This window comes from Cetorhinus maximus, unplaced genomic scaffold (genome assembly GCF_964194155.1).
Source record: "Cetorhinus maximus unplaced genomic scaffold, sCetMax3.hap1.1 HAP1_SCAFFOLD_1151, whole genome shotgun sequence".
Classification (NCBI taxonomy): Eukaryota; Metazoa; Chordata; class Chondrichthyes; order Lamniformes; family Cetorhinidae; genus Cetorhinus; species Cetorhinus maximus.
The window spans coordinates 14,777-86,865 of NW_027597093.1; the positions used below are offsets into that span (position 1 = coordinate 14,777).

General features: G+C 54.1%; 2 protein-coding genes across 2 annotated transcripts; both read right to left on the minus strand.

Annotated features, from left to right (window-relative positions):
* Nucleotides 1-2,855: 2,855 nt before the first annotated feature.
* Nucleotides 2,856-27,703, minus strand: LOC144675777 (tau-tubulin kinase 1-like; the record flags this gene model as incomplete). The annotated part of the gene is made up of 6 exons (XM_078536367.1): nt 27,514-27,703; nt 19,876-20,035; nt 17,830-17,977; nt 17,618-17,691; nt 3,349-3,489; nt 2,856-2,960 (listed from the first exon to the last, which is right to left on the minus strand). Coding segments are annotated over exons 2-6 (576 nt in total), but the record flags the coding sequence as incomplete, so codon positions are not given.
* A 7,295-nt stretch (nt 27,704-34,998) lies between these two features.
* On the minus strand, nt 34,999-60,560 carry LOC144675776 (calpain-1 catalytic subunit-like; the record flags this gene model as incomplete). Its single annotated transcript, XM_078536366.1, has 10 exons — nt 34,999-35,171; nt 36,100-36,155; nt 40,196-40,309; nt 41,188-41,266; nt 44,091-44,159; nt 48,358-48,422; nt 50,872-50,929; nt 51,678-51,743; nt 57,147-57,186; nt 60,294-60,560. Coding segments are annotated over 10 exons (841 nt in total), but the record flags the coding sequence as incomplete, so codon positions are not given.
* Nucleotides 60,561-72,089: the final 11,529 nt, after the last annotated feature.

Consider the following 72,089-nt stretch of genomic DNA (forward strand, 5'->3'; position numbering starts at 1 on the left):
ACATACTGACTCTCACTGGGGTACAGTCCCACACACACTGGCTCTCACTGGGGTACGGGTTCCACACATACTGACTCTCACTGGGGTACAGTCCCACACACACTGGCTCTCACTGGGGTACGGGTTCCACACATACTGACTCTCACTGGGGTACAGTTCCACACACACTGACTCTCACTGGGGTACAGTCCCACACACACTGACTCTCACTGGGGTACAGTCCCACACACACTGACTCTCACTGGGGTACAGGTCCCACACACACTGACTCTCACTGGGGTACAGTCCCACACACACTGACTCTCACTGGGGTACAGTCCCACACACACTGACTCTCACTGGGGTACGGGTCCCACACACACTGACTCTCACTGGGGTACAGGTCCAACACACATTGACTCTCACTGGGATACAGGTCCCACACACACTGACTCTCACTGGGTATAATTCTACACACGCTGACTCACTGGTGTACAGTCCCCCACACACTGACTCTCACTGGGATACGGGTCCCACACACACTGACTCTCACTGGGGTACAGGTCCCACACACACTGACTCTCACTGGGGTACGGGTCCCACACACACTGACTCTCACTGGGGTACGGGTCCCACACACAGACTACTCACTGGGGTACAGTCCCACACACACTGACTCTCACTGGGGTACAGTCCCACACACACTGACTCTCACTGGGGTACAGTCCCACACACACTGACTCTCACTGGGGTACAGTCCCACACACACTGACTCTCACTGGGGTACAGTCCCACACACACTGACTCTCACTGGGGTACAGTCCCACACACACTGACTCTCACTGGGGTACAGTCCCACACACACTGACTCTGACTGGGGTACAGTTCCACACACACTGACTCTCACTGGGGTACAGTTCCACACACACTGACTCTCATTGGGGTACAGGTCCACACACACTGACTCTCACTGGGATACAGTCCCACACACACTGACTCTCACTGGGGTACAGTCCCACACACACTGACTCTCACTGGGGTACGGGTCCCACACACACTGACTCTCATTGGGGTACAGTTCCATACACACTGACTCTCACTGGGGTACGGGTCCCACACGCACACTGACTCTCACTGGGGTACAGTCCCACACACACTGACTCTCACTGGGGTACGGGTCCCACACGCTGACTCTCACTGGGGTACAGTCCCACACACACTGACTCTCACTGGGGTACAGTCCCACACACACTGACTCTCACTGGGGTACAGTCCCACACACACTGACTCTCACTGGGGTACAGTCCCACACACACTGACTCTCACTGGGGTACAGTCCCACACACACTGACTCTCACTGGGTTACGGGTCCCACACACACTGACACTCACTGGGGTACAGTCCCACACACACTGGCTCCCACTGGGGTACAGTCCCACACACACTGGCTCCCACTGGGGTACAGTCCCACACACACTGACTCTCGCTCGGGTACGGGTCCCACACACACTGACTCTCACTGGGGTACAGTTCCACACACACTGACTCTCACTGGGGTACGGGTCCCACACAAACTGACTCTCACTGGGGTACGGGTCCCACACACACTGACTCTCACTGGGGTTCAGTCCCACACACACTGACTTTCGCTGGGGTACGGGTCCCACACACACTGACTCTCACTGGGGTACGGGTCCCACACACACTGACTCTCACTGGGGTACGGGTCCCACACACACTGACTCTCACTGGGGTACGGGTCCCACACACACTGACTCTCACTGGGGTACGGGTCCCAAACACACTGACTCTCACTGGGGTACGGGTCCCACACACACTGACTCTCACTGGGGTACAGTTCCACACACACTGACTCTCACTGGGGTACAGTTCCACACACACTGACTCTCACTGGGGTACAGTTCCACACACACTGACTCTCACTGGGGTACAGTCCCCACACGCTGACTCTCACTGGGGTACAGTTCCACACACACTGACTCTCACTGGGGTACAGTTCCACACACACTGACTCCCACTGTGGTACAGATCCACACACACTGACTCTCACTGGGGTACAGTCCCCACACGCTGACTCTCACTGGGGTACAGTTCCACACACACTGACTCTCACTGGGGTACAGTCCCACACACACTGACTCTCACTGGGGTACAGTTCCACACACACTGACTCTCACTGGGGTACAGTTCCACACACACTGACTCTCACTGGGGTACAGTTCCACACACACTGACTCTCACTGGGGTACGGGTCCCACACACACTGACTCTCACTGGGGTACGGGTCCCACACACTGACTCTCACTGGGGTACGGGTCCCACACACTGACTCTCACTGGGGTACGGGTCCCACACACTGACTCTCACTGGGGTACAGTTCCACACACACTGACTCTCACTGGGGTACGGGTCCCACACACACTGACTCTCACTGGGGTACGGGTTCCACACACACTGACTCTCACTGGGGTACAGTTCCACACACACTGACTCTCACTGGGGTACGGGTCCCACACACACTGACTCTCACTGTGGTATGGGTCCCACACACACTGACTCTCACTGGGGTACGGGTTCCACACACACTGACTCTCACTGTGGTATGGGTCCCACACACACTGACTCTCACTGGGGTACGGGTCCCACACACACTGACTCTCACAGGGGTACAATCCCACACACACTGACTCTCACTGGGGTACAGTTCCACACACACTGACTCTCACTGGGGTACGGGTCCCACACACACTGACTCTCACTGGGGTACGGGTCCCACACACACTGACTCTCACTGGGGTACAGTTCCAGTTGTACTGCCTGCTCCCCCTCCAGAATCCCTGTCTGCAGTTACTCACCGGCCGCACCTCTCCATTCGTGTTGGTGTACTGTCGTGCTAAACCAAAGTCCAACATGTAGCACTTCCTGTAGGTCGATGGGAGACGGCCCATTGCAAAGTTTGACTGCAGGGTTTGGGGAGCGGGGTTGGGAATTGTGGGGGCGGGGGGTGAGGCGGGGGGTGTTTAGAAGAGAGAGAGAGAGAGAGAGAGAGAGTGTGGGTTAAAGGAGACACAGAGATACAACATTAAATACAACTGCTTCATGTCTTTTCCATCACCACAGCCATTAGGCCTCTTCTTCCCACTCCAAATGAGCTGGAGTGCGTAAGGTGATAGGGAGCAGAAAGAGACAGAGAGGTGGAGAGGGCTAGCGAGACACAGAGGCAAAGGGGCACAAGGCAGGGTTGCAGGAAGAGGAGAAACCGGGGAAGTGAGGATTCCCGCCTGCTCCCCAGGGGCTTGTGAAGCTTCTTTGCTGGCAGTGTTGAGGCCGGCTGCCTACTGGACTCACCGGCTTGATGTCACGATGCAGAAACCCAACAGAATGGATGGCTTCGATGGATTGAAGGATCTGTTTGCCCAGTCTCAGGGTGGTGCTCATGGTGAAGGTGCCTCTTGGCTGGCTACGCCTCAGGTCCGCCAGGTTACGGCCCTGGAAAACATTACAACTATTAGCAGAGGAACCGGGGCCAAGGCTCCACAAGGAGCAGATGGCAGTGAAGATCAAGGCACAGTGCTTGTAAAGGAGCAACAACCATTTACATCCCCAGTCAGGTTAATACAGAGAATTGAAGGGCTAAGAACTAGCTGCTCAGGTGTAGTACAGATGGATTCAGAGGGTGGTTTGGGATAAGAGTGATCAGTTTTGGGATTGTTGCACTTTATGCAGCCAGGCCAGTGTTTAATTGCCCCTGGGAGGGTGGTAGTGAGGTGCCTACTTGAACCACTGCAGCCCCTGTTTCACGTTCCACAAGATACAAAGATCTGTGGGAGTATTCAGACTGTGTACAATGTTTGTTTCAGACTGACCTCAGTGCGTTTGGAGATTAGGCTCATGACTGGCAAAGGATCAAACATTTTAACAGTCAACCACATTGCTGTAGGTCTGGAGTCACATGTAGACCAGACCAGGTAAGGATGGCAGATTTCCCTCCCTAAAGGACATTAGTGACCCAGATGGGTTTTTACAACAATTGACAATGTTTCATGGTCATCATTAGACTTTTAATTCCAGATTTTTATTGAATTCAGATTCCCCCATCTGCCGTGGTGGGATTCGAACCTGGGTCCCCAGAGCATTACCCTGGGGTCTCTGGATTACCAGTCCAGTGACAATTTCACTACACCATCACCTCCCCCTGTCCAAATGCAATATCCAGGCTTGGGCTGACAAGTGGCAAGTAACATTCGTGCCACACAAGTGTCAGGCAATGACCATCTCCAACAAAAGAGAATCTAACCATCACCCTTTGACATTCAATGACATTACCATCACTGAATCCCCCACTATCAACATCCTGGGGGTTACCATTGACCAGAAACTGAACTGGACTAGCCATATAAATACTGTAGCTACAAAAGCAGGTCAGAGGCTGGGAATCCTGCGATGAGTAACTCACCTCCTGACCCCTCAAAGCCTGTCCACCATCTACAAGGCACAAGTCAGGAGTGTGATGGAATACTCCCCACTTGCCTGTGTGAGTGCAGCTCCTACAACACTCAAGAAGCTGACACCATCCAGGACAAAGCAGCCGCTTGATTGGCACCACATCCACAAACATTCACTCCCTCCACCACCGACGCACAGTAGCAGCAGTGTGTGTACCATCTACAAGATGCACTGCAGGAATTCACCAAGGCTCCTTCGACAGCATCTACCAAACCCACAACCACTACTATCTAGAAGGACAAGGGCAGCAGATAGATGGGAACACCATCACCTGGAAGTTCCCCTCCAAGTCACTCGCCATCCTGACTTGGAAATATATCACCGTTCCTTCACTGTCGCTGGGTCAAAATCCTGGAACTCCCTCCCTAACAGCACTGTGGGTGTACCTACACCACATGGACTGCAGCGGTTCAAGAAGGCAGCTCACCACCACCTTCTCAAGGGCAACTAGGGATGGGCAATAAATGCTGGCCCAGCCAGAGAAGCTCACATCCCGTGAATGAATAAAAAACAATAAGGAGTCACTAGGACAGGTGACCAAAAGCTCGGTCAAAGAGGTAGGTTTGAAGGAATGTCTTAAAGGAGGAAAGCGAGGTAGAGAGGCTGAGAGGTGAGGCGTAGGGACGGTATCCCAGACCTTGGGTCTCTGGCAGCTGCAGGCACAGCCACCAGTGGTGCAGGAATTGAAATCAGAATTGCACAACAGAATTAGAGGAACCCAGATTTCTCAGGGGTTCCCAGAATTGTTATTGTGCACAAGGAGGCCATTCAGTCCATCGTGTCTGTTCTGGCTCTCCTAAGGAGCAATTCACGTACTGTCACTGCCTCCCCTCTCCCCACATCCCAACACATTCCTCCTTTTCAGATATTTACATAATTTAGACAATGTAGAAAAGTTTACGGCACAGAAAGAGGCCACTCGGCCCATCGTGTCTGTGCTGGCTGAAAACCGAGCCCCCCCCGCAGCCTCACCCCTCTTTCCAGCATTTGGCCTGTAGCCCTGCAGGTTCCGGCACTTGAGGTGCAGATCCAGAGACCTTTTCAATAGTGGCGGGTTTCTGCCTCCACTACCCTTTCAGGCAGTGAGTTCCAGACCACACAACCCTCTGGGTGAAAAAATATTTCCTCATCTCCCTCTAATCTTTCTACCAATCACTTGAAATCTATGCCCCCTAATCACTGACCTCTCTGCTAAGGGAAATAGACCCTTCCCATCCACTCTATCCAGGCCCCTCACTATTTTGTAAATCTCAATCAAATCACCGTTAGTGTCCCCAGTTCCAAGGGGAACAACCCCAGCCTATCCAATCTTTCCTCCTAGCTGCAATTTTCCAGGCCTGGCAACATCCTCGTAAATCTCCTCTGTCCCCTGTCTAGTGCAATTACATCCTTTCTGTAATGAGGTGGCCAGAACAACACACAGTACTCAAGTTGTGGCCTAACTAATGTTTTATACAGTTCCAGCATGACCCCCCCCACTCATATTCAATACCTCAGCTAATAAAGGGAAGGATTCCATCGGCCTTATTGACCTGTTCTGCTACCTTCAGGGACCTGTGGACACTCACTCCAAGATCCCTCACTTCCTCTATACCTCTCACTACCGTCCCATTAATTGTGAATCAAATATTGCTGAAAAAAAAGACTTGTTGAAGCTTTTCATATTGTACTCATCAGGACAATTTGCAAGAATACCAAATGTAAAGGGAACAACAATTTATACTTCACGAGGAGAGTACTGAGCGAGTGTGTTCTTGCGCACGGTTTCAATTTTGGTGTGCCTTCATCCCAAATCAAACGGGAAGAGGCATTTGCTGAGTTCAAACTTCTCTACTCCCAACTATCCCGGCACAAGCAGCATCCACTGAAGACGTTGAATCCTCGAGAGCATGTCTAGCTGATCTAGCGCACGCAAGCTGGGGGATTCCAAATGACTTGGTCAATTTCCATAGAACCATAGAAAAGTTACAGCACAGAAGGAGGCCATTCGGCCCATCTTGTCCATGCCAGCCCGAGGACATCCAGGTGCCCTTTCTAATCCCACCTTCCTGCACCCGGCCCATAGCCCTGCAGCTTACAGCACTTTAGTTGCAGATCCAGGTACTTTTTAAAGAGTTTAAAGTTTCTGCCTCTACCACCAACTTGGACAGCGAATTCCAGACACCCACTACCCTCTGCATAAAAAAGTTCTTCCTCATGTCCCCCCTACACCTTCTGCCACTTATCTTGAATCTATGTCCCCTGGTTCTAGAATTCTCCACCAAGGGAAACAATTTTATCCTGTCCATGCTATCTATTCCCCTCATAATTTTGTACACCTCAATCAAGTCACCTCTCAGCCTTCTTTGTTCTAAGGAAAATAACCCCAACCTATCCAATCTCTCCTCGTAGCTACACTTTTCTAACCCTGGCAACATTCTTGTAAACCTCCTCTGCACTCTCTCCAGAGCTATTATGTCCTTCCTGTAATGTGGTGACCAGAACTGCACACAATACTCCAGTTGTGGCCTCGCCAGAGTTTTATACAATTCCAACATGATATCCTTACTTTTATATTCTATACCTCTGCCAATGAAGGAGAGCATTCCATATGCCTTCTTTACAACCTTGTCTACTTGAACTGCTGCCTTCAGGGACCTGTGTACTTGTACGCCAAGATCTCTCTCTTCATCTACCCCTCTTAGTATATTCCCATTTATTGTGTAATCCCTGTAACTGTTTGACCTCCCTAAATGTATGACCTCACACTTCTCTATGTTAAAACCCATCTGCCACTTTACCGCCCACTCCACCAACCCATCTATATTGTTTTGGAGATTATGGCTATCCTCTACACTATCCACTACTCGGCCAATCTTTGTGTCATCTGCAAATTTCCCAATCGTGCCCCCCACGTTCACGTCCAAATCGTTAATATATAACACAAACAGCAAGGGTCCCAACACCGAGCCATGTGGAACACCACTTGAGACAACTTTCCATTCGCAAGGGCATCCATCGACCATTACCCTTTGCTTCCTGTTACAAAGCCAACCTTTTATCCAGTTTGCCACATTACCCTGAATCCCATGGGCTTTTACTTTCCTGACCAATCTGCCATGTGGGACCTTGTCAAATGCCTTGCTAAAATCCATGTACACAACATCCACTGCACTACCTTCATCAACCCTTCTTGTCACTTCCTCAAAGAATTCAATCAAATTTGTGAGGCAAGACCTTCCTTTAACAAATCCATGCTGACCATCCCTGACTAGTCCATGCCTTTCCACATGACAGTTAATCCTATCTCTCAGGATTGATTCTACCAATTTGCTCACCACCGATGTAAGACTAACTGACCTATAATTGTTTGGCATTTCCTTTGATCCCTTTTTAAACAATGGAACTAGGTTTGCATTTCTCCAGTCCTCCGGTACCTCCCCTGTATCTAGTGAAGTTGGGAAAATCATCCTCAGAGCATCTGCTATCTCCTCCCTGACTTCCTTCAGCAATGCAAATGTCTGGTAGCATAGCGAGGCCAACCCAGACATACATATCTGTAAATCCAACAAAGGGACCGGAATAGTCACCCTTAACAAGCATGACTACATCAACCAAATGCACACCATTCTTAACGACAGGTATAAATTCGTATTGTTATGACCGGGTTGGGAGGAGTGTGTGAATTATCCAGCCCCAGCCCCACTACTCCACAGGCTGCACCAATAATTTAAATATTTAATTTCTCACCAAAATGGCCACTTGTTTACCTCGACTTCTAGCAGCCAGAGGAAAATCCTGAGAAGTGTGAGGTGTTGCATTTTGGGAGGACTAAGACGGCAAGGGAATACACGATGAATGGTAGGACCCTAGGAAGTACAGATGATCAGAGGGACCTTGGTGTACATGTCCATAGATCCCTGAAGAAAGCAGGTCAGGTAGAAAAGGTAATTAAGAAGGCATATGGGATATTTGCTTTTATTAGCAGAGGCACAGAACATAAGGGCAGGGAGGTTATGTTGGAGCTGTGTAAAACGCTGGTTAGGCCACAGCTGGAGTACTGTGTGCAGTTCTGGTCGCCACATTATAGGAAGGATGTGATTGCACTGGAGACGGTGCAGAGGAGATTCACCAGGATGTTCCCTGGTCTGGAGCGTTTCAGATATGAAAAGAGACTGAATAGGCTGGGGTTGTTTTCCTTAGAACAGAGAAGGCTGAGGGGGGGGACCTGATTGAGGTATAAAAAATTATGAGGGGCATTGATAGGAAGAAACTTTTCCTCTTAGAGGAGGTGTCAATAACCAGGGGGCATTGATTTAAGGTAAGGGGAGGGAGGTTTAGAGGGGATTTGAGGAGGGATTTTTTTTCACCCAGAGGGTGGTTGGAATCTGGAACACACACTGCCTGAGGGGGTGGGAGAGGCAGAAACCCAAATAACATTTAAGAAGTATTTAGATGAGCAATTGAAATGCCATAGCATACAGGGCTCCGGGCCAAGTGCTGGAAAATGGGATTGGAATAGATAGGGGCTTGATGGCCGGCGGACATGATGGGCCGAAGGGCCTGTTTCTGTGCTGTATAACCCTATGACTGACTCTAAAAGAGACTCTGACCAGGCTTCTTTTAAAAAAAACTCAATGATTGGTTTATTTTAAATTAAAACTCCCTTTAAACACGTTTCAGCAACTGGTTGACAGGCAATTATAATATGGAAGTATAACTAACTAACCTTTTTAAACTTCCCTAGCACGTGCGCGCACACGCACACAGACAGACACACGCGCGCGCACACGCACAGACGGACACGCGCGCACGCACACGCACAGACGGACACGCGCGCACGCACACGCACAGACGGACACGCGCGCGCGCACACGCACAGACGGACACGCGCGCGCGCACAAGCACAGACGGACACGCGCGCGCGCACAAGCACAGACGGACACGCGCGCGCGCACAAGCACAGACGGACACGCGCGCGCACACACACACAGACGGACACGCGTGCGCACACACACAGACGGACACGCGTGCGCACACACACAGATGGACACAGGCACACACACACACAGACGGACACGTGCGCACACACGCACAGATGGACACAGACACACACACACAGACGGACACACGTGCGCACACGCACACAGACGGACACGCGCATGCACACGGACGCAGACACACACATACAGACGGACACGCGCGCACAGACACAGTCAAACAGGTAGTTTCTGCAGAGTCAGGCAGATGAAAAGAAAACCCTCGTCGAAAGAAAGAAAAATTAAAGTTCATGGTGGTTTGCTGCTGTCAGTCTGAAGTTAACTCGGGCGAAGCCACTGGGCCCAGTAGATGTCAGGAAGTTCACCAACAATGCTTCAGCATGGAGGAGAGTATAGCTAGACCGATTCTCCCTGTCTTGGCCAGCAAGTCTAAAATCATGCAGACAAACTACTCAGATGAGGATTATCTGGCTACAAGTGGAGAAGCGCAGTTTCACAAAGCAGAGAGGGAGAGGGAGAGAGCTAGTCAGGGTAACCTTCTGCTCTCAGCCTTTCCCCAACAAGACTGAAAGTAAACCCACAGGTTCAAACTGAAGGTTTGCCCCTGCCATATGACTGCCTTTCTGTCTCCCAGCTTTTCAATAATTAAACTGCTTTGCAGTTCAAAACAAAAAAGCAAATAAACAGCTCCTTCACAAGTACCATCCAGCCCCGGTGATTCTGTGGGTGAGACCCTGCTCATTGGCATTTCCAAGGTGAACTTATGACCCTTTTAAAAAAAAATTCTCAGGCAGCTTCCAAATGTCCAAATAGTGCCATGTCCTTAGATATTTTAGAAAGAAAAATCCAGTTTAAAGAGGTATGATTCTAACAGTATCCACTGGATCTGCTGCTCAGCATGAGCAGTTAGACTTGTGAAAGCACAAGAAGCTAGCAGGTGATATATACCATAGGGTTCGTCCTCACAGTTCACTATGTCCGTGTGTGTATGGCTGCCCAACACACACAAAAGTGATGTCCCTCTATGCCCAATCTTACCTGTGACCGGTTCTGCACAGCATGAATTGGCCAAATGGCTGGGTGAATTGTTCCGACCAGTTTTGAGCAAGTTTTCCACATGCACGGTGGAGGATTCCTTCCCACTTGCGAAGGCCGGACAGGACTTGCATATGGATAGCAATGCTGTGTCCATGTGCTCATTTGACATTGCTAGCCTATTCACCAATGTTCCACTTAAGGCAGCCATAGATACCTGCGCTGCAGCGCTATACCATGGCAATCTAGACCCACCACCACTGTGTGGATCAGTATTCATTGAGCTTATGAACTCAGCAACTCGCGCAGTTGAGTTCAGCTTTAATGACACCGTGTATGTCCAAATAGATGGTGTTGCCATGGGATCCCCCCTAGGCCCAGCTCTCGCAAACATCTTTGTTGGGTTCTATGAGAAACGCGTCTTCAATGGAATGACACCCAACCTCCTACCCCTTGCATATTTCCAATATGTGGATGCTACTTTTGCTATATATAAATCCGTTGCAGCATGTAATAATTTCCTTACATGTCTTAATGTGCTCCATCCTGCGCTCAAATTCACCTTTGAAATGGAGCAGTCAAATTAACTTCCCTTCCTTGACGTACTAGTTGAGAAATCTGCCACGGGGTTCTACACCATGGTTTACCGCAACCCTTCCTTCACTGGTCAGTACACACGCTGGGATTCTTACAGTTACATGCGCTATAAAATTGGCTTTATCAGCAACCTGTAAATAGGGCCAAAGCCATTTGCTCACCTTGCAAGCTTAGTGCTGAAATAAGGGCATCAAAGGCATCGTGCAGGATAATGACTACCCTGATCAGGTCATTTTGCGCTATATATCACGCAAACTCATGAACGGGCCTAAAGTCACCACTTTCAGCCCTGAAAAGTGCCCAGTCTACCTCGGATTACCCTGGAAGGGCAAGGGATCACAAAAATGTGAGCAACAGGTGGAGCTAGCTGTTTCACGCTGCAGGAGCAACACGAGTGGTATTCGCCACTAACAGGATGCTGCCGTCAAGCCAAATAGACATTCTGCCTCTCACACAAATGAGTAATGTGGTATATGAATTTCAGTGCCAGTGTGATGCTCAGTATGTAGACTGTATGTCCCAAAGACTGGCAGATCATATCAAACAGCATCTCCCAGCCGCTGTTCACAATGGGCAAGGTACGGACCGTATCCAAACAACCCGTGCTCGCACAACTCAAAACACAGTATCCAACATTAGATGTGATTCCGTGAATGGACAGCACTTGCTGAACAATCATGATTGTGCTAAGAATTACACTGACAACCAATTTATGATTATCAGTCAGGCTCGCAGTGTGGCTTACTTACACATGCTAGAAGCTACATATATTAATACACGGGGCCCTGTTTCAGCTAAACAAAGTAAGTAACAGCCATTCACTGGCTCATCTCCCAGAGCAATGCCTTGCCTGGTTTGAATTTAAACAAAGCTTGGTAGTTAACTGTCAGTCAACAGTTAACTGGTGCATTCTCCATGGCAACACCTCTGCCAGACCCCACTTGCCAACCAATCAGCACTCTCTTCTCATAAAGTAGCCACAGTATTTATATGGCTAGTCCAGTTCAGCTTCTGGTCAATGGTAACCCCCAGGATGTTGATGGTGGGGGATTCAGTGATGGTAATGCCATTGAATGTGAAGGGGCGATGGTTAGATTCTCTCTTGCTGGAGATGGTCATTGCCTGACACTTGTGTGGCGCGAATGTTTCTTGCCACTTGTCAGCCCAAGCCTGGATATTGTCCAGGTCTTGCTGTATTTGGGCATGAACTGCTTCAGTATCTGAGGAGTTGCGAATGGTGCTGAACATTGTGCAATCATCAGCGAACACCCCCACTTCTGACCTTATGATGGAAGGAAGGTCATTGATGAAGCAGCTGAAGATTTTTTATTTCCTTCTTTCATTGGGATGTGGGCATCACTGGCAAGGCCAGAATTTGTTGCCCATCCCTAATTGCCCTTGAACTGAGTGTCTGGCTCGGCCATTTCAGAGTCAACCACATTGCTGTGGGTCTGGAGTCACATGTAGGCCAGACCAGGTAAGGACGGCAGATTTCCTTCCCTAAAGGACATTAGTGATCCAGATGGGTTTTTACAACAATGGTTTCATGGTCATCATTACTGAGGGTCACCTTTAATTGAATTATTAATTGAATTTTAAAGTCTACCAGCTGCCGTGGTGGGATTTGAACCCGTGTTCCCAGAGCATTAACCTGGGCCTCTGGATTACTAGTTCAGTGACAATACCACTACACCACCATCTCCCCTAAGAGATGTCGTCTGCAATTTTCTTGATCATTCCCCCTACACTGAGGTCCAAATCATTAATATGTACCACAAAAAGCAGGGGGACCTGGTACTGAACCCTGTGGAACCCCACTGGAACCAGCCTTCCAGTCACAAAAACACCCGACAACAATTACACTTTGTTTCCTGTCACTGAGCCAATTTTATATCCAGCATGCTACATTCCCCAGGATCCCATGGGCTTTTAACCAGTCTGCCATATGGGACCTTGTCAAAAACCTTGCTCAGATTAAGACTGAGATGAGGGGGAATTTCTTGACTCAAAGGGTGGTGAATCTCTACCCCAGAGGGCTGTGAAAGCTCAGTCATTGAGTATGATAACGGAAAACAAAGAAATAGTGGAGGCATTGAAGAGGTATCTTGGGTTTGTCTTCACAGCGGAAGACTTAGAAAATTGCTCAAAGATTCTTGAAAATCAAGAGGTGATAGGGAAGGGTGAAATTAAAACAGTCCCCATCACCAGGGAAAGGGTGCGAGGAAAACTACTAGACCTAACAGCTGACAATTCCCCAGGACCAGGTGGCCTGCATCGTAGGGTCTTAAAAGTAGTGGCTGCAGAGATAGTGGATGCATTGGTTATAATTGTCCAACATTTCTTAGATTCTGCAAAGGTTCCAGTAGATTGGAAAACAGTTAATGTAACACCTTTATTCAAGAAAGGAGGGAGGCAGAAAGCAGGAAACTATAGGCCTGTTAGTCTAATATCTGTGGTGTAGAAATTGCTAGAATCCATTATTAAGGAGGTTATAGCGGGGTACTTAGAAAATCATAATGTGATCAGGAAGAGTCAACATGGCTTTGTGAAAGGGAATCATATTTCACTAATCTATTGGCTTTCTTTGAGGAAGTAACAAGCAACATGGATAAAGGGGAACCTGTAGATGTGCTGTACTTGGATTTCCAAAAGGCATTTGATACGGTGTCACATCAAAGGTCACTACACAAGATAAGACCACATGGTTCGGGGGTAACATATTAACATGGACAGAGGATTGGTCAGCTAACGGGAAGCAGAGTGTAAGGATAAATCTTATTCGGATTGGTAAGATGTAACGAGTGGAGTGCCACAGGAATCAGTGCTGGGGCCTCAACTATTTACCATTTATATCAATGGCTTAGATGAAGGGGCTGAATGTATTGTAGCTACATTTGCAGCTGAAGATAGTTAGAAAAGTAAGCTATGAAGAGGACATAGAGAGTCTCAAAAAGACATAGACAGATTAAATGACTGGGAAAATTTGTCAGATGGAGTATAATGTGGGTAGATGTGAACTTGTTCACTTTGGCAGGAGGAATAGAAAAACAGTGCACTATTTAAATGGAGAGAGTTGTAGAACTCTGAGGCACAGAGGGACCTGGGTGTCCTGGTACATGAATCAGGAAAAGTTAGTCTGCAGGTACAGCGAGTGATTAGGTAGGCAAACTGAATGTTGTCCTTTATTGTGAAAGGAATGGAATGTAAAAGGAGGGAAGTTTTACTGTAGCTGTACAGGGCCTTGGTGAGACCACATCTGGAGAACTGTGTACAGTTTTGGTCTCCATATTTGAAAAAAGATATAATTGCATTAGATGCAGTTCAGAGAAGGTTCACTGGTCTCATTCCTCGAATGAAGGGCTTATCCCATGAGGAAAGGTTCGACAGGCTGGGTCTGTATCCATTGGAGTTTAGAAGATTGAGAGGTGATCTTATTGAAACATAGAAGATCCTGAGGGGATTTGTCAGGGTGGATGCTGAGAGGATGTTTCCCCTTGTCGGAGAGATTAGAACAAAGGGACACAGTTTAAAAATAAGGGGTCTCTCAGTGAAGACTAAGATGAGGAGAAATTGTTTCTCCCAAGGGTCAACGGTGTGTGGAATTCTCTTCCCCAGAAGGTAGTGGAGGCTGGGTCATTGAATATATTCCAGGCTGAGTGAGGCAGGTTTTTGTTAGACAAGGGCGTCAAAGGTTATGGAGGGGGGGGGTGGGGGTGCAGACAGGAATGTGGAGTTCAGGCCACAACAAGATCAGCCATCATCTTATTGAATGGTGGAGCAGGTTTGAAGGGCTGAATGGCCTACTCCTGCTCCTAAGTCCTCTGTTCGAGACAGAAATCAATAGATTTCTGGGTCCTAATGATATAATGGGGTATGGGGATTGTGTAGGAATGTGGTGTTTAGGTCCACATTCAGCCATGATCCAATTGAATGATGCAAAAAGTGGAAAGCAAAATATTGCAGACACTGGAAATCTGAAACAACAACAAAAAACTCCGGAGGTCCAGCAGCATCTGTGGAGGGAGAAACAGCGTTAACATACCAAGTCCTTTTGACCCTTCCTCAGAGCGACTTTCTGAAGACGCTCTGAAGAAGATTCACACGGACTCGAAACGTTAACTCTGTTTCTCTCTCCACAGATGCTGCCAGACCTGCTGAGTTTTTCCAGCATTTTCTGTTTTTGGTGCAGAAGGCTGGATGGGCCAAATGGCCTACTCCTGTTCCTGTGTTCCTAAAATCCAAGTAGGCCACATCCACTGCACTACCCTCATCAATGCTCCTTGCTACCTCCTCAAAAAATTCAATGGAGTTAGTAAGACACGACCTTCTCCCAACAAATCCATGCTGACTCTCCCTGATCAATCTGTGCCTTTCTAAGTGACAGTTTACCCTGTCTCTCAAAATTGATGCCAATAATTTGCCCACTACTGAGGTTAGGCTGACTGGCCTATAATTATTCAGTCAATCCCTCACTCCATTTCTAAACAAAGGTACAACGTCAGCAGACCTCCAATCCTCACCTGTATCCTGACTGAATCCCTCGATTGACCCTGTCTCCACCACACTCTCAGATAGTGCATTCCAGATCCTAACCACTCGATTGACCCTGTCTCCACCACACTCTCAGGCAGTGCATTCCAGACCCTAACCACTCGATTGACCCTGTCTCCACCACACTCTCAGGCAGTGCATTCCAGATCCTAACCACTCGATTGACCCTGTCTCCACCACACTCTCAGACAGTGCATTCCAGATCCTAACCACTCGATTGACCCTGTCTCCACCACACTCTCAGGCAGTGCATTCCAGATCCTAACCACTCGATTGACCCTGTCTCCACCACACTCTCAGACAGTGCGTTCCAGATCCTAACCACTCGATTGACCCTGTCTCCACCACACTCTCAGACAGTGCGTTCCAGATCCTAACCACTCGATTGACCCTGTCTCCACCACACTCTCAGACAGTGCGTTCCAGATCCTAGCCACTCGATTGACCCTGTCTCCACCACACTCTCAGGCAGTGCGTTCCAGATCCTAACCACTCGACTGACCCTGTCTCCACCTCACTCTCAGACAGTGCATTCCAGATCCTAACCACTCGATTGACCCTGTCTCCACCACACTCTCAGACAGTGCATTCCAGATCCTAACCACTCGATTGACCCTGTCTCCACCACACTCTCAGACAGTGCATTCTAGATCCTAACCACTCGCTGTGTGAAACATTTCCCTCATGTCACCATGGCTTCTTTTGTCAATCACTTTAAATCTGTTCTTTCTGGTTCTCCATCCTTCCACCAATGGGAACAGTTTCTCCCTATCTACTCTGTCCAGACCCCTCATGATTTTGAATACCTCTATCAAATCTCCTCTCAACCTCCTCTTCTCCAAGGAGAACAGTCCCAACTTCCCCAATCTATCTACATAACTGAAGTCCCTCATCCCTGGAACCATTCTCATGAATCTGTTTTGCACCCTCTCTAATATCTTCACATCCTTCCTAAATTGTGAAGCCCAGAGCTGGACACAATACTCCAGCTGAGGCCAGACCAGTGTTTACACAGGTTTAACATAACCTCCCTGCTCTTATACTCTGTACTGAGGTCTAACGAGGGTCTTATATAAATTCACCATAACCTCCCTGCTCTTGTACTCTATGCCCCTATTAATAAAGCCCAGGATATTATATGTTTTATTAACTGCCCTCTCCACCTGTCCTGCCATCCTCAATGATCTATGTACATATACACCCAGGTCTTTCTGCTCCTGCACCCCCTTCAAAATTTCACCCCTTATTTCATATTGTCTGTCCATGTTCTTCCTACCAAAATGAATAATTTCACATTTCTCTGCATTGAACTTAATTTGCCACTTGTCCACCCATTCATCAAACTTTCTATGTCCCTTTGACACTGTCCTCCTCATAGTTTACAAAGCTTCCAAGTTCCATATCATCTGCAAACTTTGAAATTGTCCCCTGCACACCAAGATCTAGATCATTAATATATATCAGGAACAGCAAGGGTCCCAACACTGACCCCTGGGGAACTCCACTACAAACCTTCCTCTAGTCCAAAAAGCAGGTATTAACCATTATCCTCGGCTCCCTGCCACTCAGCCAATTTTGTATCCGCGTTGCTACTGTCCCTTTTATTCCATGAGCAATAACTTTTCTCACAAGTCTGTTGTGTGGCACTCTATTGAATGCCTTTTGGAAGTCCATGTACACCGCATCAACAGCAATACCCTCATCGACCTTTTCTGTTACCTCCTCAAAAAGCTCCAGCTGGGCCTGACAGAGCTTTACGTGGTGGTGTACACCATACCCATTCAAGTCTGCATCCTTCGGTATTCAGGGGGTGAAGATGGAGGTCGTACCAGGAAGAACAGCCAGAATAAGAGGAAATAATGGTTTGACTGGGGACTAGGGCAGACACGTGAGATAGAGCAGGCTGCCGACATTCAGAACATAATCCCAACATCAAACAAACTGTTTACCTGAAGCTGCATCACCACATAATTAAACTTCTCGTTCCGTCCACAGCCAATGAACCTGCACACGTGGTCCTTCCCTGAACAGCAACAGAACGATAGCACCAGTTAGCGTCACACAGCCATACACAGGGTGCATGCGACGGGGAGGGGAAGAAAGGGAGAAGCAGTCATTGTTGGCATGAATATATCCAGCACACCCGCTCCATCTGCCTTACCTTGCAGCTTCTTCAGAACAGCCACCTCCATCTTCAGCACCTGCTTGGGTTGCTGGGCAGACTCCACCTTCAGTGCAACGTTCTCCCGGATTAACAAATCTGTCGCCTCGTAAATCTCACCAAACCCTCCTCCACCGATCTTCTTTAGCTGAGCAACAGACAGAAAGCAATGGGCTAAATGTGACACAGAGATTATACTGGAACTGACGACAGGGGACCGGAGATGGGCTGTGAGAGGAGGTTAACTGACTGGGGAGGGTCAGTCATAGGCAGGAGGATAAAGGAAGTGGGATAGCATTCAGAGTCTATAGTAGGGTAGGAGTACAAGGGCAGTGAGATGGGAGATTCTAGGGTCTGGGGCAGTGGGAGGGGAGTGTCTGGGGGTACGGGGCAGTGAGAAGGGAGTGTCTAGGGGTACGGGGCAGTGGGAGTGGAGTGTCTGGGGGTACGGGGCAGTGGGAGGGGAGAGTCTGGGGTTACGGGGCAGTGAGAAGGGAGTGTCTAGGGGTACGGGGCAGTGAGAGGGGAGTGTCTGGGGGTACGGGGCAGTGATAAGGGAGTGTCTGGGGGTACGGGGTAGAGAGAGGGGAGTGTCTAGGGGTACGGGGCAGTGAGAGGGGAGTGTCTGGGGGTACGGGGCAGTGGGAGGGGAGAGTCTGGGGGTACGGGGCAGTATGAGGGGAGTGTCTGGGGGTACGGGGCAGTGAGAGGGGAGTGTCTGGGGGTACGGGACAGTGAGAAGGGAGAGTCTAGGGGTACGGGGCAGTGAGAGGGGAGTGTCTGGGGGTACGGGGCAGCATGAGGGGAGTGTCTGGGGGTACGGGGCAGTGGGAGGGGAGAGTCTGGGGTTACGGGGCAGTGAGAGGGGAGTGTCTAGGGGTACGGGGCAGTGAGAGGGGAGTGTCTGGGGGTACGGGGCAGTGAGAAGGGAGTGTCTGGGGGTACGGGGTAGAGAGAGGGGAGTGTCTAGGGGTACGGGGCAGTGAGAGGGGAGAGTCTGGGGGTACGGGGTAGAGAGAGGGGAGTGTCTAGGGGTACGGGGCAGTGAGAGGGGAGAGTCTGGGGTTACGGGGCAGTGAGAGGGGAGTGTCTGGGGGTACGGGACAGTGAGAAGGGAGTGTCTAGGGGTACGGGGCAGTGAGAGGGGAGTGTCTGGGGGTACAGGGCAGTATGAGGGGAGTGTCTGGGGGTACGGGGCAGTGGGAGGGGAGAGTCTGGGGTTACGGGGCAGTGAGAGGGGAGTGTCTAGGGGTACGGGGCAGTGAGAGGGGAGTGTCTGGGGGTACGGGGCAGTGAGAAGGGAGTGTCTGGGGGTACGGGGTAGAGAGAGGGGAGTGTCTAGGGGTACGGGGCAGTGAGAGGGGAGAGTCTGGGGTTACGGGGCAGTGAGAAGGGAGTGTCTAGGGGTACGGGGCAGTGAGAGGGGAGTGTCTGGGGGTACGGGGCAGTGAGAAGGGAGTGTCTGGGGGTACGGGGCAGTGAGAGGGGAGTGTCTGGGGGTGCGGAGCAGTGAGAGGGGAGTGTCTGGGGGTACGGGACAGTGAGAGGGGAGTGTCTGGGGGTACGGGGCAGTGAGAGGGGAGCGTCTGGAGGTACGGGACTGTGAGAGGGGAGCGTCTGGAGGTACGGGGCAGTGAGAGGGGAGCGTCTGGGGGTACGGGACTGTGAGAGGGGAGTGTCTGGGGGTACGGGGCAGTGAGAGGGGAGTGTCTGGGGGTACGGGGCAGTAAGAGGGGAGTGTCTGGGGGTACGGGGCAGTGAGAGGGGAGTGTCTGGGGGTACGGGACAGTGAGAGGGGAGTGTCTGGGGGTACGGGGCAGTGAGAGGGGAGTGTCTGGGGTTACGGGGCAGTGAGAGGAGTGGGTCTCGGGGTACAGGGCAATGAGAGGAGTGGTTCTCGGGGTACAGGGCAGTGAGAGGAGTGGGTCTCGGGGTACAGGGCAGTGAGAGGGGAGCATACGGGGCAGTGGGAAGGGTGCAGGGCAGTGGGAGGGGAGAGTCTACAGTAGGGTTGGGAATGGTGAGTATTAAGGTGGTGTCACTCACCACTTTCCAGCGGTCCTTGACAACAAAGGCCACAGGCAAGATGTCGACCTGCTCCCCTCCCCCGCTCATGTTTGCCTCGTCCTGTGTTGGGGCTGCGAGGCACTGCATTGGACAGCCAGCGAGAACTCATCCAGACTCCTTCCAAGCCCAGTCCATTTACCTACACAATCAACAGAAAAATCCAGCTGACCCATATCACTGAGGTGTCAACCTGCTTCTTTTTCATTGTTACCAGATGAATGTCTCTGGCTGGGACAGCATTTATTGCCCTCGAGAAGGTGGTGATGAGCTGCCTTCTTGAGCCACTGCAGCCCATGTGGTGTAGGTACACCCACAGTGCTGTTAGGGAGGGAGTTCCAGGATTTTGACCCAGCGACAGTGAAGGAACGGTGATATATTTCCAAGTCAGGGTGGTGAGTGACTTGGAGGGGAACTTCCAGGTGGTGGTGTTCCCATCTATCTGCTGCCCTTGTCCTTCTAGATGGTAGCGGTCATGGGTTTGGAAGGTGCTGTCTAAGGAGCCTTGGTGAATTCCTGCAGTGCATCTTGTAGATGGTACACACACTGCTGCTACTGTGCGTCGGTGGTGGAGGGAGTGAATGTTTGTGGATGTGGTGCCAATCAAGCGGCTGCTTTGTCCTAGACGGTGTCAAACTTCTTCAGTGTTGTGGGAGCTGCACTCATCCAGGCAAGTGGGGAGTATTCCATCACACTCCTGACTTGTGCCTTGTAGATGGTGGACAGGCTTTGGGGAGTCAGGAGGTGAATTACTCACCACAGGATTCCCAGTCTCTGACCTGCTCTTGTAGCCACAGTATTTATATGGCTAGTCCAGTTCAGTTTCTGGTCAATGGTAACCCCCAGGAAGTTGATAGTGGGGGATTCAGTGATGATAACTTCAAAGGGCGATGGTTAGATTCTCTCTTGTTGGAGATGGTCATTGCCTGGCACTTGTGTAGCACGAATGTTACTTGCCACTTGCCAGCCCAAGCCTGGATATTGTCCAGGACTTGCTGCATTTGGACATGGGCTGCTTCAGTATCTGAGGAATCACGAATGGTGCTGAACATTGTGCAAACATCAGCGAACATCCCCACTTCTGACCTCATGATGGAAAGAAGGTCATTGATGAAGCAGCTGAAGATGGTTGAGCCGAGGACACTACCCTGAGGAACTCCTGCAGTGATGTCCTGGAGCTGAGATGACTGACCTCCACCAACCACAACCATCTTCCTTTGTGCTAGGTATGACTCCAACCAGTGGAGAGTTTCCTCCCTGATTCCCATTGACTCCAGTTTTGCTAGGGCTCCTTGATGCCACTCTCGGTCAAATGCAGCCTTGATGTCAAGGACAGTCACTCTCACCTCACCTCGGGAGTTCAGCTCTTCAGCGCAAGGAGAGAAAGCGCAGGTGGGAGGGAGTGAGAGAGAGAGGGGGGAGCGTGAGAGAGGTGGGGGGAGCGAGAGAGGGAGCGGGATTTCACTCAGAATCGGAGAGAACAGTTGGGGCTGAAAGCGTGGGAGAGGTGGGAAGAGTGGTTAAAGAAAATTATGGCCGAATAGGGACAAAAATAGGGACTTGCATGTGGAGGCTGGAGAAATAGAGAAGGTGTTGAACGAGTACTTTGCATCTGACTTTACAAAGGAAGAAGATGCTTCCCAGGCCCAGGTGAGAGAGGAGGTAACTGGTCCACTATAAGAATTTACAATTGAGAGGAAGGAGGTGTTAGAAAGGCTATCTTTACTCAAAATAGATAAGGTGTCAGGACGGGATGAGATGCATCTGAGGGGACTGAGGGAAATGAGAGTGGAAATTGCAGAGGCAATAGTAATAATCTTCCAATCTTCCTTAGACACAGGGTAAGTGCCAGAGGACTGGAGAATTGTGAATGTTACACCCATGTTCAAAAAGGGATGCAAGGATAAAGCTGGTAACTACAGATGAGTCAGTTTGATTCTGGAAACTATAGTATGGGATTAAATCAATAATCACTTAGGCAACAGCAGGATAATTAAGGAACAACAGCACGGCTTCATCAAGGGAAAATCACGTGTAACTAACTTCCTGGAGTTTTTTGAGGAGGTAGCGGAGAAGGTTGATAAGGGAAACGCTGTTGACGTGGTGTATATGGATTTTCAAAAGGCATTTGATACAGAGCTTAGCTCTATCACTTGCTGCTTATGCTGTTTGACACGCAAGTAGTCCTGTGTTATAGCTTCACCAGGTTGACACCTCATTTTTAAGTATGCCTGGTGCTGCTCCTGGCATGCCCTCCTGCACTCTTCAATGAACCAGGGTTGATCCCCTGGCTTGATGGTCATGGTAGAGTGGGGGATATGCCAGGCCATGAGGTTACAGGTTGTGTTCGAGTACAATTCTGCTGCTGCTGATGGCCCACAGCACCTCATGGATGCCCAGTCTTGAGTTGCTAGATCTGTTTGAAATCTATCCCATTTAGCACGGTGGTAGTGCCACACAACACGATGGAGGGTATCCGCAATGTGAAGGTGGGACTTCGTCTCCACAATGACTGTGCGGTGGTCACTCCTACCGATACTGTCATGGACAGATGTATCTGCGGCAGGCAGATTGCTGAGGATGAGGTCAAGTATGTTTTTCCCTCTTGTTGTTTCCCTCACCACCTGCCGCAGACCCAGTCTAGCAGCTATGTCCTTTAGGACTCGGCCAGCTCGGTCAGTAGTGGTGCTACCGAGCCACTCTTGGTGATGGACATTGAAGTCCCTCACCCAGAGTACATTCTGTGCCCTTGCCACCCTCAGTGCTTCCTCCAAGTGTGTTTAACATGGAGGAGACTGATTCATCAGCTGAGGGAGGGCGGTACGTGGTAATCAGCAGGAGGTTTCCTTGCCCATGTTTGACCTGATGCCATGAGACTTCATGGGGTCCGGAGTTAATGTTGAGGACTCCCAGGGCAACTCCCTCCCGACTGTAAACCACTGTGCCTCCACCTCTGCTGGGCCTGTCCTGCTGGTGGGACAGGACATACCCAGGGATGGTGATGGTGGTGTCTGGGACATTATCTGTAAGTTATGATCCCGTGAGGATGACTATGTCAGGCTGTTGCTTGACTAGTCTGTGAGACAGCTCTCCCAATTTTGGCACTCGCCCCCAGATGTTAGTAAGGAGGAGTTTGCAAGGCTGACAGGGCTGAGTTTGCTGTTGTCGTTTGCGGTGCCCAGGTCGATGCCGGGTGATCCGTCCGGTTTCATTCCTTTTTGTGACTTTGTAGCGGTTTGATACAACTGAGTGTCTGGCTCGGGCATTTCAGAATCAACCGCATTGCTGTGGGTCTGGAGACACATGTAGGCCAGACCAGAAGTGAGAATGTTCGCTGATGTTTGTACAATGTTCAGCACCATTCGTGACTCCTCAGATACTGAAGCAGTCCATGTCCAAATGCAGCAAGACCTGGACAATATCCAGGCTTGGGCTGACAAGTGGCAAGTAACATTCACGCCACACAAGTGCCAGGCAATGAGCATCTTCAATAAGAGAGAATCCAACCATCGCCCCTTGACATTCAATGACGTTACCATCACTGAATCCCCCACTATCAACTTCCTGGGGGTTACCATTGACCAGAAACTGAACTGGACTAGCCATATAAATACTGTGGCTACAAGAGCAGGTCAGAGGCTGGGAATCCTATGATGAGTACCTCACCTCCTGACTCTCCAAAGCCTGTCCACCATCTACAAGGCACAAGTCAGGAGTGTGATGGAATACTCCCCACTTGCCTGGATGAGTGCAGCTCCCACAACACTCAAGAAGCTGGACACCATCCAGGACAAAGCAGCCGCTTGATTGGCACCCCATCCACATTCACTCCCTCCACCACCGACGCACAGTAGCAGCAGTGTGTGTACCGTCTACAAGATGCACTGCAGGAATTCACCAAGGCTCCTTAGACAGCACCTTCCAAACCCATGACCACTACCATCTAGAAGGACAAGGGCAGCAGGTAGATGGGAAACACCACCACCTGGAAGTTCACCTCCAAGTCACTCACCATCCTGACTTGGAAATATATCACCGTTCCTTCACTGTCGCTGGGTCAAAATCCTGGGACTCCCTCCCTAACAGCACTGTGGGTGTACCTACACCACATTGACTGCAGCGGTTCAAGAAGGCAGCTCACCACCACCTTCTCAAGGGGCAACTAGGGATGGGCAATAAATGCTGGCCCGGCCAGCAAAGCCCACATCCTGTGAATGAATTAATATTATCAGAGAGGCACCAATTCATGGGCCCCTTATCCTTGACGAGGAATGTGCTGCAGAAAGTGGACTGTACTGATGGTGTGTGACGAATTAGGGGTTGGAGGAAGGTCATGTGAAGCAGAAACAACGTGATAGAGCAGTAGGGCTGAATGGGCAATTCCTGTGCTGTAACTGAGTAGGAATAGTATGTAATACACTCAACTGCAGAAAGAAGACATTGAGAGATGAAAGAGGAGATACACAGCAATGTTTGATCACACGTATACTGTACATTAACTTGTGCTGCAGGTCTGCTCTGCACCCTTTGCAGCCCTCCAAACCCCATCACCGCCAGTCAAATATAACTCAAATACACCTATCACCACAGCGGAGGACCCTATTCCACGTGCACGCAAACTGGTGTCCCTCACAAGCCAACACAGGCACCTGGATAGGGTGGGAGCGGGTATATAGGGTGGGAGGTGGGAGTGGGTATATAGGGTGGGAGGTGGGAGTGGGTATATAGGGTGGGAGGTGGGAGTAGGTATATAGGGTGGGAGGTGGGAGTGGGTATATAGGGTGGGAGGTGGGAGCGGGTATATAGGTGGGAGGTGGGAGTGGGTATATAGGGTGGAAGGTGGGAGTGGGTATATAGGGTGGGAGGTGGGAGCGGGTATATAGAGTGGAAGGTGGGAGTGGGTATATAGGGTGGGAGGTGGGAGCGGGTATATAGGATGGGAGGTGGGAGCGGGTATATAGGATGGGAGGTGGGAGCGGGTATATAGAGTGGGAGGTGGGAGCGGGTATATAGGGTGGGAGGTGGGAGCGGGTATATAGGGTGGGAGGTGGGAGCGGGTATATAGGGTGGGAGGTGGGAGCGGTATATAGGGTGGGAGGTGGGAGCGGGTATATAGGGTGGGAGGTGGGAGCGGGTATATAGGGTGGGAGGTGGGAGTGGGTATATAGGGTGGAAGGTGGGTACCCTGGAGAGGGAGCAGAGCTCTGGGGGGATGGGGGCCAGGTCCCTGTCCACTGTTTCGGGTGCCCTGAGGAGGGGGCAAGGGTCAGCGGGTGGTCTGGATCTGATCCTGGTCAGTGGGTGGTCTGGGTCTGCTCCTGGTCAGTGGGTGGTCTGGGTCTGCACCTGGTCAGTGGGCGGTCTGGGTCTGCTGCTGGTCAGCGGGCGGTCTGGGTCTGCACCTGGTCAGTGGGTGGTCTGGGTTTTGCTCCTGGTCAGTGGGTGGTCTGGGTCTGCACCTGGTCAGTGGGTGGTCTGGGTTTTGCTCCTGGTCAGTGGGTGGTCTGGGTTTTGCTCCTGGTCAGTGGGTGGTCTGGGTCTGCTCCGGGTCAGTGGGTGGTCTGGGTCTGCTCCGGGTCAGTGGGTGGTCTGGGTCTGGGTCTGCTCCTGGTCAGTGGGTGGTCTGGGTCTGCTCCGGGTCAGTGGGTGGTCTGGGTCTGATCCTGGTCAGCGGGCGGTCTGGGTCTGCACCTGGTCAGTGGGTGGTCTGGGTTTTGCTCCTGGTCAGTGGGTGGTCTGGGTCTGCACCTGGTCAGTGGGTGGTCTGGGTTTTGCTCCTGGTCAGTGGGTGGTCTGGGTTTTGCTCCTGGTCAGTGGGTGGTCTGGGTCTGCTCCGGGTCAGTGGGTGGTCTGGGTCTGCTCCGGGTCAGTGGGTGGTCTGGGTCTGGGTCTGCTCCTGGTCAGTGGGTGGTCTGGGTCTGGGTCTGCTCCGGGTCAGTGGGTGGTCTGGGTCTGATCCTGGTCAGTGGGTGGTCTGGGTCTGGGTCTGCTCCTGGTCAGTGGGTGGTCTGGGTTTTGCTCCTGGTCAGTGGGTGGTCTGGGTCTGCTCCGGGTCAGTGGGTGGTCTGGGTCTGGGTCTGATCCTGGTCAGTGGGTGGTCTGGGTCTGGGTCTGCTCCTGGTCAGTGGGTGGTCTGGGTTTTGCTCCTGGTCAGTGGGTGGTCTGGGTCTGCTCCGGGTCAGTGGGTGGTCTGGGTCTGCTCCTGGTCAGTGGGTGGTCTGGGTTTTGCTCCTGGTCAGTGGGTGGTCTGGGTTTTGCTCCTGGTCAGTGGGTGGTCTGGGTCTGCTCCTGGTCAGTGGGTGGTCTGGGTCTGGGTCTGCTCCGGGTCAGTGGGTGGTCTGGGTCTGGGTCTGATCCTGGTCAGTGGGTGGTCTGGGTTTTGCTCCTGGTCAGTGGGTGGTCTGGGTCTGGGTCTGCTCCTGGTCAGTGGGTGGTCTGGGTTTTGCTCCTGGTCAGTGGGTGGTCTGGGTTTTGCTCCGGGTCAGTGGGTGGTCTGGGTCTGGGTCTGATCCTGGTCAGTGGGTGGTCTGGGTCTGATCCTGGTCAGTGGGTGGTCTGGGTTTTGCTCCTGGTCAGTGGGTGGTCTGGGTTTTGCTCCTGGTCAGTGGGTGGTCTGGGTCTGCTCCTGGTCAGTGGGTGGTCTGGGTTTTGCTCCTGGTCAGTGGGTGGTCTGGGTCTGCTCCTGGTCAGTGGGTGGTCTGGGTCCGCTGCTGGTCAGTGGGTGGTCTGGGTCCGCTGCTGGTCAGTGGGTGGTCTGGGTCTGGGTCTGATCCTGGTCAGTGGGTGGTCTGGGTCTGGGTCTGCTCCTGGTCAGTGGGTGGTCTGGGTTTTGCTCCTGGTCAGTGGGTGGTCTGGGTTTTGCTCCTGGTCAGTGGGTGGTCTGGGTCTGATCCTGGTCAGTGGGTGGTCTGGGTCTGCTCCTGGTCAGTGGGTGGTCTGGGTCTGATCCTGGTCAGTGGGTGGTCTGGGTCTGCTCCTGGTCAGTGGGTGGTCTGGGTCTGATCCTGGTCAGTGGGTGGTCTGGGTCTGGGTCTGATCCTGGTCAGTGGGTGGTCTGGGTCTGATCCTGGTCAGTGGGTGGTCTGGGTCTGATCCTGGTCAGTGGGTGGTCTGGGTCTGGGTCTGATCCTGGTCAGTGGGTGGTCTGGGTCTGATCCTGGTCAGTGGGTGGTCTGGGTCTGGGTTTTGCTGCTGGTCAGTGGGTGGTCTGGGTCTGCTCCTGGTCAGTGGGTGGTCTGGGTCTGGGTTTTGCTGCTGGTCAGTGGGTGGTCTGGGTCTGCTCCTGGTCAGTGGGTGGTCTGGGTTTTGCTCCTGGTCAGTGGGTGGTCTGGGTCCGCTGCTGGTCAGTGGGTGGTCTGGGTCTGCTCCTGGTCAGTGGGTGGTCTGGGTTTTGCTCCTGGTCAGTGGGTGGTCTGGGTTTTGCTCCTGGTCAGTGGGTGGTCTGGGTTTTGCTCCTGGTCAGTGGGTGGTCTGGGTCTGGGTCTGATCCTGGTCAGTGGGTGGTCTGGGTCTGATCCTGGTCAGTGGGGAGTTTGGCCACAGCCCAGAGGGGGATGGGATGATGGGGTCGAACCCTGTTCATTCCCCGCCCGGTTCGGCCCGGGCCTCGGCCACACTCACCGCCGCGTCCTGCTCTGGGTGACCCCAGGCTCCGCGCTGTGGGCCCAGCCTCGCCTCTCTCTCTGGCTCCGTCCGGCTGCCGCTGCCTCCCTCACCCGCCCACTCTCTCCATCGCCTTTTCTCCGCAGTGCAGACCGGCTGCAGCACCGGGATCCGCCAGGCGAGGGAGCGCTCACCCGGCGCCAGCCCCGCCCCCGGCGCCAACCACGCCCCCTCACCGCCTGCAGCACCGGGATCTGCCAGGAGAGGGAGCGCTCACCCGGCGCTAGCCCCGCCCATCGGCGCCAACCACGCCCCCTCACCGCCAGCAGCACCGGGATCTGCCAGGAGAGGGAGCGCTCACCCGGCGCCAGCTCCGCCCCCTTACAGCCTGAAGCACCGGGATCCGCCAGAAAAGGGAGCGCTCATCCCAGCCCCGCCCCCGGCGCCAGCCTCGCTCCCCGGCGCCAGCCCCGCCCCCTTAACGACTGCATCACCGGGATCCGCCAGGAGAGGGAGCGCTCATCCCATCGCCAGCCCTGCCCCCCCGCCCGGCGCCAACCACGCCCCCTCACCACCTGCAGCACCGGGATCCGCCAGGAGAGGGAGCGCTCATCCAATCGCCAGCCCCGCCCCCCCGGCGCCAAACACGCCCCCTCACCGCCTGAAGCACCGGGATCCGCCAGGAGAGGGAGCGCGCAACCCTGCGCCAGCCCCGCCCCCCGGCGCCAGTCCCGCCTCCGCGGCGTTAGCCCCGCCCTCATTCCCATCCGGCATTGATTGGCTTCTGATTCTGCCACTCACAGCTCTGGGGCTGGTTGATTTGCGGTTCACACTGCGCCTGCGCGACACGCCTCCCGATGGAAAACTCCAAATCCCGGCGGCCCCGGGGAGAAGGGAGGAGGCGGGAAAAACCCCCTCCCAAAAACCCCCCCCTCCCAAATCCCCCCCAAAACTCCCCCTCCCCCAAATCCCCCCTCCCCCAAATCCCCCCTCCCAAAACCCTCCTCCCACAAAACACCCCCCCAAAAAAACACCCCCACCACGAAACACCCCCATCCCAAAACCCTCCCACAATGCACCGGGGCCAGGCCCTCCCACACTGCACCGGGGTCAGGGTCGCATTCACAATGCACCGGGGTGAGGGAGACTCCCACAATGCACCGCGGTCAAGGTCACACCCACAATGCACCAGGGTCAGGAACACTCCTACAATGTACCTGGGTCAGGATCACATCCACAGTGCACCGGGGTCAGGGTCACATCCACAATGCACCGGGGTCAGTGTCCCTTCCACAATGCACCGGATTCAGGGACACTTACACAATGCACCGGGATCAGTGACACACCCACATAGCACCAGGGTCAGGGACACTCCCACAATGCACTGGGGTCAGGGTCCCCCCAACAATGCACTGGGGTCAGAGTCACTCCCACAATGCACCGGGTTCAGGGTCACTCCCACAATGCACTGGGTTCAGGGTCACATCCATAATACACTGGGGTCAGGGTCCGTCCCACAATGCACCGGATCAGGGACACTCCCACAATGCACCGGGGTCACATGCACAATGCACCAGGGTCAGAATCAATCCCACAATGCACTAGATCAAGGGCCCATCCACAATGCACCGGGGTCAGGATCTCTCTCACAATGCACCGGGGTCAGGGTCCCCCCACAATGCACTGGGGTCAGAGTCATTCCTACTATGCACCAGGATCAGTGACACACCCACAAAGCACCGGGGTCAGGGACACTCCCACAATGCAACGGGATCAATGTCCCCCCAACAATGCATCGGGGTCAAGGTCACACCCACAATGCACCGGGGTCAGGGAAACTTGCACAATGCACCGGGGTCATGGTCAGATCCACAATGCACCGGGGTCAGGGTCCTTCCCACAATGCACCGGGGTCAGGGTCACTCCCACAATGCAATGGGATCAGTGACACACCCACAAAGCACCGGGGTCAGGGACACACCCACAATGCACCGGGGTCAGCAACCCCCCAACAATGCACTGGGGTCAGAGTCACTCCCACAATGCACCGGATGGATCACGGACCCACCACAATGCACTGGAGTCAGGTACACTCCCACAATGCTCTGGGGTCAGGGTCCCCCCCACAATGCACCGGGGTCAGGGACACTCGCACAATGCACCGGGGTCAAGATCCACCCCACAATGCACCGGGTTCAGAGTCACTCCCACAATGCACCGGATCAGGGAAACACCCACAATGCACCGGGGTCAGGCACACTCCCACAGTGGACCGGGGTCAGGGTCACATACACAATGCACTGGGATCAGTGACACACCCACAAAGCACCGGGGTCAGGGACACTCCCACAATGCACCGAAGTTAAGGTCACACCACAATGCACTGGGGTCAGAGACTCCCACAATGCACCTGGGTTAAGGTAACACCCTCAATGCACCGGGGTCAGGGACATTCCCACAATGCACTAGGATCAGTGACGGATGCACAAAGCACCGGGGCCAGGGTCACTCCCACAATGCACCGGGATCAGTGACGGATGCACAAAGCACCGGGGTCAGGGTCACTCCCACAATGCACCGGGATCAAGGACAGACCCACAAAGCACCGGGGTCAGCGTTACTTCCACAAGGCACCGGACAGGGACCAATCCACAATGCACTGTTGTGAGGGACACTCCCATAATGCACCGGTGTCAGGGTCATATTCACAATGCACCGGGGTGAGTGAGACTCCCACAATGCACCGGGGTCAAGATCACACCCACAATGCACCAGGATCAGGAACACTCCCACAATGCACCGGTGTCAGGAACACTCCCACAGTGCCCTGGGGTCAGGGTCACATCCACAATGCACCAGGGTCAGGAACACTCCCACGTTGCACCGAGGTCAGGGTCACATCCACAATGCACCAGGGTCAGGGTCATATTCACAATGCACTGGGGTGAGTGAGACTCCCACAATGCACTGGGGTCAGGGTCACATCCACAAAGCACCAGGGTCAGGGACACTCCCACAATGCACTGGGGTCATAGACACTCCCACAATGCACCGGATCAGGGTCCCTCCCACAATGCACCAGATCAGGGACACTCCCACAATGCACTGTTGTCAGGGGCACTCCCACAATGCACCAGGATCAGGGTCCCTCCCACAATGCACCAGATCAGGGACATTCCCACAATGCACTGTTGTCAGGGGCACTCCCACAATGCACCGGGGTCAGGGTCACACCCACAATGCACCTGAGTCAAGCTCACACCCACAATGTACGGGGTCAGGGTCACATCCACAATGCATCGGGGCCAGGGTCCCCCCACAATGCACTGGGGTCAGTCACTCCCATAATGCACCAGGGCCAGGGACATATTCACAATGCACTGGGGTGAGTGAGACTCCCACAATGCACCGGGGTTAAGGTCACACCCACAATGCACCAGGGTCAGGAACACTCCCACAATGCACCGGGGTCAGGAACACTCACACAATGCACTGGGGTCAGGGTCACATCCACAATGCACCAGGGTCAGGGACAAACCTAAAATTCACCGGGGTCAGGGTCACACCCACAATGCACCTGAATCAAGCTTACATACACAATACACTGGGATCAGTGACACACCCACAAAGCACCGGGGTCAGGGACACTCCCACAATGCACTGGGGTAAAGGTCACACCACAATGCACTGGGGTCAGAGACTCCCACAATGCACCTGGGTTAAGGTAACACCCTCAATGCACCGGGGTCAGAGACATTCCCACAATGCACTGGGGTCAGAGACTCCCACAATGCACCTGGGTTAAGGTAACACCCTCAATGCACCGGGGTCAGGGTCATATCCACAATGCACCGGGGTCAGGGTCCCTCCAAAAATGCACCGGGTTCAGGGACACTCCCACAATGCACCTGGGTCAGGGTCACTCTCACAATGCAGCAGGGTCAGTGTCACTCCCACAATGCACCGGGATCAAGGACAGACCCACAAAGCACCGGGGTCAGCGTTACTCCCACAAGGCACCGGACAGGGACCCATCCACAATGCACCGGGGTGAGTGAGACTCCCACAATGCACCGGGGTCAAGGTCACACCCACAATGCACCAGGGTCAGGAACACTCCCACAATGCACTGGATCAGGGACACACCCACAATGCACTGGGGTCAGGGACACTCCCACAATGCACCTGTGTCAATGTCACACCATTAATGCACCGGATCAGGGACCCATCCACAATGCACTGCCACAATGCACCGAGGTCAGGGTCACATCCACAATGCACCGTGGTCAGGGTCCCTCCCACAATGCACTGGATCTCGGTCCCTCCCACAATGTACCAGATCAGGGACACTCCCACAGTGCACCGTTGTCAGGGGCACTCCCACAATGCACAAGGGTCAGGGTCCCTCCCACAATGCACCTGGGTGAGGGACACTCCTACAATGCACCGGGGTCAGGGTCACACCCACAATGCACCTGAGTCAAACTCACACCCACAATGCACCTGAGTCAAGCTCACACCCACAATGCACCGGGGTCAGGGTCACATCCACAATGCATCGGGGTCAGGGTCCCCCCACAATGCACTGGGGTCAGAGTCACTCCCACAATGCACCGGGGTCAGGGTCACACCCACAATGCACCGGGGTCAGGGTCACATCCACAATGCACCGTGGTCAGGGACACTCCCACAATGCACCGGGGTCAGGGTCACACCCACAATGCACCTGAGTCAAGCTCACGCCCACAATGCACCTGAGTCAAGCTCACACCCACAATGCACCGGGTTCAGAGTCACTCCCACAATGCACCGGGGTCAGCATCCCCCCAACAATGCACCGGGGTCAGAGTCACTCCCACAATGCACCAGGCTCAGGGTCACATCCACAATGCATCGGGGTCAGGGTCCCCCCACAATGCACTGGGGTCAGAGTCACTCCCACAATGCACCGGATCAGGGACACACCCACAATGCACTGAGGTCAGGGTCACATCCACAATGCACCGGGGTCAGGGACACTCCCACAATGCACCGGATCAGGGTCACACCCACAATGCACCGGGGTCAGGGTCACATCCACAATGTACTGGGATCAGGGATATTCCCAGAGTGGCCTCTGGGCTGATGTGGTGGTTGTCATGGAGACAATGAGAAATTTGTAATTGTTTAATTGGTCCTTTATTGGTTTATTGTTGAATTTAATAGCGTCTCTGGACTGCGGTTACAATTACAAACGTCCGCAGTCCCTGAAAGGAGAAATTTCCGATACATCACACAGCAAATAGTAAATAAACTTGTTGAAAGGAAGTTGCATCAAGGGGGATAGGGTGAGCGATGAGTATAATTAATGTCCCACCCGAAATTAGTGCAGACACACAGTCCGGGACCCAGAAAACCCCCTTCATGGATGGGAATGACCATCAACTGAGCCCTCAACATGTCCACCCAGCAAATGTACTTGCCCCTGGGGTCGGGGGGTGGGGGGGGGGAGGACAGCAGGTTAATGCCTCCTGGAGACTGGCTGTCACGGCCGGACTGGGTGAGTTTCGGAAGACGATAGAGGATCCCAGGATGGGTGAGTCCAGCGGTCAGTGGGCACGGACTCAACCTCCCAGCAGTTTAGTGGTTATCAGTTCAGGTCCAGCTCGTGAGGTCAAATCCCACAGGGGCAGTTGTGAAATCAATAAATCTCTCATTGGTGCCTTGGCTGAATTGTGTCGTTGTTGGGAAGTGCAAATAGGTTCACTGATGTCCAGAAGGAAACAAAAAATCCCAAATCAGTTTGTACCAAGGGGACCTGCTCCCCAAAGAGCAGAACGAGAGAGAGTGAAATGGGAGGTAGAGTGGCCAATTTTAACTGTGTCAGCGAATAGGCTTTCAGTGAGTTAAAATCTTCACCAGTTTGGAGGGGAGAAGAGCGCTGGAGAGTGAGTGGGGGCAGAGAAAGAAAGAGCGAGAGAGAGACAGAGAGAGAGAGAGAGAGGGCAGGAAGCAGACTATGGGACCCACAGGGATGGGGGTGGGATGGGGCAGGAGGGGGGAGGGGCAAGGAGTGGGGGCAGAGGGGGTGGGAGAGAGGAGGGAGGGGGAGGAGAGAGGAGAGGAGAGGGAGGGAGAGGGGGAGGGAGAGGGAGGGAGGGAGAGGGAGGGAGGGAAAGGGAGGGAGGGAGAGGGAGAGGGAGGGAGAGGGAGGGAGAGGGAGGGGGGAGGGAGAGGGAGGGAGAGGGAGGGAGAGGGAGGGAGAGGAGGGAGGGATAGGGAGAGGGAGGGAGGGGGAGGGAGAGGGAGGGAGGGATAGGGAGAGGGAGGGAGGGAGGGGGAGGGAGAGGGAGGGAGGGAGGGGGAGGGAGGAGAGAAAGAGAGTGGAGGGGAGAGGGAGAGGGAGGGAGAGAGAAAGGGAGGGGAGAGGGAGCGAGTGAGTGACCAGGAAAGAGTGAAGTGGGGTTGACAGTGAAGGCTGACATCCTCGCCCCTGTGAAGGTGCTGGTGTTGCTCTGAGGCAGATCAGGGTCAACCACAACCTGTGAGGGAAGAGTAACTGATAGAGAAGGGGGAGGGGGGGCAGAGGGGAACGTGGGGGGGTAACAGAGAGAAGGGGGGGCAGAGGGGAACGTGGGGGGGGTAAGAGAGAGGAAGGGGGGCAGAGGGGAACGTGGGGGGGGTAAGAGAGAGAAGGGGGGCAGAGGGGAACGTGGGGGGGGTAACAGAGAGAAGGGGGGGCAGAGGGGAACGTGGGGGGGGTAAGAGAGAGAAGGGGGGGCAGAGGGGAACGTGGGGGGGGTAACAGAGAGAAGGGGGGGCAGAGGGGAACGTGGGGGGGTAACAGAGAGAAGGGGGGGCAGAGGGGAACGTGGGGGGGTAACAGAGAGAAGGGGGGGCAGAGGGGAACGTTGTGGGGGGGGTAAGAGAGAGAAGGGGGGGCAGAGGGGAACGTGGGGGGGGTAACAGAGAGAAGGGGGGGCAGAGGGGAACGTGGGGGGGGTAACAGAGAGAAGGGGGGCAGAGGGGAACGTTGTGGGGGGGTAAGAGAGAGAAGGGGGGCAGAGGGGAACGTGGGGGGGTAACAGAGAGAAGGGGGGCAGAGGGGAACGTGGGGGGGGTAACAGAGAGAAGGGGGGGCAGAGGGGAACGTTGTGGGGGGGGTAAGAGAGAGAAGGGGGGCAGAGGGGAACGTGGGGGGGTAACAGAGAGAAGGGGGGGCAGAGGGGAACGTTGTGGGGGGGGTAAGAGAGAGAAGGGGGGGCAGAGGGGAACGTGGGGGGGGGTAAGAGAGAGAAGGGGGGGCAGAGGGGAACGTGGGGGGGGTAAGAGAGAGAAGGGGGGCAGAGGGGAACGTGGGGGGGTAAGAGAGAGAAGGGGGGGCAGAGGGGAACGTGGGGGGGGTAAGAGAGAGAAGGGGGGGCAGAGGGGAACGTTGTGGGGGGGGTAAGAGAGAGAAGGGGGAGGTGGTTCAGTTTTCCGGGTCTCTGGAACTCACACTGCACTACATCCCGAGGAGAGTTTCTGAATAGTTTAATTAAACTCCAAGTAAACTGTGTCTTCGTGACCTGCTGAAGCCATTTTATTGAATAAGCTACACAGCCCACAGGCAGGTCAGGTTAGTGAGCAGGAGGGAGGCAATCGCAATCTTAGCATCTTCCAATCATTATCTAGCCAGACATCGTCAGACTGAGCCACTGTAAATATAGAAAAGGAGAAGGGTGTCAATCTTAGAGTAAAACTCAGAGGCTTCTATGGGGAAATTGGAGGTTAAGAGGGGAAACAGGATTAAACCCTCCCCCCGGGGCCCACACTTGGCAGTCAGGCCGGTCTGAGGCCTACAATCGACAGTCAGGCCTGTCTGAGGCCTTCACCCAGCAGTCAGGCCTGCCCGATGCCTACATCCGGCAGTCAGGCCTGTCTGAGGCCTTCACCCAGCAGTCAGGCCTGTCTGCAGCCTTCACCCGGCAGTCAGGCCTGTCTGCAGCCTTCACCCGGCAGTCAGGCCTGTTTGCGGCCTTCACCTGGCAGTCAGGCCTCTCTAAGGCCTTCACCTGGCAGTCAGGCCTGTTTGTGGCCTTCACCTGGCAGTCAGGCCTCTCTAAGGCCTTCACCCGGCAGTCAGGCCTGCCCGAGGCCTACACCCGGCAGTCAGGCCTGTCTGCGGTCTACACCCGGCAGTTAGGCCTGCCCGAAGCCTACACCCAGCAGTCAGGCCTGTCTGCGGTCTACACCCAAGACCCACTCTGGGGCCCACCCAGCATTCAGGTGCTTTCTGGGGCTTACCCTGAGGAGTCAGACTTGTCAGTGGCCTGTACCCAAAGGTCAGTCCCTAATGGGCCTACAACCAAGAGTCAGGTCCTCTCTGAGCACTACACCCAACAGTCAGGCCCAGTCTGGGCCTACACCTAGCAGTCAGGTCTGTCTGGGGCCTATACCCAATGATAAGGCCCTCTCCAAGGCCAATACCCAACAGCAGCCCTCTTTCCGATGTCACAGCCCGAACACCAGCCTAACAACTCATTCCGCAACACCTCTCCCATTCCCGCAACTCTCCCTATGGGATAGCGATGGGACAAAGAGTGAAGAAACCTGGTTCATGCTCAGGGACACAAAAACACTCACATCAGCAAGATTCATCTCCACCGTGCCATCCTCTTGCTCCAGAGCTTTGAATGATCCTGTAAAGAGAGATGGGTGTGTGGTCATTGTAAACATTAGTAAAATCCATGTATCCTAGCTCACAATCATAGAACGATATAGCATCAAGGATGAGGCCATTTGCCCCATCATGCTTGTGCTGCCTCTTTCAGAGTTTAGTCCCACTCCCTCTGCTCTTTCCCCACAGCCCTGCAAAGGCTTCATTTTCAACCATTCATCCAGTTCTCCTTTCAGAAGTTCCTATTGAATCTGCTTCCACTGCCCTTTCAGGCAGCGCCTTCCAGATCACAACAACTCACTGTGTAAATAAAGGTCTCCTCATGTCGCCTCAGCTTCTTTAGCCAATCAGCATAAATTTGTGTCCCACCTGCCCCGAGGAACCACTTTCTCCCGATATTTACTTTATCAAAATGATGAGAGATTTGAACACCTCGATTAACTCTCCTCTCTTCCCAATCACAGCTTCTCCAGTCTCACCACATGGACTGAAGACCCACATCCCTGCACCTATTCTGCTAAATCTCCTCCACACACTCTCCAAGGACTTAACACCCATCCTAAAGTCCGTATGGATAAGAGATAAGAAAAACCAATCACACCGTTTGTTGTGGTCCGCAGAACACCCCATGGTGGAAGGGAGGTGAACAAGGAAATATGGAGAATGGAGTAAAGGTAGTGTCATTCTGCTCAATCTGTAACAAACTGGCGAGGAGACCACACTCAGCACTGAGCAGCACTGCTCCCAATATTATCAAAAGGATATCGAGGCACTGGAGATTGACCAGAAATTTGTGTGAAGGATTGACAGGCTAGAGATCCTCTCTCCTGAAAAAAGGAGGCTGAGGGGTGACCGAATAGAGCTCTTTACAATTCTGAAAGATTTCGATGGAGTGGACACAGAGAGAATGTTTCCTCCACTGGGGAGAAGCAGAACAAGAGGGCGTCAATGTAATGCAGTCAACAAGAAATCCAATCGGGAACTCTGGAGAAACTTCCTCAGCAAGAGGGTCCTGAGGATGGGGAACTCACTGTCAGAGGGAGCGGTTGAAGTGAATCGGATCAATGTATTTAAGGGAAAGTTTCGCAAGCAAATGGGGGAGGAAGAATAGAGGGAATAGAGGGTTACAATGATAGGTTCAGATGGGGGAGAGGGAATAGAGGAGGGGGAGAGGGTATAGAGGGTTACAATGATATGTTCAGATGGGGGAGGGGGAATAGAGGAGGGGGAGAGGGAATAGAGAGTTACAATGATAGGTTCAGATGGGGGAGAGGGAATAGAGGAGGGGGAGAGGGTATAGAGGGTTACAATGATATGTTCAGATGGGGGAGGGGGAATAGAGGAGGGGGAGAGGGTATAGAGAGTTACAATGATAGGTTCAGATGGGGGAGGGGGAATAGAGGAGGGGGAGAGGGAATAGAGGGTTACAATGATAGATTCAGACGGGGTAACATGGCTGAAACATCGAGAGGACTATAAGCACCAGCACGGGCTGCTGATGCCGATTTGGAATGTAACCGGACCGAGCACGTGGCATCCAGGGAGCATGGAAACTGGCATTCCTCTTCACTGGCTCCTCGGAGTGTACGGTGGGAGTTTGGTGAATGATTTTGTTTCGCGAGTTTGCTGGACCAGCTTTGTGGGCGAGTTTGTTGAATGAGTTTGGTGAGGGAGTTTGGTGAGGGAGTTTGGTGAGGGAGTTTGGTGAGGGAGTTTGGTGAGGGAGTTTGGTGAGGGAGTTTGGTGAGGGAGTTTGGTGAGGGAGTTTGGTGAGGGAGTTTGGTGAGGGAGTTTGGTGAGGGAGTTTGGTGAGGGAGTTTGGTGAGGGAGTTTGGTGAGGGAGTTTGGTGAGGGAGTTTGGTGAGGGAGTTTGGTGAGGGAGTTTGGTGAGGGAGTTTGGTGAGGGAGTTTGGTGAGGGAGTTTGGTGAGGGAGTTTGGTGAGGGAGTTTGGTGAGGGAGTTTGGTGAGGGAGTTTGGTGAGGGAGTTTGGTGAGGGAGTTTGGTGAGGGAGTTTGGTGAGGGAGTTTGGTGAGGGAGTTTGGTGAGGGAGGTGTTATTTTCTTTTATTGCTTTATTTCAGCCTCCAGTTGTTGGATCTTCCTTCAGTGGAGGGAGCGGCGTTGACTGGTGTGAGTGGTTAGTTATGCTAGTTATTCTAATTGTAACAAGTAGATTTTAAAGTCCCTGGTTGGCAGGTCAGCTCGGCTGAGGGGGGTGAACATCCTGCACTACACAAACACGTCTGCAGCAAGTGTCTCCGGCTGCTCCAGCTCCCGCTCCGGGTTTCAGGACCTGGCCGGTGGCTGGAGTCACTGGTGTGCATCGGCGAGGCAGAGGACGGCCTGGACAGCACGGTTAGGGAGCTGGTCACACTGTAGGTCAGCTCGGCTCAGGGGAATGAAGATCGTGCCAGATCTGTGGCACCATGGGCAGCTCAGCTCAGGGAGGGGGAGGAAGGAGAGTGGAAGGGCTATAGTAACAGGGGAGGCAATGGTTAGTGATATTGTCGCTGGACTGGTGACCCAGAGACCCAGGGTAATGCTCTGGGGACCGGGGTTCCAATCCCACCATGGCAAACGGTGAAATTTGAATTCAATAAAAATCTGGAATTAAAAGTCTGATGATGATCATGAAACATTGTCAATTGTTGTAAAAACCCATCTGGGTCACTAATGTCCTTTAGGGAGGGAAATCTGCCATCCTTACCCTGTCTGGCCTACACGTGACTCCAGACCCACAGCAGACTCTTCAAATAAAAAATGCTCTCTGGGCAGTAAATGCTGGCCCAGCCCACATCCCAGGAACGATTAAAAAAAAACAGGGATTCATTAGTCAGGGGACCAGACAGGCATTTCTGTGGCTGTAAACGTGACTCCTGGATGGTATGTTGCCTCTCTGGTGCCAGGGTCAAGAATGTCTCAGAGCAGCTGCAGGACATTCTTTTGGGGGAGGGTGATCAGCCCGAGGTCGTGGTCCACACTGGGACCAATGACACAGGCAGGAAAATGGATGAAGTCCTGAAAGCAGATTTTAGGGAGTTAGGAAGGGAGTTGAAAAGCAGAACCTCAAGAGCAGTTATCTCAGGATTACTCCCAGTGCCACGTGCTAGTGAGCATAAGAATAGAAAGATTGAGCAGTTCAATACGTGGCTGGAGAAATGGAATAGGAGGGAAGGCATCAGATTTCTGAGGCATTGGGACCGGTTCTGGGGCAGGTGGGACTTGCACAAGCTGGGTGGGTTACACCTGAACAGGACTGGGACTGATATACTCGCAGGGAGGTTTGCTGTTGGGGTGGGTTTGAACTAGCTTGTCAGGGGGGTGGGAACCTGAGGGGTGGCCCAAATTGGAAGGAAGTAAAGTTGGTAACAAGAAGTAGTAGTGAGACTAGAAGGCAGAATATTGAGTATGTTTCAAAAGCAGAATGATGTCAAAAAGACAAAGCTAAGGACACTCTACCTGAATGTGCAGAGCATTCACAATAAGGTAGATAATCTAAAGGCACGAATAGAGGTAAAAGGGTCTGATATAATTGTCATTACAGAAACTTGGCTGCAGGGTGACCAAGACTGGGAACTGAATATTCAAGGATATTCAACGTTGAGGAAGGACAGACAAGATGGGAAAGGAGGTGGGGTTGCGCTGATACTAAGGGATGGGATCAGTGCATTAGTAATGGAGGGTCTCAGATCGGAAGAACAATGTGTGGAATCTGTTTGGGTGGAGCTAAGAAACAGCAAAGGGCAGCAGACATTGGTTGGAGTTGTTTATCAGCCACCAAACGGTAGTGGTAATGCGGGGCATGGTATTAATCAGGAGATGAGAGAAGCATGTAGCATGGACAATACAGTAATCCTGGGTGACTTCAATCTCATATAGACTGGATGGTGAGTGACTTGGAGGGGAACTTCCAGCTGGTGATGATCCCATCTATCTGCTGCCCTTGTCCTTCAGATGGTAGAGGTCGTGGGGAGTAGGGGGGAGGGTTAAAGCCCAGTATCAGGGCTGGACGGGGGGAGACAGCCCTGGGTGATGAGGTGAATTCTCCCAGCTGATACTCACTGAACATGGCTTCCAGTTTGATAAGGCAGGAGATGAAGTTATCAAAATCCAAAGCATCATTGTCAGCGTATCGGCCCACAATCACCTGGTGGATTCGGTTGTTGATTTTAAAACCTGGCCAGAGGGAATCAAACTGAATTCAGTTAAAGGCAGTAACAACAGGCAGGGTGTCCGGGGCTGTAACAACAGGCAGGGTGTCCGGGGCTGTAACAACAGGCAGGGTGTCCGGGGCTGCAACAACAGGCAGGGTGTCCGGGGCTGCAACAACAGGCAGGGTGTCCGGGGCTGTAACAACAGGCAGGGTGTCCGGGGCTGTAACAACAGGCAGGGTGTCCGGGGCTGTAACAACAGGCAGGGTGTCCGGGGCTGTAACAACAGGCAGGGTGTCCGGGGCTGTAACAACAGGCAGGGTGTCCGGGGCTGTAACAACAGGCAGGGTGTCCGGGGCTGTAACAACAGGCAGGGTGTCTGGAGCTTTAACAACAGGCAGGGTGTCCGGGGCTGTAACAACAGGCAGGGTGTCCGGGGCTGTAACAACAGGCAGGGTGTCCGGGGTTGTAACAACAGGCAGGGTGTCCGGGGCTGTAACAACAGGCAGGGTGTCCGGGGCTCTAACAACAGGCAGGGTGTCCGGGGCTGTAACAACAGGCAGGGTGTCCGGGACTGTAACAACAGGCAGGGTGTCCGGGGCTGTAACAACAGGCAGGGTGTCCGGGGCTGTAACAACAGGCAGGGTGTCCGGGGCTGTAACAACAGGCAGGGTGTCCGGGGCTGTAACAACAGGCAGGGTGTCCGGGGCTGTAACAACAGGCAGGGTGTCCGGGGCTGTAACAACAGGCAGGGTGTCCGGGGCTGTAACAACAGGCAGGGTGTCCGGGGCTGTAACAACAGGCAGGGCGTCCGGGGCTGTAACAACAGGCAGGGTGTCCAGGGCTGTAACAACAGGCAGGGTGGTCTGGAGCTGAGGGAAGAGGGTAAAATCAGTGCCTTACCTGCCGATTCGAGGGCAAGTCTCATTTCATAGGAACTCATCGTGCCTGACTTGTCCAGGTCGTATTGTCTGAAAATACCCTGCAGGAGAAGGACAGAGTGAGGGCGAGGGAGAGATGGAGAAGCTAATATCCGAGAGAGAGAGAGAGAGAGAGAGACAGGGTAAGAGAGAGACAGGGAGAGACTGGGGAGAGAGAGAGAGACAGGGGTACAGGGTAAGAGGGAGATGGGGGGTGGAGAGAGAGAGAGAGAGAGAGACGGGGTGGGGGAGAGAGAGAGAGAGAGAGAGAGAGAGAGAAAGAGGGATATAGAAGGGGGAGAGAGAGAGAGACAGGGAGTGACTGGGGGAGAGAGAGAGACAGGGGAGAGAGAGAGAGAGACAGGATGGAGAGAGAGAGAGAGACAACGGGGAGAGAGAGAGAGACGGGGAAGAGGAAGAGACAGGGAGAAAGAGAGAGACGAGAGAGAGAGATAGAGAGAGAAAGACAGGAGGAGAAAGGGGGGGAGAGAGAGAGAAAGACAGGTGGAGAGAGAGGGGGAGAGAGAAGGAGCGAGAGAGAGGGAGAGACATGGGGAGACGGAGAGAGACGGGGAGAGAGAGAGAGAGAGACGGGGGAGACACTGGGGGGAGAGAGAGAGAGACAGAGGGAGGGAGGAAGGGAGGGAGGGAGGGAGGGAGGGAGGGAGGGAGGGAAAGAGATAGAGAGAGCTAGACCGTGGGAGAGAGAGAGGGAGATAGAGAGAGAGAGAGAATGGGAGACAGAGTGGGAGAGATAGAGTGAACACACAAACATACCAATTAGGAGCAGGAGTGGCCATTCGGCCCCTCGAGCCTGCTCTGCCATTCAGTAAGATCGGGGCTGATCTGAATGTAACCTCAACCCCACATTCCTGCCTCCCCCAAATAACCTTTCACCCCCTTGTTAATCAGGAATCTATCCAGCTCTGCCTTAAAAATATTCAGACTCTGCTCCCACCGCCTTGGGAATATATCACCGTTCCTTCACTGTCACTGGGTCAAAATCCTGGAACTCCCTCCCTAACAGCACTGTGGGTGTACCTACACCACATGGACTGCAGCGGCTCAAGAAGGCAGCTCACCACCACCTTCTCAAGGAGCAACTAGGGATGGGCAATAAATGCTGGGCCAGCCAGCGACACCCACATCCTGTGAATGAATAAAAAATGGAAAACAGATCCTGCCCGGTCTGCTGACTCTGGGACTTCCAAGAGATCCCATGGAGTCTTTAGCTGCAGTGAGGGAATTTAAATTTCTCTCTTCAGCTTCCCAGCCTTTTTTTGGAGTTTTTCTCTGGCCAATTTCCTCAGCATGTCTGCTTCTTCAGCTTTGCTTCTGTTCAGAATGCTTCTTCCAATTTTTCTTTAGTCTTGCAGGATTTTACATTTTCTCTGCATTTTGAGCTTTTCCATTGACTGCCACCACATTGTCGGGTGTTGGATACCGTTCAGTGGGTCTTAATGAAATCCGTTTAGTCTTAAGTAGGTTAACTGTACGTATTTATTAACTACAAGAACTATGTACATATATAAAGGGTCCAAGGGCGCCTCCATGCTTGTTTCTACACACGGCTCTGTCCAACCCCTAAATGTGGGTCATGTGATCTCTTATATCACTGTGTGGGCAGTACTGTACTCAGTCCCACGTTAACCCTCTATCTGCCAGACCCTTATACTGTAGAGATGATGGCAGATCTGAATGGCAGGGGCAGGAGTTGAAGAATGTAAACCATCTGCCTAATTCTCATTCTCGCTCACACTCCCTCTCATTTGCCCTCCCTGAATCTCCCACTATGCTCCCCTCTCTCCACATCCTCCTCCTCCTGCAATGCCTCTCCACTGTCGTGCAGCTGGGTGGGACTGCATCCGCCTGATTCCATTCTTATCTATCTAACTGTAGCCAGAGAATCATTGTCAATGATTTTTCTTCCTGCTCCCGCATCATTACCTCTGATGACCCCAGGCATCTATCCTTGGCCTCCTCCTGTTTCTCAACTCATGCAGCCCCTCGGCTAACCCGGGGGAAAAGACCAGTTCAGTCCAGTATTCTTATTTCCCAGTTTTTACTGTTTTTTCATTCTGGGACATCAGCTGTAAACACAGTGTTAGTGTATACTGAAGACACCCAGCTCTCCTGATCTCTCCACTGACTCCAAATGATCAGACTGTGTATCCAGGATTCAGTCCTGGATGGACAGAAATTGCCTCCAATGAAACACAGGGAGCATTGAAGCCATTGTCTTCTATCCCTGTCACTGATTTCGTCTCTCTCCCCGGCAACTGCCTGAGACTGCCAACTCTCTTTGCAACCTTGGTGTCACATGTGACCCTGAGATGAGCTTCTGACCTCTGGCCTCACTCAGACTTTCCATCTCTGGAGGATGACCCTCTGTAGGATCACCTCACCTGCTGCTGGGAACCCTGGTCCACACCTTTCTTCCCTCCAGACTCAACTATTCCAACACATCCTGGCTGCTCCTCCACATTCTACCCTTCGTAAACTGAAGGTCATTCAAAATCCTGCTGCCCCTGTCCGAACTCACACCCAGTCCCATTCCCCTTGCGCTCACTGACCTACACTGGCTCCAGGTCAAGCAATGTCTTGACTTTAAAATTCTCATCATTGTCTTCAAATTCCTCCATGTCTCTGTAAAATCTCCTCCATCCCCCAAGATCCTCAAAGATCTCTGCGTTCCTCTCATTCTGGCCTTGGCTTCCTCAATTTTAATTGCTCCACCATTGGTGGCCATAATTGCCCAGGCCCCAGATCTCACAGGCTAGACAGCAAGAGAGAGAAGCAAGAGAGCGCTAGAGAGAGAGAGAGAGCACGAATGAAAAGAGAGAGAGAGAGAAAACGAGAGAGCACCCACCAGATCCCATCACTTACCAGCCATTTGCGAATCTTGTTCCACATGATTTGAAACTCCACCAATCCCAGACGACCACTGCCGTCTTTCTGTAGAAGGATTGGTTAAAGAGAGAAAGTTCCCAATTTTACTTGAGACCAGGAGCAGGAGTGGACCATTCGGCCCATCGAGCCTGCTCCACCATTCAATACCATCATGGCTGATCTTGGGCTTCAACTCCATTTTCCCGCCCACTCCCCATATCCCTTAATTCCCTGAGACACCAAAAATCCATCCATCCCAACCTTAAATATATTCAATAATGGAGCATCCACAATACTCTGGGGTAGAGAATTCCAAAGATTCACAATCCTTTGATTGAAGTAATTTCTCCTCATCTCAGTCCTAATAAATGATCGGCCCCTTATCCTGAGACTGTGCCCCCGTGTTTTAGATTCCCCGACCAGCAGAGACAATCTCTCAGTGTCCACCCTGTCAAACCCCTTCAGAATCTCATAGGATTCAATGAGATTGCCTCCCATTCTTCTAAACTCCAGAGAATATAGGCCCAATCTCGGTGTCCACCCTTTCAAACCAGTAGTGAGAAATGATCTTGGTTCACAGGGTCAGGGTATAGAATCAGTTTGTGTGGAGATAAGGATAGCAAAGGAATGCAGTCAGTGGTTGGAGTGACTTTAGGCTGCCTGACAGTAGCTACACTGTTGGGTGGAGTATCAATCAAGAAGAAATGGGGACTTGTCAGAAAGGTACGGCAATAATCATGGACTATTTTAATCTTCATATAGATTGAACAAATCAAATTGGCAAAGATAGCCTGGAGGATGAGTTCACAGTGTATTTGGGATAATTTCTCAGAATAATACTCTGGAACCAACCAGGGAACAGTATTATTTTGGAACTGGTAATGTGTAATGAGACAGGAATAATTAATTACATCATAGTAAAGAATCCTCTAGGTAAGAGTGACCACAACATGATAAAATTTTCCATTCAGTTTGAGGGTGAGAAGTGTGGGTCTGAAACTAGTGTTTAAACTTTAATAAAGGCAATTACAGGGTATGAAGACAAGGTTGGCTAAAGTGGGCTTGGAAAATAGGTTAACGGATAAGATGGCAGAGAAGCAGTGGCAGACATTTATGGAGATATCTTATAACTCTCAGTAAAGATATATTTCATTTGAGATGAAATGCCTCTATGAGAAGGATGCCCCAACTGGGTAACTAAGGAAGTTAAGGATAGTATCAAATTGAAAGAAAAGATGTACAATGTCGAAAAGGTTATTGGTTGCCCAGAAGATTGAGAAATTTTAGAAACCTGAAAAGGTTGACTAAAAGAATAAAGAGGGAGAAATGGATGAGAGAATACTGGCCAGAAGTATAAAACAGACAGTAAAGGCTTTTACAAGTGTATAAAAAGGCAAAGAGTTGTGTAAATGAGTGTTGGTTGCATAGAGGGTGAGACTGGGGAATTAATCATGGGAAACCAGGAGATGACAGAGACATTGAACAAGTTATTTGTATCTTTCTTCAAAGTAGAAAACAGAAAAAACATCCCAAGAATAGTAGAAAAGCAGGGGGCAAAAGGGAGGGAGGAACTTAAAACAATCACTGAAAAGAGAGACATGTTGCTGGAGCTTTTAGTCTTGGAATCATCAGGACAAGCACAAGAATACCAAATTTCAGAAAGTCACAACAATTTATACCACAGGAGAAAAGGGTGCTGATTGGTTGGTAAGTCAGCTCTGATTGGCTGAGGCAATGCCATGGAGAAAGCAATGGGAAACTCTGGGCTCCCCAAGCTCCCAGTAATTCCAAGAAGGAGCAAGGCTTGAACACATTCCTTTTGTTTGTGGAAAGTGGGCCCCTGTCTCTGAGTGTCTGTCACTTCCAGCAAGTGTGAATGAGCCACATAACGATCAACTGATTATCTTAAATTGGTTGTTAGTGTGTGTGTGTGTGTGTATATATATATATATATATATATATATAAGCACAGTCAGGATTGTTCAGCAAGTGCTGTCCAATCTCAGAATCACATCTAACAGGAGACGTTTGGTTTTGTGAGCCTAGGCTGGTTGAGTACAGTCTGTACTCTGACTGTTACAAACAACCAGAGGAACATGCTGTTTAATTCAATCAGCCAATTGTTGGGAGGTACAGCCTGTGTCCCCGGCATCACACTGGCACTGAAATTCCTCCACAATGTTACTCAATTGTGTGGTAGGCAGAATGTCTTTCTGGACTGACAACAGCACCCTGTTCGTGGAAAATCCCACTTGTGTAGTCACTGCACAGTCGCAGTGAACCAGAATGGGACCAACATCCTTCCGGGGAGGTTTGCTAGTGCTGTTGGGGAGGGTTTAAACTAACTTGGCAGGGGGATGGGATCCTGAGAGAAGGTTCAGCAGGGGGAGATGCACAGCCAAAATTAGAAGAGAGAGCAAGTGAGTCTGGAAGGCATAGAAATTATAGGCCAGTTAAGGCACAAGGGAGTTTGGCAAGGTTGGATGGTATTTATTTTAATGCAAAGAGTCTTTCAGAAGAATGAGGGGGGATCTCAGAGAAACCTATAAAATTCTAACAGGGCTAGACAGGGTAGATGCAGGAAGGATGTTCCCGATGGTGGGGGAGTCCAGAACCAGGGGTCACAGTCTGAGGATATGGGGTAGACCATTTAGGACTGAGATGAGGAGAAATTTCTTCACCAGGCAGATGAGTTGAGGGCACAAATTAACACATGGAAGTATGATGTCATTGCTGTCACAGAGACATGGGTGAGAGAGGGGCAGGATTGGCAGCTCAATATTCCAGGATATAGGGTCTTCAGGTGAGACAGGGAAGAAGGTAAAAGAAGAGGGAGTATTGCAATATTGATCAAGGAATCAATTATAGCAGTAAGGAAATGACATCTTAGAAGGCTCCTCAAATGAAGTCTTATGGGTAGAACTGAAAAACAAAAAAGGAGCAATCACATTGCTGGGAGTGTACTATAGGCCCCCAAACAGTCAGAGAGAAACACAAGAGCAGATATGTAGGCAAATTTCAGAGAAGTGTAAAAATAACAGGGTAGTAATAGTGGGGGATTTCAACTTCCCCAACATTAACTGGGTTAGTCATAGTGTCATAGGGTTAGAGGGAGTGGAATTCTTAAAATGCATCCAAGGCGGTGGGAGCAGAGTCTTTGAATATTTTTAAGGCAGAGCTGGATAGATTCTTGATTAACAAGGGGGTGAAAGGTTATCGGGGGCAGGCAGGAGGTTACAGATCAGCCGTGATATTCTTGAATAGCAGAGCAGGCTCAAAGGGCCGAGTGGCCTCCTCCTGCTCCTAATTCAAACGGCTGTTTGTATCCTACTTTTCTATTCTTAATACCAAAGTGAATAACCTGACATTTAACCACTTTATACTCCATCTGCCACGTTATGGTCCACTCACTGAACCTATCCCATACCTCTTTGCCAGCCGTTTTTATATTCCATTTTTCCCCTTTTTATTAACTTTTTGGTGGCCGTCTGTGGGTTTCTAAAACATTCCAATCCTCAGACTTGCTCCTGTACTTTGTAACATTGTAAGCCTCTTCTGTTAATCTAAGACTATCCACAACTTGCTGAGTGAGCCATGGATGGGTCGGTCTCCTTGAGCTTTTGTTTTTCAAAGGACGTACTCACGATGAAGGTTCTGAATTGTTTGTTTAAATGTTTCCTCCTGTTCATTTACCTCCATACCTTTCAGTCTATTTACCCAATTAATCTGAGTCAGCTCTCCCCTAATAATTAACTGGCTTTGTTGAAGTTTAAGATTTTTGACTGTGATTAGAGTGTCACTTTCATATTTAACATGGAATTGAATGGTATTAAGATCACTATTTCCTATTGATCTAAAGTAGCTTTATCCATAGTTGTTCCCCAATGTATTGTCCCAGGAAACTGTCACAAAAGCATTCTAAAAACTTATCTCCCAGACCTCCCTAGATGTGTGGCACAGAAAGAGGTCATTTGGCCCAACCAGTCCCTGTCGGGTAGGGGAGAGTGGGCGAGGGGGAGAGATTTCACCTACCCCACAGCTAAGTAGCTGCCAATCACTGCCCTGTCTGAAATCACTTCCGATCTCAATGGTCAGATTCCTGCTTCTGGAAGATGAGACTAGAGCCAGACTCAGAGAGAGGTGTCTCCAATAAGAGCTGGATGAGGCAGTGACCTCACAGAGGTCAGTATCTAGAAAGTTCTGACCCTCCGCCACTGTCTAGGGCTCGTTTCCATGGTTACGTTCATATCAGGGTGAAGGATACATCCAAGAGATTGACCATCCCACGACAGGAGTCCAGACTGAATCCATCTGTCTTTAAATCGCGATCTGAAATATCAGAGAAGGAGAGGAACATGACAAAGGTGTGACCAGACTTTCACTGGACACAGAGGTGCAGTCAAGGATCTGACCAGTAATGATCTGAGATCGACAAAGTCATCCTCAAGCTCCTCACATATTAACACCACAAGGGGAAGGGGGAGACGTGGGAATGTTAGAATGATAGAGTCAAAGAATGGTTACAGCACAGAGGAGGCTATTCAGCCCATTGTTCCCATGCTGTCCCTCTGCAAGAGCAACTCAATGAGCCCACTCCCCAGACTATTCCCCGCAGCTCTGACAATATTTCTGTTTAGATAACTCTCTAGTTCCCACTTGAAAGCCTCGACTGACCCTGTCTCCACCACATTCAGGCTGTGCGTTCCAGACCTTAACCACTCGATTGACCCTGTCTCCCCCACACTCTCAGACAGTGCGTTCCAGACCCTACCCACTCGATTGACCCTGTCTCCCCCACACTCTCAGACAGTGCATTCCAGATCCTAACCACTCGATTGACCCTGTCTCCACCACACTCTCAGACAGTGCATTCCAGATCCTAACCACTGGATTGACCCTGTCTCCACCACGCTCTCAGACAGTGCATTCCAGATCCTAACCACTCGATTGACCCTGTCTCCACCACACTCTCAGACAGTGCATTCCAGATCCTAACCACTCGATTGACCTTGTCTCCCCCACACTCTCAGACAGTGCATTCCAGATCCTAACCACTCGATTGACCCTGTCTCCACCACACTCTCAGACAGTGCATTCCAGATCCTAACCACTCGATTGACCCTGTCTCCACCACACTCTCAGACAGTGCGTTCCAGATCCTAACCACTCGATTGACCCTGTCTCCACCACACTCTCAGACAGTGCATTCCAGATCCTAACCACTCGATTGACCCTGTCTCCACCACACTCTCAGACAGTGCATTCCAGATCCTAACCACTCGATTGACCCTGTCTCCGCCACACTCTCAGACAGTGTATTCCAGATCCTAACCACTCGATTGACCCTGTCTCCGCCACACTCTCAGACAGTGCATTCCAGATTCCAACCACTCGCTGTGTGAAACATTTCCCTCATGTCACCATGGCTTCTTTTGTCAATCACTTCAAATCTGTTCTTTCTGGTTCGCGATTCTTCCACCAATGGGAACAGTTTCTCCCTATCTACTCTGTCCAGACCCCTCATGATTTTGAATACCTCTATCAAATCTGCTCTCAACCTCCTCTTCTCCAAGGAGAACAGTCCCAACTTCCCCAATCTATCTACATAACTGAAGTCCCTCATCCCTGGAACCATTCTCATGAATCTGTTTTGCACCCTCTCTAATATCTTCACATCCTTCCTGAATTGTGGAGCCCAGAACTGGACACAATACTCCAGCTGAGGCCAGACCAGTGTTTACACAGGTTTAACATAACCTGCTTGCTCTTGTACTCTATGCCCCTATTAATAAAGCCCAGGATATTATATGTTTTATTAACTGCTCTCTCCACCTGTCCTGCCACCTTCAATGATCTATGCACATATACACCCAGGTCCCTCTGCTCCTGCACCACCTTTAGAATTGTACCCTTTATTTTATATTGTCTCTCCACATTCTTCCTACCAAAATCTCTGGATTAGTCCCAGTGCCATGCACTAGCCAGAGTGGAAATATGAAGGTAGGTAGGACCAATGTGTGGCTTGAAGGTGCAGGAGGGAGGGAGGGCCTCAGGTTCCTGGGGCACTGGGACCACACTTCCCTGGTCTGTTTTCTCTGGGTTCAAATCTCAGCCAGAGAAGCTGTTTCTTTCTGCTTGTCTCTTCCAATGACCCTCCAGATAGTCCGAGGTCCCGGCCGGGTAAGAGGTCTCCCAGCTGTCAGTGTCCGCCATCTTCCTATCTCGCTTGTATGTGCCCGAGTAGCAGAAATGTGGATGTCCAGGAGATTGTGACCCAGTGACCATCAAGTCCATAAGATCTTTGGGTATACGGCCATCCTCTCCATCCGGTGATCATGGGCAAGACAGCACAAACCCCAGTGCCCCGGGTCACGCCCCCGGGTCACGACCCCGGAGCCCCTGGTCACGACCCCAGCCAGGACCCCAGTGCCCCGGGTCACGCCCCCGGGTCACGACCCCGGAGCCCCTGGTCACGACCCCAGCCAGGACCCCGGCGCCCCCGGTCACGACCCCAGCGCCCCTGGTCACGACCCCGGCCACGTCCCTGGGTCACGACCCCAGCCACGCCCCTGGGTCACGACCCTGGGTGACGACCCCGGCCAGGACCCCAGCCAGGACCCCGGCCGGCAATTTACCCAGCAAGGGCTCCAGTGCATGCAGCAGGATCCCCCATGTAGCCATTAATCACCCAGATAGCCAGCACTGCCGCTAAATTACCCAGTGAAAACACTGACCCAGCAATAACCCCAGTGATGACCACAATCAACCCATCACTTACGTTTAGATAGCACCCGATTGAGAATTGTCCGTAGTTCAAATACGCTGATCTCCATGTCCTGGGGAGAGAGGAACACCACAGTTAACCAGCAGGGTCAATCATACTCGGGGTCAGCGTGGGGTCAGTGTGACACCCGGGATCAGCGTGGGGTCAGTGTGACACCCGGGGTCAGCGTAGGGTCAGTGTGACACCCGGGGTCAGCGTAGGGTCAGTGTGACACCCGGGGTCAGCGTGGGGTCAGTGTGACACCCGGGGTCAGCGTGGGGTCAGTGTGACACCCGGGGTCAGCGTGGGGTCAGTGTGACACCCGGGGTCAGCGTGGGGTCAGTGTGACACACGGGGTCAGCGTGGGGTCAGTGTGACACCCGGGGTCAGCGTGACGTCAGCGTGACTCGCGGGGGTCAGCGCGACAACCGGGGTCAGGTTGGGGTCAGTTTGGGTTCAGTGTGACACCCGGGGTCAGGTTGGGGTCAGGGTGGCACCCGGGGTCAGGTTGGGGTCAGGGTGGCACCCGGGGTCAGGTTGGGGTCAGGGTGGCACCTGGGGTCACGTTGGGGTCAGGGTGGCACCCGGGGTCAGCTTGGGGTCAGGGTGGCACCCGGGGTCAGCTTGGGGTCAGGGTGGCACCCGGGGTCAGGTTGGGGACATCATGCAGTCTTTCGCGGGGATTTCCTGATGGAGATTCTGGCTGATGACGGAGATGGGTCAATGGGACCGGCGGAATAATATTTCGGCACAGACTAGAAGGGCCGAATGGCCAGTTTTTCTGTGCTGTAGTGTTCTATGGTTCTATGGAGATAACTCACCTGCCCAGCGAGCTGGCTGAACATGGCCTTAAAATTATCATCAACATCATCCTCAGAGATTTCATCCTGAAAAAATTAGAGAGAAAATTCAGAACCGAGTGAGGGGGAGGGGGGCATGAGAGTGAGGGGGGGGCATGAGAGTGAGGGGGAGGGGGGCATGAGAGTGAGGGGGGGGCATGAGAGTGAGGGGGAGGGGGGGCATGAGAGTGAGGGGGGGGCATGAGAGTGAGGGGGAGGGGGGGCATGAGAGTGAGGGGGGGGCATGAGAGTGAGGGGGAGGGGGGGCATGAGAGTGAGGGGGAGGGGGGCCTGAGAGTGAGGGGGAGGGGGGGCATGAGAGTGAGGGGGAGGGGGGCATGAGAGTGAGGGGGGGGCATGAGAGTGAGGGGGGAGGGAGGCATGAGAGTGAGGGGGGCATGAGAGTGAGGGGGAGGGAGGCATGAGAGTGACGGGGGAGGGAGGCATGAGAGTGAGGGGGGGGCATGAGAGTGAGGGGGGGGCATGAGAGTGAGGGGGGGGCATGAGAGTGAGGGGGGGGCATGAGAGTGAGGGGGGGGCATGTGAGTGAGGGGGAGGGGGGCATGAGAGTGAGGGGGAGGGGAGGGGGCATGAGAGTGAGGGGGAGGGGGGCATGAGAGTGAGGGGGAGGGGGGGGCATGAGAGTGAGGGGGAGGCATGAGAGTGAGGGGGAGGGGGGCATGAGAGTGAGAGAAATCAGTGATAGAAAGAAATCAGCGAGAGATTCAGAATTCAGACGGGGAGATTATCCAGGTTAAAGGTTAACCAGACAGATTCCAAGGTGGAGGTCGAGAGGGGATTGGGAGGGATTGGGGGGATTTGGGGGGGAATGGGGGGATTTGGGGGAATGGGGGGATTTGGGGGAATGGGGGGAATGGGGGGGATTTGGGGGAATGGGCGGATTTGGGGGAATGGGGGGATTTGGGGGAATTGGGTGAATGGAGGGCATGGAGGGGATTTGGGGGAATGGGGGGATTTGGGGGAATGGGGGGATTTGGGGTATTGGGTGAATGGAGGGCATGGAGGGGATTTGGGGGAATGGGGGGATTTGGGGGAATGGGGGGATTTGGGGGAATGGGGGGATTTGGGGTATTGGGTGAATGGAGGGCATGGAGGGGATTTGGGGGAATGGGGGGATTTGGGGGAATGGGCGGATTTGGGGGAATGGGGGGATTTGGGGTATTGGGTGAATGGAGGGCATGGAGGGGATTTGGGGGAATGGGGGGATTTGGGGGAATGGGGGGATTTGTGGGAATTGGGTGAATGGAGGGCATGGAGGGGATTTGGGGGAATGGGGGGATTTGGGGGAATGGGAGGATTTGGGGGAATGGGGGGATTTGGGGGGCATGGCAGGATTTGGGGGAATGGGGGGATTTGGGGGAATGCGGGGATTTGGGGGAATGGGGGGGATTTGGGGGAATTGGGTGAATGGGGGGCATGGGGGGGATTTGGGGGAATTGGGTGAATGGGGGGCATGGGGGGGATTTGGGCGAATGGGGAGATTTGGGGGGCATGGGGAGGATTTGGGGGAATGGGGGGATTTGGGGGCTTTGGGTGAATGGGGTCATGGGGGCATGGGGGGATTTGGGGGAATGGGGGGATTTGGGGGCTTTGGGTGAATGGGGTCATGGGGGCATGGGGGGATTTGGGGGCATGGGGGGATTTGGGGGCATGGGGGGATTTGGGGGCCATGGGGGGGGATTTGGGGGGCATGGGGGGGATTTGGGGGCATGGGGGGGATTTGGGGGCATGGGGGGGATTTGGGGGCATGGGGGGGATTTGGGGGCATGGGGGGGATTTGGGAGTATGGGGGGGATTTGGGAGTATGGGGGGGATTTGGAGGCATGGGGGAGGATTTGGGAGCATGGGGGGGATTTGGGAGCATGGGGGGGATTTGGGAGTATGGGGGGGATTTGGAGGCATGGGGGGGGAATGGGGGGGGAATTTGTGGGGACTTGGGGGAATGGGGGGATTTGGGGGGTTTGGGGTGCATGGGGAATGGGGGAATGGGGCCCCAGTCATGTTAAAAGCTGGAAGGGGGTATGAACGAGGTTCTGAGATCATGGAGTAGTCGAGGAATCTGTCTGAAGTCGAAGTCAGGGATGGGATTAGTGATTAAAATTACAGGATTATTATGGTGCAGAAGAAGGCCATTCGGCCCATCGAGTCTGTACTGGCTCTGAGCATTTTAACTCAGTGCCACTCTCCTGCCTTTTCCCTGTACCCCTGCACATTGTTTCTATTCAAATAATCATCTAATGCCCTCCTGATTGAACCTGCCTCCACCACACTTCCAGACAGTGCATCCCACACCCGAACCACTCGCTGTGTGAAAAAGTTTTTTTCTCATGTCACATCTGCTTCTTTTGCAAATCATTTTAAATGTGCCCTCTCGTTCTTGACCCTTTTGCAAGTGGAAACAGCTTCTCTCTATCTACTCTGTCCAGCCCCCTCATGATCTTGAACATCTCTATCAAATCCCCTCTCAGCCTTCTCCTCCCCAAGGAGAACAGTCCCAACCTCTCCAATCTATCCTCATAGCTGAAGTTTCTCATCCCTGGAACCATTCTTGTAAACCTCTTCTGCACTCTCTCCAATGTGTTCACATCCTTCCTATAGTGTGGTGCCCAGAACTGTACACAATATTCCAGCTGAGATCTAACTAGTGTCTAATATAAACTCAGCATAACCTCCCTGCTCCTGTACTCTATGACCCTGCTAATGAAGCCTAGAATACTGTATGCTTTAGAAACAATCTCTCTACCTGTCCTACCACCTTTGATGACTTATGTATATATACAGCCAGGTCTCTCTGCCCCTGCCCCTTTATTTTATACTGTCTCTCCATGTTCTTTGTACCTCACGCATCTCCGCATAGAACCTCATCTGCCACCTAGCTGCTCACACCACCAATGTCTCAATGTCCTTTTGAAGTTCCACACTGTCCTTCTCACAGTTTACAATTCTCCCAAGTTTTGTGTCATCTGCAAACTTTGAAATTGCCCTTTGCACACCAAGATCTAGTTTGTTTATATATATCAGGAAGAGCAGGGGTTGGTAGGCAGTTGGGGTGAGATAGAGGAGAGAGTGTGGGCATAAACAGGGCTTTCTCAAGCCAACAGGCAGTGAATCGTGGAGTGTCACAAGGATCAGTGCTGGGGCCCCAGCTATTTACAATCTATATTAATGACTTAGATGAAGAGACAGAGAGTAGTGTATCTACGTTTGCTGGTGATACCAAGGAAGGTGGGAAGGTAAGCTGTGGGGAGGACACTGAGAGGGGTTTATATTCTCTGGAGTTTAGAAGAATGAGAGACGATCTCATTGAATCCTACGAGATTCTGAAGGGGTTTGACAGGGTGGACACTGAGAGATTGTCTCTGCTGGTCGGGGAATCTAAAACACGGGAGCACAGTCTCAGGATAAGGGGCCGATCATTTAGAACTGAGATGAGGAGAAATTACTTCACTCAAAGGATTGTGAATCTTTGGAATTCTCTACCCCAGAGGGTTGTGGATGATCCATTATTGAATATATTTAAGGTTGGGATGGATGGATTTTTGGTGTCTCAAGGAATTAAGGGATACAGGGAGTGGGCGGGAAAATGGAGTTGAAGCCCAAGGTCAGCCATGATGGTATTGAATGGTGGAACAGGCTGGATGGGCTGAATGGTCCACTCCTGCTCCTGTTTGTGTCCTTATGACATGTAGAGGGTCAGAGGTCATTTAGAAATGGTGGGAATGGATGTCAGGGAGGCGGGTCAGGGAGGCTGGGTTGGGGTTTGGGGGTCAGGGAGGCTGGGTTGGGGGTCAGGGATGCTGGGTCGAGGGTTGGGGATCAGGGAGGCTGGGTCAAGGGTTGGGGATCAGGGAGGCTGGGTTGGGGTCAGGGAGGCTAGGTTGGGGTCAGGGAGGCTGAGTCGGGGGTTGGGGGTCAGGAAGGCTGGGTCGAGGGTTGGGGGTCAGGGAGGCTGGGTCGGGGGTTGGGGGTCAGGAAGGCTGGGTCGAGGGTTGGGGGTCAGGGAGGCTGGGTCGGGGGTTGGGGGTCAGGGAGGCTGGGTCGGGGGTTGGGGGTCAGGGAGGCTGGGTCGGGGGTTGGGGGTCAGGGAGGCTGGGTTGGGGGTCAGGGAGGCTGGGTCGGGGGTTGTGGTCAGGAAGGCTGGGTCGGGGGTTAGGGGTCAGGGAGGCTGGGTCGGGGGTTGTGGTCAGGAAGGCTGGGTCGGGGGTTGGGGATCAGGGAGGCTGGGTCAGGGGTTGGGAGTCAGGGAGGCTGGGTCGGGGGTTGGGGGTCAGGGAGGCTGAGTCGGGGGTTAGGGGTCAAGGAGGCTGGGTCGGGGGTTGAGGGTCAGGGAGGCTGGGTTGGGGGGGTCAGGGATGCTGGGTCGAGGGTTGGGGATCAGGGAGGTTGGGTTGGGGTCAGGGAGGCGGGGTTGGGGGTCAGGGAGGCAGGATTGGGGGTCGGGGTCAGGGTGGTGGGGTCAGGGGTTGGGGGTCAGGGAGGCTGTGTCGAGGGTTGGGGGTCAGGGAGGCTGGGTCGGGGGTTGGGGGTCAGGGTGGTGGTGTCAGGGGTTGGGGGTCAGGGAGGCTGTGTCGAGGGTTGGGGGTCAGGGAGGCTGGGTCGAGGGTTGGGGGTCAGGGAGGCTGGGTCGGGGGTTGGGGGTCAGGGAGGCTGGGTCGGGGGTTGGGGGTCAGGGAGGCTGGGTCGGGGGTTGGGGGTCAGGGAGGCTGGGTCGGGGGTTGGCGGTCAGGGAGGCTGGGTCGGGGGTTGGCGGTCAGGGAGGCTGGGTCGGGGGTTGGCGGTCAGGGAGGCTGGGTCGGGGGTTGGGGGTCAGGGAGGCTGTGTCGAGGGTTGGGGGTCAAGGAGGCTGGGTCGGGGGTTGGCGGTCAGGGAGGCTGTGTCGAGGGTTGGGGGTCAGGGAGGCTGGGTCTGGGGTTGGGGGTCAGGGAGGCTGGGTCGGGGGTTGGGGGTCAGGGAGGCTGGGTCGGGGGTTGGCGGTCAGGGAGGCTGTGTCGAGGGTTGGGGGTCAGGGAGGCTGGGTCTGGGGTTGGGGGTCAGGGAGGCTGGGTCGGGGGTTGGGGGTCAGGGAGGCTGTGTCGAGGGTTGGGGGTCAGGGAGGCTGGGTCTGGGGTTGGGGGTCAGGGAGGCTGGGTCGGGGGTTGGGGGTCAGGGAGGCTGTGTCGAGGGTTGGCGGTCAGGGAGGCTGTGTCGAGGGTTGGCGGTCAGGGAGGCTGGGTCTGGGGTTGGGGGTCAGGGAGGCTGGGTCGGGGGTTGGGGGTCAGGGAGGCTGTGTCGAGGGTTGGCGGTCAGGGAGGCTGGGTCGGGGGTTGGGGGTCAGGGAGGCTGGGTCTGGGGTTGGCGGTCAGGGAGGTGGGGTCAGGGGTTGGCGGTCAGGGAGGTGGGGTTGGGGGTTGGCGGTCAGGGTGGTAGTATTAAGGTTGAGTGTGTCCTTGCCTCGTCTTCCAGGTCAGCGCTGATTGGGTCATCCAGCTCCCTGCAAGTGAACAGACTCAGTCAGAGATAAAAACAAAAAACTACTGCGGATGCTGGAAATCCAAAACAAAAACAGAATTACCTGGAAAAACTCAGCAGGTCTGGCAGCATCGGCGGAGAAGAAAAGAGTTGACATTTCAAGTCCTCACGACCCTTCAACAGAACTGAGTATAGTTAGGAGAGGGGTGAAATATAAGCTGGTCTAAGGTGGGGGGGCAGGGGGAGAGAGAAGTTGAGGGTGGGGTGATTGTGGAGATAAGCAAGCAGTGATAGGAGCAGATAATCAAAAGATGTCACAGACAAAAGGATCAAAGAGGTGTTGAAGGTGGTGATATTGTCTAAGAAAAGTGCTAATTAAGAATGGATGGCAGGACACTCAAGGTACAGCTCTAGTGGGGGTGGGGTGGAAAGACTAACAAAGTATTAAAGGTATAGATTTAAAAATAATGGAAATAGGTGGGAAAAGAAAAATGTATATAAATTATTGGAAAAAAACAAAAGTGGGGGGAGAAACGGGGTGGGGATGGGGGGAGGGGGAGTTTAAGATCTAAAGTTGTTGAATTCAATATTCAGCCCGGAAGGCGGTAAAGTGCCTAGTCGGAAGATGAGGTGCTGTTCCTCCAGTTTGCGTTGGGCTTCACTGGAACAATGCAGCAAGCCAAGGACAGACATGTGGGCAAGAGAACAGGGTGGAGTGTTAAAATGGCAGGCGACAGGGAGGTTTGGGTCTTTCTTGCGGACAGACCGCAGGTGTTCTGCAAAGCGGTCGCCCAGTTTGCGTTTGGTCTCTCCAATGTAGAGGAGACCGCATTGGGAGCAACGAATGCAGTAGACTAAGTTAGGGGAAATGCAAGTGAAATGCTGCTTCACTTGAAAGGAGTGTTTGGGCCCTTGGACGGTGAGGAGAGAGGAAATGAAGGGGCAGGTGTTGCATCTTCTGCGTGGGCATGGGGAGGTGCCATAAGTGGGGGTTGAGGAGTAGGGGGTGATGGAGGAGTGGACCAGGGTGTCACGGAGGGAACGATCCTTACAGAATGCCGTCAGGGGGGGTGAAGGGAAGATGTGTTTGGTGGTGGCATCATGCTGGAGTTGGCGGAAATGGCGGAGGATGATCCTTTGAATGCGGAGGCTGGTGGGGTGATAAGTGAGGACAAGGGGGACCCTATCATGTTTCTGGGAGGGAGGAGAAGGCGTGAGGGCGGATGCGCGGGAGATGGGCTGGACACGGTTGAGGGCCCTGTCAACGACCGTGGGTGGAAAACCTCGGTTAAGGAAGAAGGAGGACATGTCAGAGGAACTGTTTTTGAAAGTAGCATCATCAGAACAGATACGATGGAGGTGAAGGAACTGAGAGAATGGGATGGAGTCCTTACAGGAAGCGGGGTGTGAGGAGCTGAGTGAAGCAGCATTTCACTTGCATTTCCCCTAACTTAGTCTACTGCATTCGTTGCTCCCAATGCGGTCTCCTCTACATTGGAGAGACCAAACGCAAACTGGGCGACCGCTTTGCAGAACACCTGCGGTCTGTCCGCAAGAAAGACCCAAACCTCCTTGTCGCCTGCCATTTTAACACTCCACCCTGTTCTCTTGCCCACATGTCTGTCCTTGGCTTGCTGCATTGTTCCAGTGAAGCCCAACGCAAACTGGAGGAACAGCACCTCATCTTCCGACTAGGCACTATACCGCCTTCCGGGCTGAATATTGAATTCAACAACTTTAGATCTTGAACTCTCTCCTCCCCCCATCCCCACCCTGTTTCTCCCCCCTCCCTTTTGTTTTTTTCACTAATTTATATAGATTTTTCTTTTCCCACCTATTTCCATTATTTTTAAATCTATACCTTTAATACCCTGTCAGTCTTTCCACCCCACCCCCACTAGAGCTGTACCTTGAGTGTCCTGCCATCCATTCTTAATTAGCACTTTTCTTAGATAATATCACCACCTTCAACACCTCTTTGATCCTTTTGTCTGTGACATCTTTTGATTATCTGCTCCTATCACTGCTTGCTTATCTCCACAACCACCCCACCCTCAACTTCTCTCCCTCCACCTGCCCTCCCACCTTAAACCAGCTTATATTTCACCCCTCTCCTAACTATACTCAGTTCTGTTGAAGGGTCGTGAGGACTCGAAACGTCAACACCTTTCTTCTCCGCCGATGCTGCCAGACCTGCTGAGTTTTTCCAGGTAATTCTGTTTTTGACTCAGTCAGAGTTTGTACATGGCCCCTTCTCACCCCTCAGACACTGAAGCAGCCCATGTCCAAATGCAGCAAGACCTGGACAATATCCAGGCTTGGGCTGACAAGTGGCAAGTAACATTCACGCCACAAAAGTGCTAGGCAATGACCATCACCCACAAGAGAGAATCCAACCATCACCCCTTGACATTCAATGACATTACCATCACTGAATCCCCCACTATCAACATCCTGGGGGTTACCATTGACCAGAAACTGAACTGGACTAGCCATATAAATACTGTGACTACAAGAGCAGGTCAGAGGCTGGGAATCCTGTGGTGAGTAACTCACCTCCTGACTCCCCAAAGCCTGTCCACCATCGACAAGGCACAAGTCAGGAGTGTGATGGAATACTCCCCACTTGCCTGGATGAGTGCAGCTCCCACAACACTCAAGAAGCTGGACACAATCCAGGACAAAGCAGCCGCTTGATTGGCACCCCATCCACAAACATTCACTCCCTCCACCACCGACGCACAGTAACAGCAGTGTGTGTACCATCTACAAGATGCACTGCAGGAATTCACCAAGGCTCCTTAGACAGCACCTTCCAAACCCACAACCACTACCATCTAGAAGGACAAGGGCAGCAGATAGATGGGAAACACCACCACCTGGAAGTTCCCCTCCAAGTCACTCACCATCCTGACTTGGAAATATATCGGCCGTTCCTTCACTGTCGCTGGGTCAAAATCCTGGAACTCCCTCCCTAACAGCGCTGTGGGTGTACCTACACCACATGGACTGCAGCGGCTCAAGAAGGCAGCTCACCACCACCTTCTCAAGGGCAACTAGGGATGGGCAATAAATGCTGGTCTAGGCAGCGAAACTCACACCCGGAGAATGAATAAGAAAGACACTCACTCTGATTGGGCTTGCTTCTCAGTGAAGACCCTCAGGACAAAGTCAGCCTCCTTACTGGGGTCGTAGGTCGAGGGGACGATGACATACTCCCCAGGGGGTAACTTGATGCGGTTACTGACCTCCCGCAGGTTAATGAAGGTTTCAGAGCGAGCACACGAACTGTGAGTCAGGAAGAAATCCTTCCTCAAATGCACGTTCTGACAGCCGCGGTACTGAGGAGAGGGAGACAGAGTCAGGAGAGTAAACACATCGGCATCCCAACACCTCCTCAAACAGGACCCCCACAGCCAGAGAAATCAAACTCAAACTTTCACACCCCCGCTAAACACATACCGGCCACTCACACACCCACCAAACCCGCACTGTCTGCACTCTCCCCCACCAAACCCACACCTTCCACTCACACACCCACCAAACCCACACCGACCACTCACACACCCACCAAACCCACACCGTCCACTCACACACCCACCAAACCCACACCGTCCACGCTCTCCCCCACCAAACCCACACCATCCACACTCTCCCACACCAAACCCACACCGTCCACACTCTCCCCCACCAAACCCACACCGACCACACTCTCCCCCACCAAAACCACACCGTCCACGCTCTCCCCCACCAAACCCACACCATCCACACTCTCCCCCACCAAACACACACCGACCACTCACATACCCACCAAACCCACACCGTCCACACTCTTCCCCACCAAACCCACACCGTCCACACTCTCCCCCACCAAACCCACACCTTCCACTCACACACCCACCAAACCCACACCGTCCACACTCTCCCCCACCAAACCCACACCGTCCACACACACACCCACCAAACCCACACTGTCCACACTCTCCCCCACCAAACCCACACCGCCCACGCTCTCCCCCACCAAACCCACACTGTCCACACTCTCCCCCACCAAACCCACACCGTACACACTCTCCCCCACCAAACCCACACCGACCACACTCTCCCCCACCAAACCCACACCGTCCACTCACACACCCACCAAACCCACACCGTCCACACGCTCCCCCACCAAACCCACACCGTCCACACTCTCCCCCACCAAACCCACACCGTCCACGCTCTCCCCCACCAAACCCACACCGACCACACTCTCCCCCGCCAAACCCACACTGTACACGCTCTCCCCCACCAAACCCACACCGTCCACACGCTCCCCCACCAAACCGACACCGTCCACACTCTCCCCCACCAAACCCACACCGTCCACACTCTCCCCCACCAAACCCACACCGACCACACTCTCCCCCACCAAACCCACACTGTCCACACTCTCCCCCACCAAACCCACACTGTCCACACTCTCCCCCACCAAACCCACACCGTCCACACTCTCCCCCACAAAACCCACACTGTCCACACGCTCCCCCACCAAACCCACACTGTACACACTCTCCCCCACCAAACCCACACCGACCTCGCTCTCCCCCACCAAACCCTCACCGTCCACTCACACACCCACCAAACCCACACCGTCCACTCACACACCCACTAAACACACACCGTCCACTCACACACCCACCAAACCCACACCGTCCACTCACACACCCACCAAACCCACACCGTCCACTCACACACCCACCAAACCCACACCGTCCACTCACACACGGACCAAACCCACACCGTCCACACTCTCCCCCACCAAACCCACACCGTCCGCACTCTCCCCCACCAAACCCACACCGTCCACGCTCTCCCCCACCAAACCCACACCGTCCACGCTCTCCCCCACCAAACCCACACCGTCCACTCACACACCCACCAAACGCACACCGTCCGCACTCTCCCCCACCAAACCCACACCGGCCACTCACACACCCACCAAACCCACACCGTCCGCACTCTCCCCCACCAAACCCACACCGTCCACTCACACACCCACCAAACACACACCGTCCACTCACATACCCACCAATCCCACACTGTACACACTCTCCCCCACCAAACCCACACCGTCCACACTCTCCCCCACCAAACCCACACTGTACACGCTCTCCCCCACCAAACCAACACCGTCCACGCTCTCCCCCACCAAACCCACACCGACCACACTCTCCCCCACCAAACCCACACTGTACACACGCTCCCCCACCAAGCGCACACTGTACACACTCTTCCCCACCAAACCCACACCGTCCTCGCTCTCCCCCACCAAACCCTCACCGTCCAATCACACACCCACCAAACCCACACCGTCCACTCACACACCCACCAAACCCACACCGTCCACTCACACACCCACCAAACCCACACTGTACACACTCTCCCCCACCAAACCCACACCGACCACACTCTCCCCCACCAAACCCACAACGTCCACTCACACACCCACCAAACCCACACCGTCCACACGCTCCCCCACCAAACCCACACCGTCCGCACTCTCCCCCACCAAACCCACACCGTCCACTCACACACCCACCAAACCCACACCGTCCACTCACATACCCACCAATCCCACACTGTACACACTCTCCCCCACCAAACCCACACCGACCACACTCTCCCCCACCAAACCCACACCGTCCACTCACACACCCACCAAACCCACACCGTCCACACGCTCCCCCACCAAATCCACACCGACCACACTCTCCCCCACCAAACCCACACTGTCCACACTCTCCCCCACCAAACCCACACTGTCCACACTCTCCCCCACCAAACCCACACCGTCCACACTCTCCCCCACAAAACCCACACTGTCCACACGCTCCCCCACCAAACCCACACTGTACACACTCTCCCCCACCAAACCCACACCGACCTCGCTCTCCCCCACCAAACCCTCACCGTCCACTCACACACCCACCAAACCCACACCGTCCACTCACACAACCACTAAACACACACCGTCCACTCACACACCCACCAAACTCACACCGTCCACTCACACACCCACCAAACCCACACCGTCCACTCACACACGGACCAAACCCACACCGTCCACACTCTCCCCCACCAAACCCACACCGTCCGCACTCTCCCCCACCAAACCCACACCGTCCACGCTCTCCCCCACCAAACCCACACCGTCCACGCTCTCCCCCACCAAACCCACACCGTCCACTCACACACCCACCAAACGCACACCGTCCGCACTCTCCCCCACCAAACCCACACCGGCCACTCACACACCCACCAAACCCACACCGTCCACACTGTCCCCCACCAAACCCACACCGGCCACTCACACACCCACCAAACCCACACCGTCCGCACTCTCCCCCACCAAACCCACACCGTCCACTCACACACCCACCAAACCCACACCGTCCACTCACATACCCACCAATCCCACACTGTACACACTCTCCCCCACCAAACCCACACCGACCACACTCTCCCCCACCAAACCCACACCGTCCACTCACACACCCACCAAACCCACACCGTCCACACTCTCCCCCACCAAACCGACACCGTCCACGCTCTCCCCCACCAAACCCACACCGTCCACACTCTCCCCCACCAAACCCACACTGTACACGCTCTCCCCCACCAAACCAACACCGTCCACGCTCTCCCCCACCAAACCCACACCGACCACACTCTCCCCCACCAAACCCACACTGTACACACGCTCCCCCACCAAGCGCACACTGTACACACTCTTCCCCACCAAACCCACACCGTCCTCGCTCTCCCCCACCAAACCCTCACCGTCCAATCACACACCCACCAAACCCACACCGTCCACTCACACACCCACCAAACCCACACCGTCCACTCACACACCCACCAAACCCACACTGTACACACTCTCCCCCACCAAACCCACACCGACCACACTCTCCCCCACCAAACCCACACCGTCCACTCACACACCCACCAAACCCACACCGTCCACACGCTCCCCCACCAAACCCACACCGTCCGCACTCTCCCCCACCAAACCCACACCGTCCACTCACACACCCACCAAACCCACACCGTCCACTCACATACCCACCAATCCCACACTGTACACACTCTCCCCCACCAAACCCACACCGACCACACTCTCCCCCACCAAACCCACACCGTCCACTCACACACCCACCAAACCCACACCGTCCACACGCTCCCCCACCAAATCCACACCGACCACACTCTCCCCCACCAAACCCACACTGTCCACACTCTCCCCCACCAAACCCACACTGTCCACACTCTCCCCCACCAAACCCACACCGTCCACACTCTCCCCCACAAAACCCACACTGTCCACACGCTCCCCCACCAAACCCACACTGTACACACTCTCCCCCACCAAACCCACACCGACCTCGCTCTCCCCCACCAAACCCTCACCGTCCACTCACACACCCACCAAACCCACACCGTCCACTCACACAACCACTAAACACACACCGTCCACTCACACACCCACCAAACTCACACCGTCCACTCACACACCCACCAAACCCACACCGTCCACTCACACACGGACCAAACCCACACCGTCCACACTCTCCCCCACCAAACCCACACCGTCCGCACTCTCCCCCACCAAACCCACACCGTCCACGCTCTCCCCCACCAAACCCACACCGTCCACGCTCTCCCCCACCAAACCCACACCGTCCACTCACACACCCACCAAACGCACACCGTCCGCACTCTCCCCCACCAAACCCACACCGGCCACTCACACACCCACCAAACCCACACCGTCCACACTGTCCCCCACCAAACCCACACCGGCCACTCACACACCCACCAAACCCACACCGTCCGCACTCTCCCCCACCAAACCCACACCGTCCACTCACACACCCACCAAACCCACACCGTCCACTCACATACCCACCAATCCCACACTGTACACACTCTCCCCCACCAAACCCACACCGACCACACTCTCCCCCACCAAACCCACACCGTCCACTCACACACCCACCAAACCCACACCGTCCACACTCTCCCCCACCAAACCCACACCGTCCACGCTCTCCCCCACCAAACCCACACCGACCACACTCTCCCCCACCAAACCCACACTGTACACACTCTCCCCCACCAAACCCACACCGTCCACACGCTCCCCCACCAAACCGACACCGTCCACACTCTCCCCCACCAAACCCACACCGTCCACACTCTCCCCCACCAAACCCACACCGACCACACTCTCCCCCACCAAACCCACACTGTCCACACTCTCCCCCACCAAACCCACACTGTCCACACTCTCCCCCACCAAACCCACACCGTCCACACTCTCCCCCACAAAACCCACACTGTCCACACGCTCCCCCACCAAACCCACACTGTACACACTCTCCCCCACCAAACCCACACCGTCCACTCACACACCCACCAAACCCACACCTGTCCACTCACACACCCACTAAACACACACCGTCCACTCACACACCCACCAAACCCACACCGTCCACTCACACACCCACCAAACCCACACCGTCCACTCACACACGGACCAAACCCACACCGTCCACACTCTCCCCCGCCAAACCCACACCGTCCGCACTCTCCCCCACCAAACCCACACCGTCCACGCTCTCCCCCACCAAACCCAAACCGTCCACGGTCTCCCCCACCAAACCCACACCGTCCACTCACACACCCACCAAACGCACACCGTCCGCACTCTCCCCCACCAAACCCACACCGGCCACTCACACACCCACCAAACCCACACTGTCCACACTCTCCCCCACCAAACCCACACCGGCCACTCACACACCCACCAAACCCACACCGTCCGCACTCTCCCCCACCAAACCCACACCGTCCACTCACACACCCACCAAACCCACACCGTCCACTCACCTACCCACCAATCCCACACTGTACACACTCTCCCCCACCAAACCCACACCACCCACACTCTCCCCCACCAAACCCACACCGTCCTCGCTCTCCCGGACCAAACCCACACCGTCCTCGCTCTCCCCTACCAAACCCACACCGTCCGCGCTCTCCCCCACCAAACCCACACCATCCACACTCTCCCCCAACAAACCCACACCGTCCACGCTCTCCCCCACCAAACCCACACCGTCCACTCACACACCCATCAAACCCACAACGTCCGCACTCTCCCCTACCAAACCCACACCGTCCACGCTCTCCCCCACCAAACCCACACCGTCCACACTCTCCCCCATCAAACCCACACCGTCCACGCTCTCCCCCACCAAACCCACACCGTCCACACTCTCCCCCACCAAACCCACAATGACCACACTCTCCCCCACCAAACCCACACCGTCCACATTCTCCCCCACCAAACCCACACCGTCCACACACACACCCACGAAACCCACACCGTCCACTCACACACCCACCAAACCCACACTGTCCACACTCTCCCCCACCAAACCCACACCGCCCACGCTCTCCCCCACCAAACCCACACCGTACACACTCTCCCCCACCAAACCCACACCGTCCACACTCTCCCCCACCAAACCCACACCGACCACACTCTCCCCCACCAAACCCACACCGTCCACTCACACACCCACCAAACCCACACCGTCCACACGCTCCCCCACCAAATCCACACCGACCACACTCTCCCCCACCAAACCCACACTGTCCACACTCTCCCCCACCAAACCCACACTGTCCACACTCTCCCCCACCAAACCCACACCGTCCACACTCTCCCCCACAAAACCCACACTGTCCACACGCTCCCCCACCAAACCCACACTGTACACACTCTCCCCCACCAAACCCACACCGACCTCGCTCTCCCCCACCAAACCCTCACCGTCCACTCACACACCCACCAAACCCACACCGTCCACTCACACAACCACTAAACACACACCGTCCACTCACACACCCACCAAACTCACACCGTCCACTCACACACCCACCAAACCCACACCGTCCACTCACACACGGACCAAACCCACACCGTCCACACTCTCCCCCACCAAACCCACACCGTCCGCACTCTCCCCCACCAAACCCACACCGTCCACGCTCTCCCCCACCAAACCCACACCGTCCACGCTCTCCCCCACCAAACCCACACCGTCCACTCACACACCCACCAAACGCACACCGTCCGCACTCTCCCCCACCAAACCCACACCGGCCACTCACACACCCACCAAACCCACACCGTCCACACTGTCCCCCACCAAACCCACACCGGCCACTCACACACCCACCAAACCCACACCGTCCGCACTCTCCCCCACCAAACCCACACCGTCCACTCACACACCCACCAAACCCACACCGTCCACTCACATACCCACCAATCCCACACTGTACACACTCTCCCCCACCAAACCCACACCGACCACACTCTCCCCCACCAAACCCACACCGTCCACTCACACACCCACCAAACCCACACCGTCCACACTCTCCCCCACCAAACCGACACCGTCCACGCTCTCCCCCACCAAACCCACACCGTCCACACTCTCCCCCACCAAACCCACACTGTACACGCTCTCCCCCACCAAACCAACACCGTCCACGCTCTCCCCCACCAAACCCACACCGACCACACTCTCCCCCACCAAACCCACACTGTACACACGCTCCCCCACCAAGCGCACACTGTACACACTCTTCCCCACCAAACCCACACCGTCCTCGCTCTCCCCCACCAAACCCTCACCGTCCAATCACACACCCACCAAACCCACACCGTCCACTCACACACCCACCAAACCCACACCGTCCACTCACACACCCACCAAACCCACACTGTACACACTCTCCCCCACCAAACCCACACCGACCACACTCTCCCCCACCAAACCCACACCGTCCACTCACACACCCACCAAACCCACACCGTCCACACGCTCCCCCACCAAACCCACACCGTCCGCACTCTCCCCCACCAAACCCACACCGTCCACTCACACACCCACCAAACCCACACCGTCCACTCACATACCCACCAATCCCACACTGTACACACTCTCCCCCACCAAACCCACACCGACCACACTCTCCCCCACCAAACCCACACCGTCCACTCACACACCCACCAAACCCACACCGTCCACACGCTCCCCCACCAAATCCACACCGACCACACTCTCCCCCACCAAACCCACACTGTCCACACTCTCCCCCACCAAACCCACACTGTCCACACTCTCCCCCACCAAACCCACACCGTCCACACTCTCCCCCACAAAACCCACACTGTCCACACGCTCCCCCACCAAACCCACACTGTACACACTCTCCCCCACCAAACCCACACCGACCTCGCTCTCCCCCACCAAACCCTCACCGTCCACTCACACACCCACCAAACCCACACCGTCCACTCACACAACCACTAAACACACACCGTCCACTCACACACCCACCAAACTCACACCGTCCACTCACACACCCACCAAACCCACACCGTCCACTCACACACGGACCAAACCCACACCGTCCACACTCTCCCCCACCAAACCCACACCGTCCGCACTCTCCCCCACCAAACCCACACCGTCCACGCTCTCCCCCACCAAACCCACACCGTCCACGCTCTCCCCCACCAAACCCACACCGTCCACTCACACACCCACCAAACGCACACCGTCCGCACTCTCCCCCACCAAACCCACACCGGCCACTCACACACCCACCAAACCCACACCGTCCACACTGTCCCCCACCAAACCCACACCGGCCACTCACACACCCACCAAACCCACACCGTCCGCACTCTCCCCCACCAAACCCACACCGTCCACTCACACACCCACCAAACCCACACCGTCCACTCACATACCCACCAATCCCACACTGTACACACTCTCCCCCACCAAACCCACACCGACCACACTCTCCCCCACCAAACCCACACCGTCCACTCACACACCCACCAAACCCACACCGTCCACACTCTCCCCCACCAAACCCACACCGTCCACGCTCTCCCCCACCAAACCCACACCGACCACACTCTCCCCCACCAAACCCACACTGTACACACTCTCCCCCACCAAACCCACACCGTCCACACGCTCCCCCACCAAACCGACACCGTCCACACTCTCCCCCACCAAACCCACACCGTCCACACTCTCCCCCACCAAACCCACACCGACCACACTCTCCCCCACCAAACCCACACTGTCCACACTCTCCCCCACCAAACCCACACTGTCCACACTCTCCCCCACCAAACCCACACCGTCCACACTCTCCCCCACAAAACCCACACTGTCCACACGCTCCCCCACCAAACCCACACTGTACACACTCTCCCCCACCAAACCCACACCGACCTCGCTCTCCCCCACCAAACCCTCACCGTCCACTCACACACCCACCAAACCCACACCTGTCCACTCACACACCCACTAAACACACACCGTCCACTCACACACCCACCAAACCCACACCGTCCACTCACACACCCACCAAACCCACACCGTCCACTCACACACGGACCAAACCCACACCGTCCACACTCTCCCCCGCCAAACCCACACCGTCCGCACTCTCCCCCACCAAACCCACACCGTCCACGCTCTCCCCCACCAAACCCAAACCGTCCACGGTCTCCCCCACCAAACCCACACCGTCCACTCACACACCCACCAAACGCACACCGTCCGCACTCTCCCCCACCAAACCCACACCGGCCACTCACACACCCACCAAACCCACACTGTCCACACTCTCCCCCACCAAACCCACACCGGCCACTCACACACCCACCAAACCCACACCGTCCGCACTCTCCCCCACCAAACCCACACCGTCCACTCACACACCCACCAAACCCACACCGTCCACTCACCTACCCACCAATCCCACACTGTACACACTCTCCCCCACCAAACCCACACCACCCACACTCTCCCCCACCAAACCCACACCGTCCTCGCTCTCCCGGACCAAACCCACACCGTCCTCGCTCTCCCCTACCAAACCCACACCGTCCGCGCTCTCCCCCACCAAACCCACACCATCCACACTCTCCCCCAACAAACCCACACCGTCCACGCTCTCCCCCACCAAACCCACACCGTCCACTCACACACCCATCAAACCCACAACGTCCGCACTCTCCCCTACCAAACCCACACCGTCCACGCTCTCCCCCACCAAACCCACACCGTCCACACTCTCCCCCATCAAACCCACACCGTCCACGCTCTCCCCCACCAAACCCACACCGTCCACACTCTCCCCCACCAAACCCACAATGACCACACTCTCCCCCACCAAACCCACACCGTCCACATTCTCCCCCACCAAACCCACACCGTCCACACACACACCCACGAAACCCACACCGTCCACTCACACACCCACCAAACCCACACTGTCCACACTCTCCCCCACCAAACCCACACCGCCCACGCTCTCCCCCACCAAACCCACACCGTACACACTCTCCCCCACCAAACCCACACCGTCCACACTCTCCCCCACCAAACCCACACCGACCACACTCTCCCCCACCAAACCCACACCGTCCACTCACACACCCACCAAACCCACACCGTCCACACGCTCCCCCACCAAACCCACACTGTCCACACTCTCCCCCACCAAACCCACACCGTCCACGCTCTCCCCCACCAAACCCACACCGACCACACTCTCCCCCACCAAACCCACACTGTACACGCTCTCCCCCACCAAACCCACACCGTCCACACTCTCCCCCACCAAACCCACACTGTACACGCTCTCCCCCACCAAACCCACACCGTCCACGCTTTCCCCCACCAAACCCACAACGACCACACTCTCCCCCACCAAACCCACACTGTACACACGCTCCCCCACCAAACCCACACTGTACACACTCTTCCCCACCAAACCCACACCGTCCTCGCTCTCCCCCACCAAACCCTCACCGTCCACTCACACACCCACCAAACCCACACCGTCCACTCACACACCCACCAAACCCACACCGTCCACACTCTCCCCCACCAAACCCACACCGTCCACACTCTCCCCCACCAAACCCACACCGACCACACTCTCCCCCACCAAACCCACACTGTCCACACGCTCCCCCACCAAACCCACACTGTACACACTCTCCCCCACCAAACCCACACCGTCCTCGCTCTCCCCCACCAAACCCTCACCGTCCACTCACACACCCACCAAACCCACACCTTCCACTCACACACCCACCAAACCCACACCATCCACTCACACACCCACCAAACCCACACCGTCCACTCACACACGGACCAAACCCACACCGTCCGCACTCTCCCCCACCAAACTCACACTGTCCACACTCTCCCCCACCAAACCCACACCGTCCGCACTCTCCCCCACAAAACCCACACCGTCCACGCTCTCCCCCACCAAACCCACACCGTCCACGCTCTCCCCCACCAAACCCACACCGTCCACACTCTCCCCCACCAAACCCACACCGTCCACTCACACACCCACCAAACCCACACCGTCCACTCACACACCCACCAAACGCACACCGTCCGCACTCTCCCCCACCAAACCCACACGGCCACTCACACAACCACCAAACCCACACCGTCCGCACTCTCCCCCACCAAACTCACACCGTCCACACTCTCCCCCACCAAACCCACACCGTCCGCACTCTCCCCCACCAAACCCACACCGTCCACGCTCTCCCCCACCAAACCCACACCGTCCACTCACACACCCACCAAACCCACACCGTCCACTCACACACCCACCAAACGCACACCGTCCGCACTCTCCCCCAACAAACCCACACCGGCCACTCACACACCCACCAAACCCACACCGTCCGCACTCTCCCCCACCAAACCCACACCGGCCACTCACACACCCACCAAACCCACACCG